The 72,089-nt window shown below is 37.5% G+C and overlaps 2 protein-coding genes across 2 annotated transcripts; both read right to left on the bottom strand.

Moving 5' to 3' along the window:
- Nucleotides 1–13,559: 13,559 nt before the first annotated feature.
- On the bottom strand, nt 13,560–27,186 carry hs2st1b (heparan sulfate 2-O-sulfotransferase 1b). The gene is made up of 7 exons (XM_030132595.1): nt 26,555–27,186; nt 23,883–24,121; nt 19,742–19,827; nt 19,262–19,400; nt 19,063–19,160; nt 16,059–16,216; nt 13,560–14,813 (listed from the first exon to the last, which is right to left on the bottom strand). The coding sequence occupies exons 1-7, from the start codon at nt 26,676–26,678 to the stop codon at nt 14,587–14,589; spliced, it is 1,071 nt and encodes a 356-aa protein (XP_029988455.1). The 5' UTR covers nt 26,679–27,186; the 3' UTR covers nt 13,560–14,586.
- Nucleotides 27,187–33,586: 6,400 nt separating this feature from the next.
- LOC115418680 (claudin-18-like) lies at nt 33,587–39,006 on the bottom strand. The gene is made up of 5 exons (XM_030133223.1): nt 38,787–39,006; nt 35,177–35,341; nt 34,957–35,095; nt 34,769–34,882; nt 33,587–33,728 (listed from the first exon to the last, which is right to left on the bottom strand). Exons 1-5 carry the CDS (start codon nt 39,004–39,006, stop codon nt 33,587–33,589), a joined length of 780 nt encoding a protein of 259 aa, XP_029989083.1.
- Between the last annotated feature and the right edge of the window lie 33,083 nt (nt 39,007–72,089).

Genomic DNA, 72,089 nt, shown 5'->3' with positions numbered 1-72,089 from the left:
TCATCATACAAATTAAAAATTGTATGATGATATATTTACTATAATCTGTTGTGAATAAAATATGGGTTTGTGACATTTGCAAATCACTGCATTCTGTTCTTATTCACATTTTACACAGTGCAACAACTTTCTTGGAACTTGGGTTGTATACACTCAACCAAGAATATTAAGATAATAATTCACATATAACAACTTCAATACTTCAATTAGCAGTAATTAGATTGGAATTGAGAGAAAACTGTTGATTAATGGGCTATTTCAGTAATTCTAGAATACACTACTCATGATAAGGACTAATAAAGAGACAATATTCTGCAATATTCATGCTCATGAACAGCTAGTTAGTCAGTGAATACACACACATTAATATGAAATGTTACAAGTCATATTTTTTGCATGAAACGACATGAGGTAACAAGTAACTAAAGTTGCCAAAATAAATATAGTGGAATAATTGTAATTGTACAGGATGTGCAACATATTGACTATTTTGATTAAAATGTACTATTGTGTACATTGTGGAGATAAGGCAGGGATATATGAGAGACCTGGGAGGGGACAATGTTAGCAAGGAGATGTACTTAAAGGGTATTCGGATGATATTTTATATTGTTCTAATTCTCAGCACTTTCCAGGAAAAGACCATAACAGTAATAAATTGTCCTGCTAGTAAGTACTGTCTGTGAAATAAAAGCCTGATATAGATTTTTGCTCCTTTAGTAATACATTGTTTTAAAATAAAGAAGAAAAAAACTTGAGCAACTCACAGAAATACATTTTGCAGGTGATTTTCTTGCTAAGTAATTACAAGGACGTGCATTGCTTTGTTCAATGAAAATATATTTTAACATGTTTCACTGTGTCCTCTGGAGGAACAAATATAGTTGTAAGGCAGGGGGGAGAAGTCACAGTATTAATGTACTGATTTATACAGTGTATGTCAGACAGGTTCATCTATTTTGTTCTCTACACTAATGATTTAATAGTTTTTAATGACACTGTACTTTGGCCGCTTAATACACATATAAAAGCATATGTAGTTTCATGTTTAACCTTTTATAGTTCACTCATAGAAATACTCTGAAATTCCATATTTGAACCTTAGTGTGTTATTGGAGGACATAACAAGACTTTATTATGTTTGTTACATTTTCAAAATGTTGTATTATGCAGAAAATCAAGGTTGATGAAGTTACCTTATTTGGTTCCTTACCCATAAGTGGCAAAAAATAATTACAAAAATAAAAAATTCAAAGTATATATAAAACATACATGAAAAACACATGTAAGGTGAAAGGAACATGCATTTTAGAAGATTAGAACATCACGTTTACAATGTTAGACCATCATAAGTGCTGATCCAGACATCCGTCATGGGTCTGTCTTACATTAGTACCATTACTTCATGGTACCTAACAAAGCAGGTCCACTCATTGTTCATGCAGAGGAGGACCTTACAGACCCTGTAGACCACATTGGAGCTGAGATTGTTGACTCACTGACTTCACTGTAAATGTTGCTGTCACTGTCTTGTAATGCATGTGGAAATTACCCAAAATAGTCACTTGCCTGATTAAAAGAGTTAATATTGCTCACAGAATAGTGTTTTCCAACCTTTGTTTTTGTCTGATTGTACCTACAGGCCACTTTGATAAACTCAAGTAACCATTCACTCAACTTCTGCTAATATTCACAACAGTTAAAACTACTAAATACTAGGAGTCTGTTGTAGTCTACTGCAGCCATGGTTGTCATCAAATCATATATTATCATTAGTCTTTCTATTTCAGTAGTTTTTTTCTTCCCACATTTAGCTACTTATTTATTATTCATGTTACCTTGTCATTTAGTTTAATACTTTTTTCGGTAAATATTAACCATAGAGACCTAGTTACCTCCAGTTTAAACATTCAGTGTGGAACATTTTCTTGTGGTTGTGTGCTCACATGAAGTTTGTGTTGGAATCTGTTTTGTACTAAGAGCTTGTTGATATAGAGTCAAAGTCCCAGTTCTTCCACTGATCCACAGAAAACTTCAGGGTTCATGGAAAAAATATGAACAAAGGCCAATGATAAGAGACGTGTAAGTTTTTGTAGTTGTAATACCGCTGATGGCCACTGGGGTTGGCTACAAAAAGCCCTGCCTCCTTTAAACTTACATTATATTTATCTCCTTTTTGTTTTATTAAGCATTTTTGTTTTCCCAGCACTCATTCTGATCCATTTTGTTTGGACCCTCTAAAAACAGACAAGAAACTTCCTTCATTAACCTGATCAAACAGAAGGTTTTTATGTCTGCTGGGTTGGGCTGTGACTCTAGCCACTTTTACACAGAGATCCTGGAAAAAAGGTGAGATGGTGATCCCACCTTTTTGCTACTATTGACTGATTTCCACAGCCAAGTCAAAGGAGTAACAGGTGAGACAGGCTGGACTTTTACACAGTGGACCTGTGTTCTGTGATGCAGCACAGTGTATAGTGTGACGTATAAGTTGTGCGTCAGAAATACCCCAAGCATCAAGGTGTTGGCTCTCAAAACACTAATGGAGGACGAACAGACCGACAACAGCTCATGGATCTCAGCATCTCCCCAATTCGACATCCTTCTGGTCGCGTTGCTACCACCTCCAGAGGCGTTAGAGAGGTGGGACCAAAGGATCCCACCATTACGTTTACACTGACATCGTTCCGGGATAAAGGTGAAATACTCCCGGAACAGAAGAGCTTATGACAGCTCACTCATCTGCTGAATTAGACTTTCAGTGCTTCTTCCTTTAGCTTAAACATATTTTTTCCCTCATAGACAGCTCCTCTGTAGTTGTGGTTCATAGGTTTCACTAACAAGACTAAGCTATGTTTCACTATATTTGATAAAGGTTACTGTTTTAGGAAGTTAGCACTTACCATTAGCATTAGCTCACCTCTGACCCCTGAGGCTTCTGTAGATCTGCCCCTTGTCCAAATATGGTCACTTCTGCTTTCATGGTCAATTATCTATTTCTTTTAATACCATTAACTCCGTGGTAGAGCCAGTATTAACACAACACTGCAATGCTTACTAAGACATCTGGAGCTATGTTGGATATTTATTACCAATTCAGAATCATTCAGAAAGACGGTGTAAATGATACTTGCATAGTCTGCAAGGAAATGTCAGCAACAGGCCTCTGTAGCTCCCAAAAGTTAAACTACATGGTTTAACCACCACATATTGAAAGCTGAAGCTGATGCAATGTTAGGTGTGTATTAATAAATTGTCGTTCCTGTATTACATCTTTGCTCTTAATAAACAATAATTATGTGTCTGGTCTAGTCTTGGTCTGACTTTGACTCTGTCCCCACATGCCTTGGTCATGACGTTACTGTGGTTTAGGATGTCTTTACTACAACGCTATCCTACATGGTTGTTTTCCTTCTTTATAAATGCTCATGGATTTTTTTTTTTTTACCAAATCTCCTTAACAAGAACCGTCTGACCAGTCCAGATTTACCCTCCTGGATACACATATGTGCCCTGGTTGGGAGTCATAGTAGTAAATGCTCTTGTTGAGATATTAGTTTACCTCTCCTACCTACACAGTGAATCCATTTTGTGCTTCCTCTTTACCGCTGTGACACGTTTTTGCCCTGTGTGAGATCAATAGTCTATCTTTTATCAAACCTAAAACAATGAGTTGATGACGATGCTGGCAGCTGCTGCAGCAACATGAATGCAGTGCATCACAGATCTCAGTCATACTGTGTATTGAGCTGCAGGCTGATGACCCCCATAATCAATATCATGTATGGATTTGTCCATGTTTCAATTTGTAGATGATCTGGTTGCTGAATTGTTCCTGCAGCTTTTCCCATTTCCTCCATATGGTCACCACATAATGGAAAACACAGAAAGAGGCGGGAAGTTTGGGCCGCAGTGTGCCTGATCTCAGATCAGCCAGTCCTCTGCACATCTGCTGCGCTCTAATAGTGTTCATTTAAAGAAAATGCCCTTGATTAGGTTATTATCAAGATCATTTAGTGTTTCAACAAGAGAAGAACAGGGAGGAGTGACAGCAATGTGGAGGTACAGCCGTATTCTTTTCGTCTGAATTGGACGCTGATGGGTTCACATGCTCACCTCATGGAATGTATCTGACAATGAAGGCTGTGGTGGAGGCAGGGGGTAAAGGGGGAGAGACCGTTCTGCATTCAAGCGCTAATTAGAAAAATTAGATCTATGAAAGGCAGCGAGTGATCTAGGCCTTCAACCTACGTCTGTGTACCGCTGTAGCAGCACAAAGAGGAGGCAACAATGAGCACTGAGGAGGAGGAGAGGAGGGGGGGATAAATAATTTAATCCATTATCTACTCTGCAAAGCTCATCAGCACTGCTACACAATGGCCACGATTGAATTGCTGATTGCATTTCTCTCCTACCCTCCAGGAGAAAATGCCCATGCTCCACTATGTGCTCTCAGCCTGCCAGCACAACCGAGAGCAAGAGAACGACAGGGAGGGAGGGAGAGACAGAGTAGTGTTGAGTGTCTTCCACCAAGGTCAAACTACAATACAGCAATCTAATTAAGAGTATCAGAGAGTTTCCTGTGCGGGGTCAACCTCCCTGTTGTGCTCACAGGCTCATATTGTCCATTATGTATTACATCATGTACTCCTACATGTAAATGATGGATGTAATGCTGATTAAATCCCTTTACTTGATCATCCCTCCCTTGTTCTTTATAATTGATATGTTTGAATGAAAAGGGCAGCAGTATTTTTGTCTTCCTGCGATGGTCTGACCACTGCATGCTGTTCACTTAGGGTATTTTCTAACCATCTTTCCCCAGTCAATAATGCTAGAAGTCGAAGGAACCATTAATGGATGAATCAAGCCATGCTTTGTGATAGTGATGGCTTCCATCGTTTTCACCTTCCATCAACTGTAATCTATCATCTGCACCAGGCTCTGCTAAAATAGGAATATCAGGAACACTTGAGGTTTTCTTGGCCCGGTGCCTCCGACATGCTGGCTTAATTTTACCTTCCATTTCAGTGTGGCGCATTTACATAAAACACAGTGAAAAGTAGTACACATAATGGTCCCCTTTGGCCAAGCGCTTTAAGGTCCTGTCCACAGTCCCAGTGAGGGGCAGTCAAGCTGCCTCTGCTCTGCTCTGTTTATTTTATGGAGCAGTAGTGAAACCACTTTGAGGTCAGCTAGCTGCAAAAACTGTGCTGGGTCTCCTATGGTCTGCTGAAAAAAGGATCCAAAAGCAATCCAGAGGGCCGATTCTAGTAGTCCGGCCAAGTTTCATTGACAAAAAGAGGTCATTATTCTGCACAGCTTCAGCAATAACAGTGTCAAATGCTGTGGATGGGTTCTAACAGAGACATTTCACTTATGTTCGAACTGCTGGCTCGTCGGACGATTCCTCTCGCAAACATGCTGCCACAGAAAGAGGTGCATCATTAAAAAAGCCCAAAATGTCCCTTTTCACCCACTCCACTCGCACATGCAGAATTAATTTGAGTGCTGTCATTATGCAAGTACAGCACAAATTGTCCAAGACCAAGTGAAACTATTTATAGCTATCACAAGGCCCGAGAGCCAAGTGTGCCTAATGGTGTAATTTGTATTGTTAATGGTAATGCACTATTAGTTTGTTCCATTTGGCTTTGCACAGGTGCATTAATGGGGCTTGGTGAACCGTTGCATGGTCCCATGCTGCTCTGTGACTACTTTGAACAGGACCAGGGCTCCCTCTAGTGTCTGAGATCAGAACAACGAGACAAAGATAATTCCACAGCTGAAATGAAACCGCATGGCTTTAGTCAAGGTTAGGTTAGGAGAGAATCAGGTTATTTAACCCAAACAAAAGACCAACCCTTTTGTTGATCACCAAGTATTGTGAGAGAAAGTAAAAAAAAAAAATGCACAAAACAAGAAAGCTGCCAAAACTGTCAAACAACAACAAAGCAGGATAGACTTCTGAAATATTGTGTTCCTAATTAACCTTCAAGCTCATCAGCCACAATCAATATAGTGTAGCCTTTTTTTCTAATTGAGATGAAGTAATTATCAGACTGTATTCATCTCGCTAATGAAACAATGTTCCAATATGCCTGCAGCAAAACTGTTAATTGAGTTCTATTTTCTGAGACGGGCAGGCTCTCCTTGTGTCCATGGCCACAAAGCGTCAAATGGGTTGGGGGCCTTTGTGCTGTCTCTGTGTAGACACTAGAACAGGCTGTGGACTGGTGGAGCGTGCTCCTTTTTCTCCCCACAGACCCTCCCTCATATCTATTCCCCCATCACAGAGGAGACGAGAGTCAGTAATAACGCTGACTTCAGCAGATCATCCCGTCCCAGTCTGTTATTTCACGGTTTCAGTGGTTAAGTACTCCCTGTTGAGTAAGATATAGCGAGGGCAATTATTCTGTAATTACGGAGCCAAAAAGACGAGAAATAGATTCAGGAGTTTGTGGGACAGAGTTAACCACTAGAAGAGAGTCGAAAAGGGCGCAAAAACAAGACTGGTGTAGGCCGCATATGGGAATGGTGACCGACTCCATGTGAGATGTGGAATAAAATGTCCACTTCTGACAGAGCTCAGCAACCGGAGAAAGGAAAATACACAGCCTTCACTCAACTGTCCCTAAAAACGTACAGTTAAATGAAATGTACCGCTATATAGTCTTGACACAAGACTCAAGCACAGTTTTTACCCACAAGTAGTTAAACCCCCCCCCAATGAACAATCTCCACCCCCAGAGTAGTGGACAGTACAAAACTCACCCTACCTCAGTGTGTATATTTTGTTCATTTTAGAGTTCTAGCATTACTTAGTAGCACATGTGTATTAATATTTCATTCTGAAGCCCTTGCACAGTTCACTTTTCTTAACACTGTGATATTCATATTTTATTTTATTGTTCTTATACAGTCCCCTTTTGCACTAAGTGTCTTGCTGCTAAATTGAACTGAGCTGCTACACTGATTTTCATTGTTCCTGTGACAGTGACAATCAAGATCTATTCTATTCTATTCTATTCTATTCTATTCTATTCTATTCTATTCTATTCTATTCTATTCTAATTAAATGTGTGCTTGACCTATTTTATGCACCAATCATATGAATATTATATGTACCTTAAAGAGCAGTTCAGATTAGATTAAGGTCTTTGTTGCCAGTATACAGTACATGCACCACACACTGAAATTTAACTTCTGCTTTTAACCCATCACTAGAACATGCAGGAACAGACCACACACTGCAGACTAGGAGCAGCGGGCTTGCCATATCAGGTGCCCAGGAAGCAAATGGGGGGGTTGAGTGCCTTGCTCAAGGGCACATCAGCCAACAACTTTCCCTGCCAGTCCGTGGAATCAAATCGGCGACCCCTCGGTCACAAGTGGACTCTCCAGCCGACTCTCCAGCCCTCTAGGCCATAGCTGCCCCAAAAAGATCATCCAACACTTCCTCCATTAGATGCTGCCTAAGCCTTCAGTTGTGATGAAAGTGCTATTACCCTTCAGCAGAACTTTATCGCATTGATTAACCCTTTATCAGGCAAGTGACTATTTTTGGTCATTTCCACACACATTACAAGACAGTGTGTGGAAATGACCAGTTCCAGTGAAGACAGCAAGTCAACAATCTTAGGTCCAATGTGGTCTACAGGGTCTGTAAGGTCCACCTCCGTATGAACAGTGAGTGGACCTGCTTTGTTAGGTACCATGAAGTAATGGTACTAATGTAAGGAATGATGTTCAAAGGGAGAATGTGGATGTGGACAGGGGTCTGGATCAGCACTTATGTTGGTCTGATGGTAGAAAAGACATGTTCTAATGTTCCTGAATACATGTTCCTGTCACCTTACATGTGTTTTTATTGGATTTTTTTTTTTTTTTTTTTTTTTTGCCACTTATGGGTAAGGAACCAAATATGCTAACTTCAATGACCTTGATTTTCTACATAATAAAATATTTTTTAAAAATTCACAAAAGAAATAAAGTCTTATGTCCTCTTATGTAACAGACAAAGGTTGAACTGTTGAATTTCAGAGTATTTTAAGGAGTGAACTATAAAGGGTTCAAACTAAAAAATGAACTCAGAAGGCAGATGGCCTTTTCACCAGAAAGTTGTGTTTTTATGTTATGTTCAACCTGAGTTTTAAACAGAAAACAGCCACAGCTTCTGATGGTTTTCTGCTCAGTTTGTGTTGTGATTAGCTGCACTAAAAACATGTTTTGATTCGTCCAAACAAGGTCAGCACATCCTTTATGAAGTTGTTTGCTTCATATAATTGCTTCCGTTTGGTAGATAACAAAGAGCTAACCTAGCAAACCGTCCCTGTCAGTACTGTTATATAATTAGCCACCTAGCATCAGCATCACACTCCTTTTCTTTACTTGCCAAGAGCTGACTCCAACAGAACACAATGACAGTGTTAACTCTCACTTTGCTCCTATTTCCGGTACTTATTTTATTGCTAAAGAATGTGGTTTCTTGGAGGGAACAGGTCGGGCTTGGCATACTGTCAAACTACTATGTTGTCAAACTCTGTTTACAATTGAATTATTGATATTAGTATGTTTTATTAAATTAACATTTCCCATTTCATTCTTTAACACACTCTACAGGGTGAGGAAGCAAAATTTACAATATTTTGAGGCAGGGATTGAAAGACAGTGTATGACCAATTAGTTTATTGAAAGTCATGAGAATTTATTTGCCACAGGAAAATTGACATAATATTGAATGTTTATATTCTATGTGTCCTCCTTCTTTCTCAATAACTGCCTTCACACGCTTCCTGAAACTTGCACAAGTGTTCCTCAAATATTCGGGTGACAACTTCTCCCATTCTTCTTTAACAGTATCTTTAAGAAAGTCGACATTGCTGTGTGATGTTCTATTGGTAGCATGTTCTAAAACGCCCCAAATAGCAGAATCCAGAGGGTTTAGATCTGGGCTAGAAGGCGGCCATAAACATGATTCCCAAAAATTGCTAAAGTTGGATTGAAGTGTTTTGGTGTTCTTGTGTAAGATTTTAACTTCAAATCATATTTTACTGCATTTCTAACAGTCTTGTTGTCTACCTCAAGTTCAATTGCCATTTTTCTCATGGATTTGGTTGGATCCTTTAGGATTTTGGATTTGAGAGCTTTAATAAAAGCTTTGGTACGTTTTGTGTTGCTTCCTCCACTTCCAGACTTTCTCGTAATAATTTTGCTCATAGTCATTCTCTTCTTTCCATTATAAACAGTCTTTATGGACACTCCAACTATTTTTGAAATCTCCTTTGGTGTGACGAGTGCATTCAGCAAATCACACACTCTTTGACGTTTGCTTTCCTGATTACTCATATGGGCAAAAGTTTCTGAAAAGGTATGGATAATAGTGTTAGGTATGATTATGACATCAATATGTGTTTGGTTTCAAAACAATTGACGTAGTGCCTGCTGAGAAAAAACAACTAAATGTTCATTGTAAATTTTGCTTCCCCACCCTGTATGCTTCTCTTTTGACAAATGGTCTCATACCTGACTCCAGTTGCTTGTGTTAGCTTTAAAAACATGAAGAGGCTAAAGAATAATACAAGTATACATTAAATTACAACGTACAGTGATCAGACTTGTACTGTGCACTGACTGACCATAAAATTAAGACAGGAGAAGTGGTAATAATATTGATTATTAATTCTTTCATTACAATAGGACCTTTGACTGGGTTGGATATATTAGGCAGCAAGTGAACATTTAGTCCTTGAAGCAGCAAAATGAGCAACATAATGAACTGAGTGACTTTGACCAGGTCCATATTATAACGGTGATGACTGGGTCAGAACATCTCCACAACTGCAGGTCTTGTTGTTTGTTCCTGGTCTGCAGTGGTTAGAACTGACCACAAATGGACTAAGGAAGGACATCCCAATCTCAGGACAGCTGATCATCTGTGGGAGGTGTTGGACAAATAAATCTGATCCATGGAGGTCCACCTCTACTTCCAGGACTTCAGGGATCTATACTGTCTTGGTCCAGATACCACAGCACACCTTCAGAGGTCTGGTGGAGTCCAGGCCTTGGGTCAGAAGTAGTTTTGTGGAAAAAGAGGAACCTACACCATATTAGACAGGTGGTAATAATGTTCTGATCCCATAGATGTTGGACTGGTTGAGATCCGGTTGTTCTTTAGATACTTTTAACCACTTGGAATGAAGAAGATCTGGAGATGTTCTGATCCAGTGATGTGACCATCGTAGTTTCTCTCTTGTCGAAGTTGTTCATATGCCTACTCTTGCTCATTTGACTGTTTTTAACATATCAACTACATGGGCTAAATGTTCACCTGGTGCCCATGGCTCAGATGGTAGAGCGGGTCAACCAATAACCAAAAGGTTGGTGGTTTGAATCCCGTTCTGTCCCAGCCATGCGCTGTTGTGTCCTTGGGCAAGACACTTCACCCTCCTTGCCTCCAGTGCTGCTACTCACACTGGTGTATGAATGTTTGGTGGTGGTCAGAGGCGTAGTAGGTGTGAATTGGCAGCCACGCTTCTGTCAGTCTGCTCCAGGGCAGATGTGGATACAGATGTAGTTTACCACCACCAGAGTGTGAATGTGAGAGTGAATGAATAATGGATCCACTGTGCGCGCTTTGAGTATGCATTCATAGAAAAGCACTATATAAATGTAATCCATTATTATTGTTATTATTATTATTATTATTATTATTATTATTATTACTTGGTGCCTAATAAAGGGTGTATAAAAAAAAAACAGTGTTAATGCTGTAACCTGCCGATTTTGTGGAAAACATGATGGATGCCCATTGTCCCCTCCCATGGCCTTTGATTGGATTTAAATCCCACCACTATTTCGCACAAACCACTTTTAACTTGGGTTGCGCAATTTGCCCCTGCTCACTCATGCATGAAAACCTGGGTCTGTGAATTTGGACAAATATCCACCAACCCCCTACCTACCGACGTCCATAAAAGAAAATTCCAAAAATGATCAAATCCAGAACTGGGGGTAATTTTTCCAAAATGCCATACCTGTATAACCAACCCACTGACAGGTCCAGTTGGAATGAGCTAACTTTGCATGGCAGTGGTCAGAATGTTATGGCTGATTGGTGCATGTACTGTAAAATACAGCTTTACCCATTTCTAGTCTTTACCCAACTACCTTGCTTCACCTTTGAAATATTGTTTTTTTCAAATCATACTGGGCTGCTTCAGAAAGTGCAGTCGGACTGTGGTATGTAGAACATTCATCTTCAAAATGAAAATACATTCCATCAAATTAAAGACTGCTCCTGTGATTTATTACATTCTCCACCAACGTCCTCTGAATATTCATGATTTGAACTTGAGAGATTTTGACAGTTATTCAAGATTATCTTTAGGGCAATTCACAGCATTATTTAGATATGAGTCAAATACTTCTCTTCCCAACTTTAAATCCTACCACCAAGCTATCAATATGTATAAATGAGAACCTATTCATGAAGTCATAGATAAACCTAGTTGCTTCCACATTGACACTGGGGTTATTGGTTGGTTTCCTTCCTGGAACTTGGCACCAAGTCACTGCTACAGAGGATTAATAATTATTATCAGCCTGATCAAATCAATGTGGTGTAAGCTACACGGAGCTGGTCCCTGGAACACCATCAACCCCCCTCAAGCCCCTTTAAGGAATAATAAATGAATACTAACTGTGGTTTTATTGTGTATGTGGGCATTTAGTTTTTATAGGCATTCAATTAAGTGCGGTCTGGATTGAATGTGCAAAACATAAAGAACAATGAAAATACTTTGCTTTCAACAATAGTCCATGGTTGATATCCAGCAAAACTGGACACCAGATAATTGGCTTTCAGTGAACGTACAGGCTTTAAACTACAGACCCCACCCATTTTAGATGAATCAGACTATTTTTCCAGGATTTATTTACTGGATTTTAGTTAAGGCGCTTTATTTATTGGATTTTACGGATTGATTTTTATTTTTATTACCAAATGTCTCTTAATGTTTCATTTACAGATCATTGGTTCATTCATGTGTGAAATCTGCAAATGAACTGCCCATTTGGGATAAATAAAGTTGTATGAAATAATAATAACATGCTTTTCCTTTTCAACTAAATGCAGAAATAGCATGGCAGCGTCAAACGGCACAGGGATGATTCAGCACAGCAAACTTAGAGATTATAAAGAACGATAAATACAGATTCTGAGTGAAGGATATAAATAATGTCATCTGGTAGACGGTAATATGACACCATGATGTGCTTCATTTAATCTAATGGTAGTGTCACATTAAAATGCACTATTTCTTATTTAATGTGTTCTAGGGAGTTGGCTGTCTTTCTTTCAGGGTTCCTACAAGTTAAATTTAAGACTTTTTAAGACTACTGAGAACAGAATTTAATGCCCATTTCACAGCCTCTTTCATGGCCATACTGGCAAAAAATTTGTGACTCATAGAATTTAGGAAAATGTATTTATTTACTCCAATACTGCGAGTCATTTCTCACCGGGGGCTGCAAAGTTAGTGATAATTGATTCCTAATTTCAATATAAATTGTTGGGTTGGAACGGGTGGAACTAAGTAGACGAACACTACCTTCTTTACAGCTTTCCCAGACACACAATACAGCCAACAAGTTTATGGCAACGCAAATTAAGACCTACCGTATCCTCCTGAGTAAGTAAACATTTTCGCCATTTTACGTTAAATAATTGTCTTAATTGGAAACAACTTGATGCAACAGTTTTTTCAGATACATTTTTTAAATTGTTATATAATGTCCTTTTCAGTGGAGTTTTTTTTTTTTTTTATAAGTAAAGCTGTGAAACTTTTGTCTACTACATAGGACAAAAATGCATTGCTGGGTCTCAGGAGGCTATCAAATTTAATACCTTTTAAAGACTTTTTTTTTTAAGGCATTAAGTGCAGATTAGTAAATTCAAGACTTTTAAGACCCTGCTGGAACCCTGTTCTTTTGGATGTTTTTTGGGCAGTCTTCTTTTGGTGTTAAGTATAAGAAAATGACTCAACTGGCATTACTAAAGTGGATTTAGTCAGAGGTTTGAGTTGATATAATATTACTTCAGACAGCTTCTGCTTCCTCAAAACTATTTATCAGTCATACTATACATGACATTTAATATTGGTGCTCTCATCTATTAACATACCAGAGTCTTTACTGTAATGAAGTGTTATTGTGGACATACTTGGCTGTGTTATCAGGGTGAATATGCAGTAGGTATGAAGTGAGGGTTAACTGTACTTTGGTTTCCATTTTTGCAGACATGAGCACACATGCTCTCAAACCTCAAAAACACAAGACCCCTTGGCATTTACGAGGCACAGAGAGTCAATGAAAGGATGTCATGATGGGAAATGTGCAACACATTTTAGTATCCCTTCAAAGACATGAAGAATGAGCCAGATTTACCAACAGTACCGTTCAAAGTCCCACAGTGATAAGAAATGCAAGGTATTAATGTGTTATCACGGCTGCACAACGCAACACAAACATACACGCACGAGAATAAACAGTCGAGACACTTGCAGTTGCATATTTATGTTTAGGTTGTTAATGTGATAGGTGTTCGACTGTTAGAAGAACAGAATCAGAAGTTGCGGTTCAAAAATACACACACGTAATCAAAGAAAAGTGGGATCACTGGAAACCAAAATCCATTTATAAGAAAGGCACTATCAGCTCCATCTGTCATCTTTTTCTCTCTGCTGGAAATGACCCTGTGTCGACCCTGTACTCAAACATTCAATTCATTTTTCATTAATACCTTTATCCTGCTCCAGCTGTGGTCCTTTCACGAGCTAAAAACAGTCGCTATCAGTTAGATCAAAGAGGCACAGTGCTACCTCTGTGATGAACACTGATACTACGTGTAAAACATGTCTAAAAATTGAGAACATCTCAGTGGGATTAAAAAATTACTAGTCACGCACCAAAAGGATGCAATGGTCCAACTTTCTTTTTGCTACCGTTTGGTCCGAAAACACGTTGACTGCATGTTAATACAGTATGTACAAATGCAGCTTCGTAACAGTTAGATCTGCTAGAATTTGTAAACAAGTAAGGATGATGATAATACAACACGGGGGCATGTTTTTCCTCTTCAAATCTGTCCGTAAATGGAAAAACACATTTACATATGGAGTGAAACTTGTCCAACTAGCTCAAGTTCGCTGCTTTAATGAGGCAGATCCACTCTGTAAGCCAAAACATGTGACTTGTACAGAATGAAACACATTTTGCTTGTGTTCTGGTTCTGAGTCGTACTGCGTTCAGTGACTATTGCAGGAATTCTCTCCGTTGCAGTTCAGACTGACAGTTTGTCCATGTTAAGTTTTCTCAACAGCTGCACCAGCAATAAAAAAAACTGTAGAAATTCCACTGTACAGTTTGAGACGGCTCAACACAGATGGAAATAGTGGATCCCAAAAAGGGGAGAATACAGATGAAATAAATCCAGCATTCATTAGTTAACGTCACTAGTGTTTGTCGTTTGCCCAGTGTATAAGACTTCTCATTGAGTCCATGCGTCGCACTACTCTGGTGTTATTTTTAGTTCACTTTGGGGTAAATCTTTTCATAGAAGAAGCTCTGGGCGAGGATATAAAGCTCTCCGTCCTTTTCCCTGACAGCGTGGGCGCGCACAAACTGAAACTGTTCAAGTGCAAACTCATAAAACTCGTTTTCGATTTTCCAGATGTTGGACTGCTGCAGCTTGGCTATTGTCTCTTTAGTGGGCGGCTTCTTTTCAGTGGTCTTTCGCAGATGGGACTTTTTACCTGGAGAAACACAAGACGGGTTTACAGAGTCTGTGAGTCAGCAAAGATTTAAAATTGATTAGTGGGGGAAAGGAAATTCCCCAATTAACTCTACAATGAGCCTGGAAAGAAGACAAAACACATTTCTGTCAAAGGGCTGTATGGGACTTTATGGAGGTGGGACAGTAGGAAGTCAGTGTATTAACTGCAGTAGATGTAGAAAGCAAAACATGTACTTTTGTGACCCAAAAAAGGACACTCTGTAGACAAAAGAAAGGAAAGACGGAACAAAATCAATACCCTATATTTAGAATATTTTCACCACTTTATGTTGCCACCACACGGCACTTTCCAACAGAGAACCGAAGCCATTATCACTCTCTTCAAAACCAGCAGATGATGGGAGTTTGCTGCTCGATCAGTTATTTTCTTTGTATTGTTGTATGTTTTATCTATAAGTGATTTAAACTGACATGTTGTAACACAGACAACCAATGAACTGAGGCAGTAACAGACCAGAAACTCCTGTGCTTTATGATTTGTACATTTAAAATGATTTTTAGAGCAGTTAACCCTTCCAGACCCTCCATACTTCTACTGATCTAAAGTGTTTAATAATTTTTGAACCGGTAATCCGATCAATTTATTTCAATAAATCAGGTAAAATGGAGATTCTCAGTTTTTCATCAGCATCAGATGTGACCCATTTGGATGTTCACTAAGAAACATTCAGTTCCCTAGTGAATGTGGAAACACCATTGTTTTCTGCAACATCGATTCATCAATAAAACCCATGTGTTTTGATGAATGGCAGTAGATGTAGACATTTATCTTTCTGCTCATTTAATGATATTTTTTGCTTAGACTTTTTCAGTTTTTTTTTCTTTTTTGACGTAATAATCTTTGAATTTACTCTGAGATTTGATGTTTTACCTACATAATCGGTAAGTAAAATATAAGAAAACACACATGTTCCCTAAATATATCATAATAAATGGTGATAAATCAATCAGGACAGGTTAAATGTGGAGTAAAATTCATTTGGAAGTCGCCACAAAAATAGTCTTTAGGAGTGAACTAACTCATAAAACTGTTTTAAATGATCCTGATTTTTTTGTCATTCCATTCTACACGTTGATCCTTTGACTATAATATCGCACTAATTGACACTGAGTGACTAAATGACTGACTGCAGGTAGAAAATAATTCATCTTAAGTGTTTGGAGCCACAGGGTGAAGGTGGTCATGTGATCCTCATACTCGTACCTGTCCTGTAGAGGTCCGTGGCCCCTTTGAAGAAGCGTGGAACTGCAGCCTCCAGGATCATGATGAAGTCCTCCAGCTCCTCGGTTACTCCGACCAACAGGTACTCATTGACCAGGTTGTACTTGGCCTGCTCCAGGGCCCAGCGGCTGCCAACGTTCCTTCACAATGACAAACGGGGAGCGTTCATTAAACCTGAGGTGGCTTCGTCAGTGAACGCGCACATACGGCTCTGTCTGGATGCACTCAATGTTCTGACTGACTCTGACCCAAAAGCCCCTCCTTAAATTAGTGATTACCCAGTCATACCCTGTACCCTAGAAACTGGAACCAGGCACAGCGGGATCACAGAGCTTTGAAGTTCTCCACAGGAGGAAGCCCAGAGCAAAAAACAGAAACTAACAGAGTAGAGAGTGTGGAGTCAGTCTGGTTCTGCCTCAGTGATTAAACATTAGTTATTCATTTTAAAACTGGTGAGGGTGAACACAGGGGGACAACAACCACAGTTTGATACTGACATCAAAGCGACAGTATCTTCAAATGTCACTGCGACATCTCTATAGAATTACTGTCAATACTTTGTTGTCGATAATTCATTCTTATCGTATTTGCTTAATTTGGACTCTGTTGTGAATTTACTTAATTTTTTTTTTTTTGGGGGGGAAATTACTGCTTTAGTAATAAGATTATTATGGCAAACAGAAGGTTGTGATGTCTGGTCTGTGAGTATCACATGATGGATGTTTTTCACAGTTTGTGTTTAGTGAATGAAGCCCTATTTGTACAGGACTAATATTACCAGTGAACACTGACAAACTTGTAAAATAATACATAAAGTAAAAGTTTGACTTACTCAAACTTTGTAATTTAGTAGGATGTGCATATTGTTTTGTTTCCTCCACACATTTATTTAACCTGTTTCTTGGATGAGGACAATGAATGCTGTTGTGAGTGTTTTAGGTGCAAATTCAAGAGGTTCATGTTAAACTATAGCTTGAATAGTCACAGAAACACTGAACTGAAATCCTTCAGAAGAATGGGATATTACCCTCTATGTATATTACACAGTTAACATGTGTAACATACAGAAAGGAACATTTCTCTGTCTTTTCAGTTATCTATAAGTGGTGAATCTGCCTTTAACATCAGAACCGGATAAAAATGTCAGTATATTTGAGCAAAAACCGACTCTTCTTATCGAATACAAATGCACAGCAAGAATCCCAGACATGGTTCATTTCCAGTTTTTTTTTTTTGCTGAAAGACAGTAAATTACTGCAACAAGCCTGTACATCATCTATATTTACTGTCTATCCAAATGTCTGTACACACAACACCTGTTACACTGTCTCTTCATCTCCACTGTGATTCATCCTGAGGTTTCTACCATTTCTTTTCTCCACATTTCCTCTAAGGACAGAGGGAGTTGTATGTTTAACAGATTGCAAAGCCTTTGAGGTAAACTGTAATATAATGGTATAGACAGGGGTGTGCAATATGGCGATATTAGATCATGAAGGATTAGAACTTATCGCTGATCCAACAAAGCAGAGAGATCGTGGAATCGTCTATAATATGATGTAGTCAAAGCCATAGAGTATTCAGCGGCTCTGGATGTAGTTATATACTGACGCACAGATGCATCACATTGGTTCACGTCCACGTCAAGTGGATTTCACATTGTGTAACGGGAGTCATGGCTGACAGCGACACAGACAAGTTGCTTCCTAAAAAGAACTCCACTTCCATCGTATGGAATTGGTTTGGATTTTCCCCAAATGACGAAGCACAAACAACAGTAATTTGCTAAATTTGCACAGACGCGGTTCGCATGTTGGATTGGCAACACTACGAATCTGTTCAATCACCTGACAACGAAACTGCTGGAAGACCAGCCACACCCCAGCCAGAGGCAAGACGTAGTGTTAAACAAAAGCAAACAACTTTAATGCAAGCATTTAGTAAAGGCACTCTTTCTGAGACGAGTAGCACACGGTGGAAAGAGGGAATAGAAGCAGTGACTTTTTACCTGGCAAAAGATGCTAATTAGTCTCAAAGATTAATGTAAAGAACTGATAAAATTGAGATTGTGATTTGATTTTTTAAAAATCGTGATATGATATTTTTGTCATATCATCCACCCCCTACGTATAGAAATAAAAATGAACTGAAACAGCAGTTTTTTTGCTTGTTCCCAAAGTTTAGCTTTACTTAATTTTGATACCAAGCCTGTCATTGAATTACAGCTACAGTGGCAATGTTGGCAGTAAGTCTGTATTAAATCATATTATCTGTCAGATGTTGGCTCATTAAAGTAGTTATACACAACATGAAGTTGACATCACTGTGTTTTAACAATTAGAAGTAGTTGAAATTATTTAGAGATTTAGATATTTCCTTTGCTGTGTTTTTCTTGCTATTTTGAGTTCACTCATACTGAGAATTATGGCAAAATGAAAGGCACAAGCAAGTGGATGAAGTAATGGTAACTACATCTACTCTCATTGCTTTGGCAAATTTATGATAACATCACACACAATTCTCAGTTTCTGTATTAAGATACAAACAGGAGACATAGGAAATATGTACAGCATCACACACAACGCTTACAAAAACAGCTTCTACAGACCAAAGTGTCAAATATTCAGTGTGACTTTCCTTTGCATTTAATAACATGGCTTTAACACTTTTGTTCTGACAATATGAGATGTAGTGCATTAATTTTGGTGAGTTTTGCTGCAGGTTTCATTCAATACACATTAAATTTTAGCTTACAGAAACCATTTATTTTAGAATTTTTTGTTTGTTTTTAATCCTTTGCACATATTTCCAGCATTTTCCTGTTGCATCTGAAGAAAGAGAATGAGAAACAAATATATATGTATGCACGCTAAACCCTGCAAAAACAACAAGCTAATGGTGGCCTCAGACTTTTGGTCTTTTGCTCCACATCCAAAAAACCCCCAAAAACAACAAACAAGAACTGTCTGAGGTGCAGCAGACTCACCAACACTCTGAATGATGTCCACAGAAGAATGGGATCTGCAGCCAGAGTTTCTCCGGTGCGCAGTCAGAGCCCCCCGATGACACACACTCATCGAAGGTCTGAAACACAAACACAATCACTATCACTGCATAGCATGAATTACAAACCCATAAAACAGGTTGGATCTGTAATCAGGTCCAGATGAGCTTCAAATCTAAACCTTTTTGTCTCCTTGTTTCCGCCGTCGAAGTCCAGGCCTGTAGTCGTCTCCGAACCTTAAGAAGTAGTAGTACGACACCAGGCGCTCTATAGGGTCCCGGACCACATTAATGTACAGCGGTTTTCCTTTCACCCCGAATCTAAAGAAAAAACAGACGCATTTTGGAAAAGGCTTCATATGCATGGAACATAAACTCAAATCTAAATGCTATGCAGCTACAGTACTTGTTTATAGCGGTAAAGACTGAGCTTTTCCATTAGCAAGAACAGTTAACAGGCCCTCTCCCACCAAAGAACACTTAGGATAATTACCTGTGATCACTGAAATGATACTGCCAGTGGAGATAAGCACAACAATGCTATTAATCAACACTGAAGCACACGTTCACAGTCAATACATGACCTCCCTTTTATCTGCTCTGCTAACTGTTTGTAACTAATCTGGATATTAATGCTATTACAGGAAATGAAGTGGCCTTACTTTGAGAAGTCCAGATAAGCTACATGGCCATGGTAGAAGCCGGGCTTCATCTCTCTCCAGGAGGTGACGTTTCTGACAAAACGCACCTGTAGACAAAGATAATGGAAACTAATTAGCAGAGAGACTCCAGTGAATGGTAAATAACAACAACAATAAAAACACAAAGACAGAACAGTAGAAATGGGTTGTTTGTCTGAAAAATACTTACAAAAAAAAAAAACAATTCACAAAGTGATTGTGTTGCTTTCTGTACTTCTGAAGGAGGCAAAAATTATTCTTGGACGTTTGGTGGACACCATCTAGTTATAGTGAGAATTCACTCAATAGAAAGTGTAGTTTTCAGGGTATTTTGCACACTTTATAAGAGACATGACAGATAACAAAAGTATAGAGATGGGGAACAGGTAGCCCCTCAGCTGCCCTGGTTGCAGTGTCTGTTTATGAGAATATTAACTACATTTTATTAAAATACAGATGTATGACTTTTTAATCAAAAGAGAAAACATGCAGAGGAGGAGAAAAGCTCCATTCAGCCTTCAGTAGTGCCTGTAGTCATCCTCTCAGGCTGTAACAACCTAAAGCAATATTGTAGTATAGATCATATTCAGCCTGAGAGTTAAAACCTGTGGCAAAAAAAAAAAAAAAAAAATCTACCAAGAACTTACTGTAACAAAATCTGCTCATAAAGCTTATTACTTAAGTGCACAATAATGATCGAAGGTGTCTCAAGTGGTCATATCCACAGTTTCTCTGGACTGCCTCCATTTACTACATGATATCTCTGACACACACTCTTTGTGGTTTGAAAGGATGAAAATACGACAAAGTCAAACACATTAACCAGCTCTGGCTGCTCTGGTTGCTTTTCCTGAGCGTTCGAGTTGTAAAATGAGATGGGCTGTGATGCGGAGGCAGGCTGATGCTTTCACCTCGGCTGTTTTATCGTCAGTCGAGGAAACAGTCTGTTTGGGAGATGGGGTGGGGAGGGTGGCAGCCTGTTGTGAGATGGCACACAGGATATTACCTTGGCACAAGCAGCCAAAAATAACAATAGAATAGCTTTGGGCCATTCACACTATGTGTCCTGAGCTGCACTGACAAGCAATATGAATACACCCAGTGAAACAGTGAAAGGGTAGTGTGAATGCCATGCACAGCCTGAGGATTTTAGAACCCGAGCAGGCTCTAGATTTGGACAGGAAGGCATGAACTAATATTCTACTGTGAGTATATAATCTTAGTTACCATATCTGTAGTACATCACTTCACTTTATGTCATGTTAATTGGATTTCTCTGGATTGGACTTAAAGTTTTGCAAGCATAACAGGTGAAATACATGCAAAAAAAAAAAAAAAAAAGAGCCTATAGCATATTGTATAAAGCCAACAAAAGTACTTCATACCACCTCTAAAAAGTCAACTAAAATGCACTAAAATGACAGGGAACCATCTATTTCATATTTGGCCTTGGATTTTGGGTTGAAAAGAGCTTTTATGATACTGACATTTTAGTTGCTACTTGTCATACAAATAAAACATTTGTCTTTTTCTGTTCATTTTATGCTGCTTGTTAGTTTCAGCAAAACAAAAAATGCACAGGGCTGATTTGATTCAACTTAAATATAATAAGCTTATTACTGAATAATACAATGAAATTACTGATAATAACAGGTACCAATAGATAAACAAATGGAGGCACCAAGTCTCCACATCATGTCACTAAAGGATCCCCAGTTACATTTCACCTCAGACAGTTTGATCCTGTTGTTCTTACGTGTGATACAAAATGACAAAATGTGATTGTGTAATAATTTAGACATTACACATCTGTGGTGCCAACCCGCCCACGTTTGGCGTCACGGGTCGGGGCATGAGTCATTATTTTGAACATGAATGTGTCTTAAATTAGAGCAAATGCCTTGTAGTCGCAGATGGTTAAAATATATGGAACATTTCTCAACTCAAGTCCACAAATCTAAAAGCCAATGTGAAAAGACACATGTAAAAAGGCTAACCTACTTCATATTGACAAGACAACACTGTATGACAAATGGCATAATACTCTCCTGCATTTATTACTTTTTCTGATCTTTTGAAATCTTTTCCAGAGCTGAGTACTGAACTTACACTTATGTCACTGAGTGAACTGTTTACAAATGGCCCAATATCAAAAATGTTTTCTGTTTTGTAAAATTTCTATGAGTGGAAAAAGGCCAAAGTATTCTTGTAGTTGAAACCAACAACTCCTGTTCAACCACACTTTGGTAAAGGTCTACATTTTTATGTTGTTTAACTGCTTTGAGAGTATAAAAATACAGATAAGCTAAAAAAACTAAAAAAACAAACAAACAAACAAACATTTGTACCATAATGTACTTTTGTTTTTGAGTTTGGGATTGAGATAGAAAATGGAAAACTTTTAAGGCATCAGTATCGTTACTAATATTGAATATTTTTTAACAGCATGCATAAAATCAACATTATGGAACTTAAAAATCAAACTTCAAGTAAATTCATAACAGATATTAGAACAAAATAAGTACAAAAAGTAATGAAAAATCAAAAACTATTATAATCTGGGTACAGTCAGATTTCTGTGGGACAAAAGGGGCCAGCATGTATCAGAACTACGTGCCGACCTCAACCTAAAGCCTGTATTCATTAGACAATTTCCACACTTTTCAACACACACCGTGCACCTCTCAGTAAGTGTTTGAGGTGGTGGAGGTTGCATTAACCCAGTGGTCATCTTTCAGCTCTGTCCTAGATGTGCTGGGTGACAGGGCCACAGTGTCATTCTCCAACTGTATTTTATACTGCATGTGCTATTATAAGCTACCATCCTCTTATCCTCAGTTGTCTGCAATATAAATTACTAATGTGCAGACACTGTTCAGAAGGTTACAGACATAGTGTTATATAATAGTGTGAAATGCTGCATTTCACAGATGTGAGGTAATTCAACTGACTAAAAGCCTCTACATTTTTTCCCAAATGCAAAAAGCTGGGGTGAATGTTTCATGTTACGAACAGGCGCAACTGAGGCCACAGAAAGGGCCTATTTAGAATTCCACATTGTTATTCGTGCTGATCAAAGTGACCACAAGCCTGTCACAGGCTCAGCGTCTGTTGTGCCTGCAAAACACACTGCTATCTTTACTTCTTTGTTGTTTTGGCTATTATTAGTTGTAGTGCAGAAAGAGTCTCTGAGGGCTGTGGACAAATTATTTTCTATTTAACAGCTTTAAATAACTGTTGTAGAGCAATCCTGTGATGCTGATGTTTGACACTGGGGCGAAGTCAAGGGAAGGTTAACATCTGGTCAAAAAAATGTAATTACAATAATCAACACCAAACTTATATTTTCAGGTAGGTAATTACTTATATTTTCAGGAAAATTTATTTAGAAATGAGAAAAAATTTGCGAAAAAAAATTTTGAGGAGTTTTATGAGTGTGAATGTTTGGAAAGAAACAAAGTTTTCTGGCACCATTCTGGGTTCATTTTACAAACTCTCATAAATAAACTACATTTATTCCAAATACATGATATTTGACTATTATATTATTTATGTCATATTCTGAACATACAGTGTTTAAAATTAATAAATGCATATATCTATGCAAAATACATTTGAATATAATGTTAATATTATTTGTATGTTGTAAATATTGTAAAAAAAAAAAAAAAGTATGATATTGATAATTGAAATAAAAATGTTAAATTTGATATTTACTTTTGTTGTCCATCCGTGATGCTGCCATTTGTCAAAACTATTGCTATTTAGGTATGATACAGTATTTTTTTTCCTCTAACCAATTATTAGGTTGCAAAATAGAAGGTTTAAAGTATAAACTAAACAAATTTTAGGATGAAAATGTCATAGGAACTACACGGATGAGAACTTTGTAATTCTTGCAAAAAGTAGACGTTAATTTTTTGCCCATTCGTGACGCAGTAGTTTTTGATATTTTTCATTTCAAAATATTTGAAACTAAATTTTGCCCTTGAGTATGTTCAAGATGGCATTTATACCTTTCCAATTATGTGTAATATTTGTCTTAAACTTGTCTGGTTCAAAAGTTATGAATCAAAAAGTAGTGGGCTGTCCATCCGTGACGCCTTTGACCTTGCACACTCACCTGGTCCTGTAAAGACATGACAGGGTTGTTCTTGGTCGTGTTGATGTGCAGGACATGGAAGCCATTCTTCGCGCACAAGTCGTAGGCAATGTTAGTGAAGGATGTGCTGGCTGTCTTGGGGACCCGGTTGTAGATAATTACCATGTCGTCTTTTTCTGAAAGTGGGGCTAATTCCCGGCCGACATCTTCATTGTGCCGCTGCTCCACTTGGGCAACTTCATGTCTGGCAATGGTGCGTTCTGAGGGCAGCAACAGAAAGAAAACAGAACATTTACAATACCATAATGAATTTCATTTCTCTATGTATGTGCAGAGGCAGACTGAAAACCATCCTATAGTTAGTGGATGTTTACTGATTTATTTTCTCCTGGAAGATAGTGGGAATGAGGCCGCCAACACAACAATGAAGACAAAAGAATTAACAGGTTGTTTTAAAATTAAGGCCGACAAAGCTTATTAGCATGTCTTAATTAAGGGAAACAACAGTCCTTCAAAATACAATAACACTGAAACAAGTAATTAAGCTTTTCATAATAATATTGACAGCAGGCATAATTAAAAGTGTTTCTCCCACTTCTTTTCTCTGCAATGTTAATTAAACCCAATTACAGGAATGGCCTTGTGTGTCTCTTAGAGTGACTGTGTGGTGCGCAGTGAAATGAGGGCATCCTGCTGCTCAGTCCTTCAGAGTCTGACACCATAAGGAGAAAAAAAAAACACTTATGTGAATGGATGTACTTACTCTTCTCTATCCTAAGATTATAAAAGAAGTGAAGTACAGCACAAGATGACAGCTTCCTTAACATGAGTTTGTAACTAAGCTAATGTTCAGAGTGTATACTAACAGCAGTGGTCCAAGTTAAAAGCACTACAGCACATATATGGAATAAAAGTTCTGTGCTCATCAGGGTGTCTATGCATCATACAGCACACTGGTATTTAACACTGATAACAAAAAAAAACAAAACAAAACATTCGATAGAGATGTATATGACTGCAGAATCTGCCTTTTAAACATGAGAAGCAAAATAAAGCAGCAAATAATAGATGATTCATAAATTGTAGAGCTGTACACCTAATTAAATCATCTCACTGTCAGTCTGTGCAATTATGTAATCGCATAAGGCTGCAAATTAATTTTTAAAAATGCGCATGGGTGAAAAGGAAAAGTCACTCTCCGTTTGTGTGCAATCTGCTTATCATCTACACCTATAATAAAGTAATCACTCTCTGTTTAGGTGATGTTGTGCCAGCAGTGTGTGGTCACATGACTACTGATGTATCAGATGGCAATGAGTAGCAAATGCTGAACTGGTGGAGAGAAAAACAAAAACACAAATAGGCTAGAGCTTGACTGTAATAATTAAAGAAATAAGACATGTTTGTCTAAACATGAGATAATTACAACCCCCACATTGTAAAAATCACAATATATCTGTTTCACTAAATCAAGAGATTTTGGTAATATGACAAACATGTGCTTCTCAAATGTGACCGTTTGACAGATTGTTTGAATTTGGTGAAAATATCTGTCTGAAGATGCCACTTGGGGCTGTAGGAAGCTACAAAGAGCTGTTTTTTAAATAGAGAAAACAATTTGCACAGAAGTGGATAATGAGAATAAGCATTAATTGCAGCAAAATGTATGAACTCCCACTTATAACCAGTTTTGTATAGTCACTAGTCATTTTGTTGAAGAACTGATAAATAAACTACTCATCAAAATAACCTGTAGATCAATGTAATCAAATACAGAATTAATTGTGACATGTTGCTCAACAACAGGTATGAATTTTTTTCTGATTAACTTATTATCGTTAAATACTGTCATGTACTTCTATGATATGCAAGAAACTCATAAGATATTATGGTGAAAGACATTGCACCTCAGATATTTTATATTGGTGCAAATGATGATATCACAGAGCACCACAAAGCTTCCTTTATGATGGGAAGTTTTTATTTTTACCTTTACCAAAAAATGTAAAATTTTTAGTCATTATACGATCTTCATCTAAGGGAAATATTTAATGCATTTCAATAATCTGTTTGAATATTTCAATAATAGTGTCTAGATCATGACACAGAGATTTTTAATCTCAAAGATACTTTCCTGGTTAAATAAAGGTTATAATGATATTTTGATTACTTTTGCCCACATACATACATCACAGAATGCCTATATTTGTTAGATTCAAAAATAATAATTGATTAATTTCAATGAATAACTACTAAGACAGGCTTAAATCTGCAACCATAGATAGATAGATACTTTATTAATCCCGAGGGAAATTAAAGTTATCTGTCATCATCCTTGCACTATTTACTGTGTAAAACATTTACAGTAATGTCTGTCTCAACATGGACTGCCTTTCTACGTGGCCAAATTTATTTGTTTTGTTTTTTTCATTTGTTTGGTTGTAGTCACAGAAAAAAAGAAAAGCATTGAGTTTGTGTAGAGGTGAAAACATTATACAGAACATCTTCAAACCCATTAAAAAGTTCGTATTTTCTGTAAGAATACTGCATTTCAAGTAAAACAACAAAACCAATGCCTCCTACATGACTGGAATATTATCTTAAGTCACCATACAGTGCTGTTTGACCATATTATGATCTACTACGCTAGTACAACTCTGTAAAAAGTTGGTCTCATTTGTTTTGGTTCTTACCGAGTTTAGCTCTTGATTCCTCCAGTTTCTGAATCTGGTTTTCAATGAAGAGCATCGCCACTCCAAATGCCATGACAGCCAAAAGCTGAAACTTAGGCGCCATCATAATCCTTAAAAGCCCCATCAAACAGCCACAGAAATCAAGTCCTCTTCTACAGGGTATCCCCGCAAAGGAGTCTAACAGCTGTTAGCTTATGCTAGCGAGGATATTATCTAAAAAGCCCAATATATTATAATTTACTGTCAAATTAATTCACAATAAAGTTAGCCGTTTAATGCCATTAGACTGCTAACCAGGGCTCATTTAATGTCGGTGAAACAAACTAACAAACATAACCCAGCTAGCTTCTTTGCTAAATAACATAATTAAGACAGATAGTGGTCATGCTAGCGTCATCTTTAAAAATAAAGCTGCTGTTCGCAGGGCTTTTTAACTCGGTCTTGCTGTCTTTAAACCCCGCTGGCTGCATGCAGGGTCTAGGAATGTCCATTAATGTACACGCACGACTTGGAACAGGAGGAAGAGAAACGGTGAGAGAAACTCCAAACTCCAGAGTTGGAGCTGCTGTGTGGACTGTAGCTTGTTGCAGCTTTTGTAGCATCACAGCAGCTTAGCCTGTGGCTGCGGCTCATCGTCTTCTTCTTTTGCCATAAATGATAAAATAAATACAATCTGTCTCCCCCTACCGGACCGGAGGATGAGCACCATTCTACAGATGACGTCAAGAGCCTGTTTCTTGTATCCTTTCCAGAAATACACCCATATACTTTCAGTTTTAATCTTTTAATTTCCCTGATCTATCACCTGCTCAGAGTCTGTTCAGGCTCAGTTTCTGCTGTGTTTCATTCATCTTATCTCCTATCTTCATCAGCATTAAGGCTATTAAAATGCAGAACATATGCTGTCTTCCAGTGCACTCTTTCATTTTAAATATGTGAGTTGAAGTACGGCCACATTTTAAATAAATGTACCAGTCTATGAGGTCAACAACTGGAGGTCAGCAGGAATGAATTAAAGCAAGATATGGATGCATTTCTGTCTAATGTTAGGGTGTTTTTGTTTATTTGTTTGTTTTTTAATCGGACTGGGCTTTAAAGGGAACAAGAGGAGTTTTGGTTTGAAAATCCACAGATAAGTGTTTCCCTAAAAAGTATGAGGAGGGAAGTGAGTTGAAATACCAAACTATATTAATCTGGAAATTAGGGATGTGTCAAGTTCCCCTCCTGATGTTTGTGAATCCTGTTCACTTCTGCTGTTCACACATGAATAAAAACAAGTGCTCTTTACTGTTTCATCCACATAATCTATTATTTTCAATTTAATGTTCAGCCTTTTTAGGAGACAGACGTTTGGTAAATGCACAATAAATATTTTGTGCTATTATCTTGAAAATTTTATTGGTAAATGTTTCAGAATCCCTCAGTTAGTCATCTGCAGGGTCTTAATGAAAACATATCGCATGCATCCATACAGGGCAAAAAGGTAAACAGTTTCATGTTAAAGTGACATAATCTGTGTTTTTCAGTTTCTGTATGTCATCTCAGTCCTTCACTGTTATCATTATCACTATTCTTTTTAAAATATCAGTGGAATGGAATATGCAACAATAAAGATTGTAAAGGAAAGAAAGTGGCCCAATCATTATATTGATTATTTATACATACATGGATACATACAACACACACACACACACACACACACACTCACACACACACACACACACACACACACACATATATATATATATATATATATATATATATATATATATATATATATATATATATATATATATATATATATATATATATATATATATATATATATATATATATATATATATATATGTACAGGGTGTCCCATAAGTCTCAATACATAGGAAAAATAAATGTTTCTTGACATAAACCATTTTTATTTATATAATATGCTCTATATGACTGCCATTTTGTCGGGAACACATTTCAATGTGTGTCCTCCACTGCTGAAGAACTATAAAGAAGAAATATAAAGAAATACATGTTAGAATCATATGTATTATGTCTCCTATGTATGGAGACTTATGTTGCTGTAGATCTGCAAAGCATCATGGGCAAAATTAATTGGCGGGTGAATTCTACAGTAAAATATATTTTACTGTAAATCAAAATACAGTAATGTTGAGCAGGATTTTTTTTTTAGCTGCCCTCTTTGGGTCATACTATGTGTTCAACACTGAATATCCAGAGGAGGCAGCCACATCACTGGAATTTCTCCAGAGGTAAGCATGTATTTGTTCTTAATATTCTTCACTAGGGATGGGACCAAGTATTTGTTATGTGACCACCTATTCCACAAGTAAAATACTACTCAAAATGTATCCAATTTTCACAGATTTTCACCGTTCAAACTTTAAAATGTTCAGCTTCTTCAGGACATTAGTGCTTGTATTTATATTTTTCTTTTCTTTTTTTAAATATTCAGCTTTTTCTGCCAAAAATTTTTAATGGTTTCTTATGGAGAAATCAGCACTTCTTCTGCCTGCGGCCAATCAAACTTGATGCACTTTTTGCACTTACTAAGGGTTTTTCCCTCAAGTCTAAGTTCTTGCTGATGTTGTACGTCACTTTGGACAAAAGCGTCTGCTAAATGAAATTGTAAAATTGTAGAAATCTTCAACAAGCCACACTTTCTACTTTTTCAGCTGTATTTTCAACCTTTCTTTTCAGCTCAAAGCGAATTTTAACCACCTAAAACAAAGCCCACCTAAATAAATCAATATTGGTTCAAGAGTGCACTAAATAAAGGATATTCCCATTTTTTACATCACCATCAGACAGCCCATTCCTTTGCCATAACATTTTCTCAACTGTATTACTTCAAAAAATCCAAACTATCACCTCAAACAGCAGTTCTTTATTTTTACTCACCATGCAAAAGATAGAAAAGCAAGAACGGCTTTTATTGGTTCCATGAGAAATGTAAGGCTAAAATTTATGCTCATATCACATATCTACATGTCTTTTTTCGCTTCATCATTTTAAAACAAAAAGTTGAGTGCTTGTTTTTGTTTTGGAGTATTCAATAAAATACCCCAAATTCCCATTTCACAGTAGTCCACTACACTATACAAAATACATCACCATATTACTGATTGGTGATTGGTACTGTAATGACAATTACAGTATTTTACAGGTACTGTAATTTAATAAACAGTAAGTATGCTGTAGAATGTAAAACAGCAACTTACTTGCTAATTGCTGCCGGAAAGTTACTGTACATTTCACAGTACCCTTGTTACTATATATATATATATATATATATATATATACATATATATATATATATATATATATATATGTGTGTGTGTGTGTGTGTGTGTGTGTGTGTGTGAATAAAAAAGTTACCAAGTCGTTGTTTGTTTCACACCATAGTAATTAGAGATTTTCAACAGTTATCATACAATGCGAATTTCAACAAGTGTAATACCACTTTTAGATTAGATTAGACAGAAATGTATTAACCCTTGGCAGGGTCCATCAGGAAAATTAAGGTTCAAGCAGCAACACAGCACTGTACATATAGGACAGTAATAACATAAACGTAGAGATAAATAAATATACTATTAAATATTATTATAATATGATACAATATGAACTATAATAACAACAAAAAACAAACATTGCACATGGAAACTTGTTTGTTGTGTTCATGGAAGGAAGGTTTCGTTTATATACTACATCTGAGGCACCGTAAAGGGGGGTAAACATGACAAATTCATGTCTATCACTCTACAACTTGTTAAAAGTACAACTACATACTCTTTTCTGACTACAATCTAAAGTGTTTAGCATCTTTTATCTTTATTACGTTTTGTACAGTAGCAGATGTTCTGGTCCTGTTAAAGTTCAAAGGTTATTTCTTCCCTCACTAATGAAAACAGCTCTGCTCCCTGTCTGGAGACATTCCACAGCAGGTAAGATACATCATCACACCTCCAAGGACCAGGACAGCTGCACTCATCCAACCTGAAGTGGAACTGAAAGTCAAAGTAAAGTAAAAACTGGTCAACTCCTCGTAATGACTGCATTTAATGACATTTAGGGTGGATCGTGGTGCTTAATCCTCTACATTTGTTCAACACACTAAACGTGGATATGATGACAAACAATTAAACAATGATGGGACTAAATATGAAGGACCAGTAGCTCCACTCGCTCTCTGATGGTTATGTTCACTGTGATGTTGTCATTGCATTGACAAACATATTTATGATATAATGTTTAAAAGTGGGACAGTTTTTACCCTTTGGCAGAGGGGTATTGTAATCATTTTGTCATCCGTCTGTCTGTCTGTCTGTCTGTCTGTCCATTCAATGACATAATCACATTATCTGAAGAATGCATTGAGATATCTGCATCAAATTTATACTGTGGATGCATCTTGGCATAGAGCAGAAGCCTATTGAATATAGTTGACCTTGACCTACTTTTTCAAGGTCAAATGGCCTCGTACCTTGTGCAGTTATAATATCTGAGTACTTTCAGATATAAATATGTACAGTATGTAATAAGTTTTACACAAAGACAATCTAATCTAAATTATAGGGCAGTAACTTTCAACAGAATCTTACACTATATTTTGCAGAGGGGTATTAAAAGTGCAAAGCACATTATGTTATGTGTATCTGGTTAGTGGTGTCATGCAGCTAAACTTGATGCAACATGTTGAGCCTCCACATGTAGCCCTGTGGTTTCTTTTTATGCATGTATCTGACCAGCTGTTTTGTTTTTTGGTTGTTTTTTAGTAAAAATGTAGTTGCACATCTGACATATTCAGTAATGACAAAACCACTGGATAATGAATTAATGTAAATGTTCTATATTGTGTGCACACCTGCCCAGGGACAGCAGATGGACAGTAGTTTGTAACTAACTCTGGTGCAAAGCATCTCTTCTCTTTGAGATTAACCCATAAAGACCCAGTGCGACTTTTATGTCAGTTCCCAAATGAAATTTTCTCCATGTCTAACCTTCCTTAAGTGATTTATCACCATTTATTAAAATATTATCCTTTGTGTTTTGCATTTTTTCAGTGAATATCAGGTATTTTCCTATATTTAATTTACTGATCATTAAAATATTCATAAAAACCCAGATAAAAGTTGAGGGTTTTTATATCAGAAACAGAGGAAACTGCAGAAAAAGTGACTTTTTCAGTAAAATTTATCATTAATTGAACATTAACCCAGTGTCTCAATCCACTGTCATTGATCCAACTCCATGGGCTTTACTGGTGAATCAATGTTGTAGAAGATGACGGTGTAACTACCGAGCCTCTGAACGTCCAAATGGGTCATATCTGATGAGCATGAAAACATGAATAACTGTATTTTATACCAATTATTTACATGTATCGATAGGATTAGTGGATCAACAGGTATTAAATGGTTTAGATCAGTACATGGTTTTGGTCGCCGGTGGATATTTGGGTCTTTATGGGTTAACGTATCTGTACATTGTCCCAGACAAATGAACAATAATCTGAACTAAACTAAACTAAACTTAAAGCCCACTCCGTTGACAGAGCAGTGATGTATTTTACTGCCACTAGATGGAGCCAGAGTTCCAGGGATGACACTGCACCACCTGGATCTACATGATTCAAGGAGAAAGAATAAGTTGACAGTGTTCACACTAACCTATGTAAAAAACCTGCAGCTGGAAATATGTGGAGTCAAGTCTTTTTCAACAATGTGCAGCAATAATACCTATGTTTAGATGTAGAAATGTAACATTACCATCATCATACTCATGAAGCAGCTGGGATTGTGTTCACTCTTAAAATCATAATCTAAGTCTTTAACATTTTCTTAATACAGAGTCATGACCTTTAATGAAACAATTATGACGAATTATTTTTGTGATTAAATTAATATAACTACCCACTTATTAATTTCATTAATTGCATTATATGATTCTGTGTAAATCAGCTAAAATCCTTCCCTCCTTGTTCTCTGTCCTGGGAAATCAAGCCAAGTCCCAGTAGACAACTAACAGAGGCTCTGTCACCGTTGTATCACAGACCAGTCCAGATACAGCGTATGGACCCGTGAAAAAGGCTTATATCAAAGATGAACTATTCGTTTTATTTAATTACCCTGAAACAATGTGCCAATGATTGTATTTATCGTGTGGTGCTGGAGGGCTGCAGATAACAGGTAACAAGCGTGGTTGAACTGATGACCACTGCAGTTCCTATTGATAACACTAATAGGATAAACAACAACATCCCAATCAATATGGAGGTTTTTGGATTTATTTGGAATACACACTTGCATATGTAATTTTCTCAAACATTTTGTCAACAATAAAACTTCTCATTTGTGTTGATCTGAAAACGTCACATTACTAATTTTACAATATCAAATCGGAAATATTTATTTTTCTAATTGTATACTTTTAATCCCTCAAAATATACACATGATTATTCCTGTCATTTTAGTTTTTCAGTACCGGTGCATGTTGTGGTGTTTTATTTATTTTACAGACAAAATGACACAAAAATAGAATCACAAAGCAGCATTGGCAAGTTAGAAATGAAAGAAAATGTGTTATTAAAAAGTAAAAAAAAAAACAAAACAGAATTTAAAAGTAAATAGTAATGGATTTAGTGGCATCTAGTGGTCAGAGTCAACTGAATACCTGTGATTAGGAGAAACAACAGTGTGATGTTAAAATCAGACAGACCCCTTCTCAAACTAATGCTTAGTTTGTCCTTTCTGGGACACTGTAGAAAAATGGCAGAATGCATGGAGGGGATACAGTTACAAAAACAAAACTACTGTTATTTTCAGTTACAGACTAATGAAACATAATTAGATTTCTGCAACTAGATCCCCCTAAATCATACAAACCTGCTTCTTTAAATGGCAAATGAATGTACAGAACAATAAAAAACACTCCTCCCATGAATGCTAAACAAAAAGAATAACTCATGGATCATGAAAGAGCTCCAAAAAAAAAAAAAGACGCATATATAGAACAAAAAGAGTTCTAGACATAATCAAATCTCTGGTTGGACTGTCTCCCGTCCACACTGTGGGCCTTGTACGAGTCGTTGTAGGCCGGTCGGGGTCTGGTTTCAGGCTTGTAGAAAGTGTGTTGAGAGGCAGCTTTGTAGGCCATCCCATCATACCTGAGAAGGAGGAGGGGGAGGAGGAGGAGGAGGAGGAGGAGGAAAATAAATACAAAGATACTCATCTGAATTTTAGGGCTTGACATGAATTATAACACTAAGCCTCAACACCACCTCTACCCGCCTTTTTATTCAGTGCACATTCCACAACTTTTGTGATTAAAGTAGTTATAAAAACACATGAATGTGCTTTAAAATATATTACGAGAAAAAGAAGGACAAATATGACAGCGAGAAGAATAAGAACCTGCTTTGCCAGCAGCATTATAAGCATTTGCAAGTCTGCATTATACATGCAGGGAAAAACATACACAATACTTGCATTTACATTTTGCTGAGTATGTGCCCTGATAATTTAAAGAGAGTGAAAGGTTTTAAAGCCCCATACCATAACAAAATATATCAGAGGGTTATTATATTGTTGTTCATCAAAGATTTCTGTCTATCATTGCTTTTCAACATACAATCTACACTGGTCATTGGCAGGAAATGAGTGATTAGTAGAAAGTGGGTCATTGCTCCGTTTAGCAGCTTTCATGTGTTACTTTTTTGCTGTAAAAGAGAAGTTCTGCTCCTGTTAACCCTGGATTGTGCAAGTGACTATGTTTGGTCATTTCAAACATTAAATATGGGGCCAATCCAGTGCCTAAGTGAGGTTCAGAGAGATTTTATGGGAATTTTGAAGCGGTAAATAGTGAATATGAGTGATTTTTGTGAGGGTATGACCCTATAAAAGTTGTATTATTGCATGTGTTTACTTTTTAGCAAGTGCTGCTTTATGGCAAGAGGAGGGAGACTGTTGTCATGGCAACCAACAAGGAGGTAGATGATGTCCAATAACACACTGAGGTTGAAATGTTGAATTTCAGAGTATTTCAATGAGTATAAAGAGTTAAAGGTCAATTACTAGCTGTTTTTTTCCTCCACTAATGAGACCAATTAAATTCGATTCAATTCAGTTCAGTTCAATTTTATTTGTAGAGCCTTATATCACAACAAGGCTGCCTCACAGGGCTTTACAGAATTAGTTGGATCCATACCTCTGCTTTCTGTCAGGAGACATTCCACGGCAGGCCAGACACATCATGACCCCTCCCACCACCAAGATGGCTGCACCGATCCATCCAACAAAAAGAGCAGGGCCAAAGGTGTATCTGAGGAAAGACAAGGACGATTACAGCACGGGGTCGGCAGAATTACTGTAAAACATCACTGTATGCATGTTCACCTCGGAGTGAGAGCTCCGGTGAGTCCACCAACACCGGCTCCTCCATACATACTGAATCCACCATCAGCATATGTAGTGAAGCGGAAACTCTGCACAATCAGATTAGCAAAGGCCGACACCCCGGCAATACCACAGACACCTGAAATTAAAGGAATAAACTTGAGAAATGCCTTACTAACGGCAAAGAAAACTATAAATTGTCAACAAAGCATCACTGCACCTGCAAGAAGAAACATGATGCCAGCAGTCAGAGTCATCGTAGCTTTGATGTTGTCCTCCATGTTTCCCATTTTCAGGCACTTCAGGGCAAATATGGCGATCAGACAGCCGATGGCTCCCAGAACAATCCCAACGATCATCAAGGCCCGGACAGCTTGGAGCAGAGCTGGATGTCAAAGAGAAGAGAGAACTCATCAACCTGGAGGATTTTATGCCCATTTACACCCACACCTATGACTGATGGTGTTGTGTTTTTATCCCACATCTGTTCAAGACACTAAACACGAAAAACAAAGAGAATATGATGAAACTATGATGTACTGATGTATAATATATTGGCTGATATTTCCTGATATCAGTATATGAGATAACAGAGGCAGACATTATATGTTTTATTTAAGTTTTTTTAATGAATTTGAATGTTAGCGTCTGTGTTCATCTAAAGATAATGTGTTTAAGGCAGTGTTTTTCAACCTTGGGGTTGCCTGGAATTCAAATGGGGTCACCTGAAATTTCTAGTAATTGATAAGAATGAAAATAAAACTTACTAATAAAAAATATACAATGAGTTGAGAGAGACAATCACAATACATAAAAGACATGACAAACTGTGAAGCTGAAACTGAAGCACTGTGGTACTGTTTATCTGTCAAATGTTCATTGTGGTCGGTTTCAGATGCTGCAGCTCTTTCATAATTCATAGTTTGAGTTCTCGTTTGTTCAGTATTAATTGTCAGCCTTGTAAATCCAAGCTGGACTGGCTGTACATATCCTGACCAAGGAAAATAAAATTCTCAGTTTGTGCAGTAATCTACACCTCCGTCCATAATAATATACATTATATAGCCTAAATGTCGTCTAAAATTAACATTTATTTGCATCATGGTATAGCAAATCATTACATGATCAAAAACAAATTAATTTTAGCAAAAAAAAAAAAAAAGTCTCTGTTTTAAACATCTGGGGTCGCCAGAAATTTGTGATATTAAAATGGAGTCATGGGCCAAAAAAGGTTGGGAACAACTGGTTTAAGGGTTGAATTATATCCATATAAAAATGAAGATTTCTTTGTCAAAAAAGGGCAGACATATAACAATAAAATAAGACAAATAAGCAGAAAATAATGTCGTTTCCAGCATTAGTTACTTTAAAAACTAATATTTGTCTATAGCGTTTTTTTTATCAATACATCCCTGATGTAACTAAAGTACTAAATCTGCTCCATCACAACCAGGAGTAGCAGCAGTAAAATGCTTTTTAGAGTACACATAAATACACAAAATACTACCATCACATATTGGAATTACACATATTTACATCCAGACTAATGTTTTTGCTAAAGCACTTTATTTATGGATTCAGATTTTTCACCTATAGAGAATTTACAGAGTTTCTAACATGTCAAAAACTTATCTGAGATTTGACAGTTGAAAAATCACTGTATATACTGTTATTATTCACTTTTTCACTGTTTCATTGTGAAAGTAGATGAGTCATCCATGGAATCATCCTTATTTTTTATCATTGTTTGGTTAAAATTGATCTTATCCATTTACATTTCACACTAAATATTGAACACATGCTCTTAAAATATTACAAAGTCATTGTAGACTGACTGTTTTAGTTCGAATTTAACTCCACCAGGTCAAGCTACAACAGTAAAATGCTTTTCACAGTACACATAAGTGCACAAAACACCACAATCCATAAATATACACTACATAATTGCATATTTTTTTACATCTGGAATAAGGTTTTACCTCCCTTGTCCATCTATAGAGAGTTTACAGAGCATTTCTAACAGTTTAGAGGCTTTTTAACTGAAATTCAACATTAAAATAAATTATTATACTCCACAGATACTCTGTTGAATATTATTAACACATATACTGTAATGATAATGTATTGAACATCAGTAATCTTTCCAGTGTTTCATTTTTCAGTTTGAAAAAAAGTGTCTGATCTGTCTAAATTACAGAATAGATACTAAAAACACAAAGTTTCTGTAGACACACTACCTTAAATTAACGCCACTAGGATCAGCCAAAGCAGTAAAATAAAATAAAAATATCAATGCACAAATATAACCAGTACATTAAAATCCATAATAAAATTTCCTGTTTTGGCATCTTGTATAAAGAACGTTTTACTACATTTACCAAAGCACTGTTTTCACCACTGACACTGTACTATAGTCAACATTTATCACCTTATAAGAAAAGATCAACCAGGAATGAACAAAAGATCCAAATCCGGCATCCTCAGGCGGCAGCGGCCTCTGTTTTTCCACAAAGAACTGAAAATTTGTCTTGAGTTTAGAAATAATTAACAATGGAAGGTGAGCAGTTATTTCAGAAATCCACTTGAGCTATTTTCTGAAGATGTAAAAAGATTCTCCTTAACTTTTGAACTCGGATATTCACAAATTATATCTGGTTAAAAAGCAGAAATGATAATTAGATTGTTAACCATCTTAAGATCTTGTCTAAACCCATTTTGTTTCAGTTCTGTCTTCCTCTATAATGTGATTTAAAAGGCTTAGAGAGCTGCAGGGAGCAAAATTAAAGCCACAATGAAAGAAAGCGAGGTAAGAAAGTTATGTTTTTAAAAAACACCATGTGATAAAAAATACTGACCAATGGCCTGAGATATTGTACCTGTATTATTCTAGACTTAAGCCTTTAAAACCTTGTATATAATATGCTCTTCACTGCTTTCAGCTGTTAAGTAGAGTGTGGAAATGTGCTTTACATTGTGTAACACTCTGGTAAAGCTTGTGCTTGCTCAGCTAAGCTTCGGATGTTTCATCAAATTTCCATTTGATTCCGGAGAGACACCATCTTTTCTGCTGTCGACTGCAATTTAATGCAAGGGGGGTGAAAAAAAATCAGCCCTAAAACCTCCCAAATATTCTAAAGTCCTTCCAGGTCTGTTGGAAAATGTTCCCCTAATCCAAAGTGAGGACAAATCTGTGATAAATGTCTTTTATCTCTGGCTGTAATTCTCTTACCTGGCAGTCCCAGTATGGTAAAATACGGCCTGCACTGTGTCGTACCGTATGACGTCCCCACACACGAGTTCCACAAACCAGAATAGGTGTAAACATTTGTAACAACTGTCATAGATCGGTCTTGTAAGCTCCACATGTCCATTGCTGTCGCCGCTGAGATTAAAAACTGCCCCAACGCTGACAGCATCAATCCTATTAACTGAAGCATCGATGCCGCCATTTTACAAGTCGTGCTCAAACCAAAGTTACCGCCAAAGTCATGGAGTCGTGAAATGGCAGCATTTCAGCGTCTGCTTATCATTATGTATGTTTCAACAGGGAACAGGCCTTATCAGGTGTTTACCTAAAATTTTCATGAGTCTTTGTCCCGGTTTCGGGAAACTGTGGCGATTTCCACTCCTTCACACCAGAGGGTGTGGCCTGACCTCATTAATTTCTCATTATTCTGAACAAGGACAGATTTATAAAGTTCCCTCTTTTAGTTCTGAGCAAACACAGATAAGTATTAGACTATTTACATGTATTTTTTTCAATATTTGGGACAAAATATGTCTTCTGCGTAGGCTTCAGGCCTGTTCAGTGATGTCAAATCAAAGCCTACCTGGCAGTCCCAGAATGGTGAAGTATGGTCGACACTCTGTGAAACCAGAGCTCTGCCGGACGCAGGACCTCCACAGGCCTGAATATGAGTAAACAGCTGTCACAGGGTTGTCAAAGAGGTCCTCTGTGGCCCACTGGTCCATCCCCGTCGCTGCGATTATTCCCGCCACCCCCAACAAACTGAGGATGAACCCCATCACCTGACAGAGAGTGGCTGCCATGACGACGCTGCCGGAAAATAAGTCAAAAAATCTGGATTGAAAAGCTAACGGTATCACTCAAGACTTTGTGTTTGAACGGTCTGGAAGGACTTCACCAATGACCCTGGGTGTTTGTTCACAGCCCAGTCATGTACAGGTGAAGCTGGGTGGAGCAAGTTGGTATCAGCTGGTGATTCAGTGTGATTTCTGTCGCTGGTCAAGAAATGAATCACTGTATTTTCCTCTAATGCAAGAAGTGTGCGAAACATTGACTCAGAGAAGATGATTTAGTTGAATCTAAAGCAGTGTTTTTCAGCCTTGGGGTTGGGACCCCATGTGGGTTACCTGGAATTCAAATGGAGTGGCCTGAAATTTCTAGCAATTGATAAAGATAAAAATAAAAAGTTATTAATAAAAAATATATGGTGAGTTGAGAGAGACAATCCCAACACATAAAAGACATGACAAACTCTGAAGCTGAAACTGAAGCACTGTGGTTCTGTTTATCTGTCAAATGTTCATTGTGGTCAGTTTCAGATGCTGCAGCTCTTTCATAATTCATAGTTTGAGTTCTTGTTTGTTCAGTATTAGTTGTCAGCCTTGTAAATCCAAGCTAGACTGTACATATCCTGACCAAGGAAAATAAAATTCTCACTTTGTGCAGTAATAATAATAATACATAATAATACATAATAATATACATTAAATAGACTAAATGTCATCTACTATGACATGATCAAAAACAAATGAATTTTAGCAACAAACAAAAAAGTCTCATCTTTGTGATGTTAAAATGGGGTCACGAGCCAAAAAAGGTTGGTAACCACTGATCTAAAGTGTTGGTGACTGCAGCTTTAAATCAAACTGTTATTGGCACTAACACTGTTTTCATTATTCAACATTTAACCTCAGTCATCTATGGCACAAATTCTACTGATATCCATTGAATCTTGAACTGTTATGTGTATTTGATGTCACCTGGACACATATATATTGTTACCAGTGCTCTTCCCATTCGTCTGAAACAATGGGAAACACATGATATCACACACATCCATAAAACAATCAGAATTTCACAACATAAAGGCAATATACAACCTATAAGGCAATACTTGGCCTCTTGCCTGTTAACATTTATACTATAATTGAGAAAAGAATATCTGATACTTATTCTCTCTGTACAAATGATCATATAATGCTGTTCCTGTTTCTGTTCTGTCTTTTATTTTCTCTGCATCTTGTGCATGGAATCAGCTACAGAAAGACTTCATCTCACTGAGCGCTTTTAAGTGTAAACTGAGCGCTCTTGAGGCCGACTCTATAACTTGCGCTTGTTTTTCTTAATCTGTTTGTAATGTTTATTGTCAAATGTGTCTGCTCTATGTATTTTAACGGTGTAATCTTGCATCTGTGTGTTGTATTTGTTGCTACCTATCTAGGCCAGGACTCCCTTGTGAAAGAGGTTTTTAATCTCAATGGGATTTTTCCTGGTTAAATAAAGGTTAAATAAAAAGATGAATCTGGGTTTTGTTCCTGAATACTGTCAGTCAAATCTGACCAAACCACACCTACACAGTCTCCTAAAAATGACCTTGCTTTTACATTTATCTATTGCTGTTGATATTTATCCATGAAAATGTGTTTTTATGAGGAAAAAGCTAAAACCAGTCTATTGCCTACACGTCCAACATTAGCTGCCAGTCATCCATCTTTTATTTACTTTTCTGATCACAGACATTGCTGAAAACATTTTATTAGGCAACGCATACACATTTACCAGTAACTAGTTGCTTATTAGTTTACACAATAGTAGCAAATTGGCTCTTATTAGTCATTATAAATTACTTATTAATAGTGCCTTTAATTAATTCCTCCGCTAACACCCAACTACTACACAATGACAGTAAGTTGAGGAGTTGTTATTACCAGTGATTAACAATGTTCTGAGTGTAACTTTGTGTTGGTTTCTGTATATATTTTTATAATCATCACTATTCTATTTCAAATAAACAAAGGCTCTATAATGAATGTAGAAACACCATCATCTTTTGCAACATTGATTCACCAGTAAAATCCATGTAGTTTGACAAATGACATGGTTGCAGACGTTTATTACCCCACCCCCCAAAAGGGAGGCAAGGGGTATTGCTTTTGGTTTGGTTTATTGGTGTGTTTGATTGTTAACACTCAGCAGCAAAACTATTGGTTGAATTCATACCAAATTGGATTTATAGATTACCAGCAACCCAGAATAGATGTAGTTACATTTTGGGAACAGTAGGTCAAAGTTCAAATGTTTTATGAATTTTTTAAATATTTTTTTTCTCCCCATTTACATATAATGAGCGAAAATTCACATGTCTGTAACAGCAAAACTATTGGTTGAATTCATACCAAATTGGGTTTATAGATTGCCAGTGACCCAGAACAGATTTCAAACGTCTATAAAAACATCAATTTAGTTTCAATTTATTTCGAAATTGGCACATATATAGAAGCAATTGATATGTTGACATCAGCACATGCATAGACATGATGACATCAGCTGGATCGATGCCAAAATAAGATACAATACGTGTGAGGGGCGGGGTTTGTTGCGGCTGGCACCACTTGTTTTTATGTTCATTTAATGACACATTTTGCATAAAAAGTCAATTTTTCCTCAGTTTTCTCTGTTCTGAAGTAATCTATGTCATAAAAGCGAAGCGGCCCCTGTGTGCATGTGTGCTTGCATGTATGTGTGTCTGGAGATTCACATAAAATCCGGAAAGAGCTGACTGCTGTAGTTTGGCATACTTATGTATTTTTTGTCACTGAACAGACTAGCAAAAATGGTAAGTTGATAGGACCAATATTTTGGGAGATATTAGTAATTTTGGAATACAATGGCCTTACAATTACGTTGCTATACCCAGAATGCTTTGGCGGTGACGTCAGGACAAATGCGGTACAACATGCATGAAAACACAACAGCATAAAAACTACCACATCTAGAACCTTCGGATCCCCACAGATCAACACACAATTAAGCACTGAATTTACTCTGAGCTTTTATGAACATCTACATGATCAGTAAATGAAATATGGGAAAATCCCTGATTTTCACTAAAAAATGCAACATGCAGAGGATAATATTATAATAATTGCTGAATTCATCTGTAAGTCCCAACAAATATAGTGTAAGTCTTTGAGGGTTGAACAAATTAAACTTGATACTAAGAGGAGATTTACTTAGATGTTTATTCCAAAAATGTCTTTGCAACATCGTGAAGTTTTACAAAAGTTTGACAATTTAATTTAAAAAATGCTGTGCATTACAAAGGACATTCCATTAAAAAAAATCAATCAATAAATAAAAATTATTTTGAAAATGTATCTGAAGAAACTGTTGCATTATGCAGTTTCCAATCAAGACAATTTTTTAATGTAAAAAAGCTAAAACTGTCAAATTCCTGGGTCTCAGAAGGATTTTATCTCCATGAAATGAGTAACAACTAATATTAGAGTGTGATCAAATGTGAGAAAACATTAGTGATTTAGCAATCAGAGGTATTAAAAATGTTTTTATTTCATAGTTTTCACACAGTTTATCACTTTCTGAGGATGAGGTTTAAAAACATGTTTCTTTGCTTCAAAAATTAAATGCATGGTGTCCAGCTGAGTGGACATTTTTGTAACTCCACGAAAAATAAGTTTGTAAAAAAAAATTCATTTGCATTGTTTTTTTCATACCTAAAGAGGAATAAAAACACTCAAGAAAAAAATATTGACTAAGGTTCTCATAATTCATGCATGAAAGGGTTAATATTGTGCTCTGGCCAAGTTTTGCAAAGTGATATTGGATGCCACCGTTGTTGGGGTGGGTGCTGTGTACGCCTGTAGCACCGACAGCCAGTCAGGCTAAAGTAAATACTGATATGATTGTACTGAACTGAAACCAATTGGACTGAGACTGAAACACTGGAACAATATGTGGGACACCAGTAGTGAGTCGAAACTGGGCTGGGGCATCATACAGTGTGTAAAACATAACAGCACTTCTTAAGGACATTTAATCCATGTAAAACTTAATAAAAGCACCACCACACTGTTTCTAAACTGGAAATTTCTCACATTTTATAAACATTTTACAGCTTAATTACTCACTTTTGGGCCTCTTTATCTTATGAGCAGTTGTAAAAGTTCTTTATCTTATGAGCAGTTGTAAAAGTTCACATAGCTGAGTAAAACATAGTTTTAACTGTTGTATTGAGGCAAAAGACCCACTGTTTATGTTTTATATCAGCAGCAGCTCCACTGATTTAACCTGGTGAAAATATACAGTGCCCTAAAGAATCCACAGCTCCATTTATTTTACAAACTGTTTCCCTCAGTGCAAGTAATATTCATCAGACTTGTGTGAAAGATCCATGAGGTAGACAAAACACCTTAAATAAATACGAAGAAAGACTTGGCCTCTCGGCTCACTCTGTGCAGTAAATCACAGATGAAAGTATTGTGAAAGTACTTCAAATGACCCACCTGGTGAAACACACACACACACACACACACACACACACACAGAACAGAAGTAACAGATGCATAACTGTGCTAATGGTTTTTTCTGTCTGCTATGCAAACTCATTTGTCCCCCAGCAGGCTGAACCTTAAGCAAATAACTTTTCGAGCATCAGTAGGAGCCACTGTTGACTTACCATGAGCTGCTCATACATGTGTACATGAAAAGGAAAAGGCGCTTAAAGCAAATGTGTATTTGCGAAGTAGCTCCAATCACAAGCATTCATCACTGAAAACATATTTGTTTTAGGGTGAAAAGTCTGCTTTTCACTGAGTGCACAATTAGTGACAGGTTTGGACCTGTTAGTAATAAAGTACCTGGAAGTGAGACGATCATTACCAACTTATGCTCTGAATGGAAACACAGTCTGGACATTCAAACCCACAAAACTCCATTTTAACATCTGACTGAGCTACAGTGTCTGAATATATCACATACCTATGGACAAGGCTGAAAAAAATAAACTAAGAATAAAAAAATTAAAAAAGATGAAACCATATAGCCACAGTATAGAAATTACACAGCTTCAAACTTTTCTCTGACTACAGACAGAGACTAAAAATGAAACATTTCATGAGAAAAATCTTAAAAAGATGTGCATTCCTGTGCAATATAAAAATATGCGCCATAATTACCTCCTGTTTGTGCAATAGCCCCCCCAGCTGCTACAATGTTTCTGTTCTGTTTACACAAATTATATACTGGTTATTCTGTTTTGCACTATTTATTCTGTTGTTTACATTCTGTTTATCTATTTATTCTTTATTGCACTCATTTATTGCACTCATTTATTTTTAGCTTGTTTTTAAAGTTATATAGACTATATTTTAATTCTGTGGAATCCGGAAGCCAAGCAACGACATTTCATTGCCAAAATCTCACTGCTGTGTTTTTTTTTTTTGTGCAATGACAATAAAGGAAGTCTAAGTCTCTAAGTCTAAGTCTAATTTGATGTTATGAAGTGGTTTAGTGGGATAGAATGGAACTAAATATCAAACAGTGTGAAAACATCACAAAATTTAAAAAGATGTCTAAAAACCTTATCTTTCAGAGATATGACTGAAGGGTCACCGGTTTGATTCCCCAGACCAGCAGAGAAATTGTTGCTGATGTGCCCTTGAGCAAGGCATTTACACCCAATTTTGTCCCCAGGTTATTGACATGACAACCCACTGCTCCTCGTTTGCAGTGTCTGGTGTGTTCCAGCATGTTCATATAGTGATGGGTTTATTTCAGTGTGTGTCACATGTAACTACATGTACGTTCTACAGGGTAGGTGAAAAGTAACCAGACGTTAGAAATTGCTAATAGAATTTTTAGTATCGCTGAAGTCATGACGAAAACATGACAACACTAATGGAGGTATCTAATTTTCTTATTGTCTTATTTCTTATTCACAGATTCAGGAGGTTCTCAATGATATCCCAGATGAGCTCCTTCAGAAGGTTGCTTATTCCATCCCTGGCCATTTGAGGAAACTGGTTGACGCCACCGGTGCTTATGTTGAAATATTAAGATTTACTTTAATTTTCCCATGTAATAAAGAACATGTATCATTTGTTTCAGTTAAATTGTAATAAGAATATGGATTTTTTTGCCAATTATTAATGCCTAGTCACTTTTCACCCACCCGGTATACGAACAAATAAAGATTTTTCGTCTCAATTTGACTTATTCTAGTCTTACAGTTATGTTGCGACCTCAGATAAAAGATAAAAACATGACTGTTAACCTATGCCAAAATAACTTTACATTAGCTTTAATCCACAAAATATTATTCATACATATTTCAAAATATTTCAACTATTTGGTTCATATAATGTGCTTGCTTCATTCCTCACAAATGTTGCAGGTAATGAAACTAAAACCATGAATGAAAATACATTTAATATATTTTGTGAAGATAAAGGTACTGTTCAATTGATAAGCCTTTGTAGATGTGATACTACAAGTCATATCTTTTCTTTTTTTTTTTTCATTTTGTTTTTATTGGAAAAGGTGACAAGATATCTTCAACATTACCATTCATATATATGTTATCTATTGGAGTCCTTTTCATATTTTTCATTTTATAGATTTAAAAGTGTAAAAAAAAAAGAAAAAGAAAAAAAAAGAAAATGAACATATGAACTGGGGTCTTACAGTTTTGGTATTTCTCACACTAAAAAAAAAAAAAAAAAAAAAGAACGATCATAGGTTACAATTAGGGATGTCCGATATTGGCTTTTTTTTTTTTTTTTTGCCAAAAACAGATATGCCGGTATTGTCCAACGCTTAATTTCCGATTCTACCAATACCATTGCCCATATATGTGGGATATTAAACTAATTTTAGGTGACATCACATATCTCCTGTCATGGAATTAACACATCATGCCTAATTTTATTGTGATGCCCCATTGGATGCATTCTCAAATGCAACAAGGCTTTCAAAATGTAAACACTGTCTGTGCAAAGAATACATACCTCAACTTAAGTTGTGGAAAAAATGACATATTTATTTATTTTCTCTCCCTCCCTCCATGAGTCTATTACAGTGTGGCAACTCTACTGTACAGTTTTGAAAACTGCACATTTCTTTCAGGTACAAACAATGCTTCATTTACGTGTCGGTAAATGCCGGCGAAATCAAGGCATCATTTTATTGGTTTTAATGATAGGCAAAAAAAACGATAACAATATTCACCGATATTACATTTTTATGCCAATATCGGGCCGATAATATCGGTGGGCCGATATTATCAGACGTCCCTAGTTACAATACCATCATTATGAACCATACCTTTTCATATCAATGGCTGAAAAACAAAACCTGATTCTGAAAAATGCACTTTTTTTCTGAGAAAACTACAAAAAAACATCCTCAGGTTTCTTACAACTTGATAATGAAACCCTTACATTACTTTTCATGAATAGAATTCCGCAAAAAAGCTGAATTTCTCTTAAAAAAGTGCATTATTTTTCCAGATAGGAGGTTTTCTTCTTCAGCGTCGATATGTCATGTCATATTTTTTAAGTATAAAAGTATTGATTAGTATGTTCAGAGTGAGTCCTCTCTGATGCACTCCCACAAAGACTGTCTCATACAGCGGAACATGTAGCATAATCTGCTCTCATTTTCCCAGACATGGATGGAAAGTTTGGGTGACAGAGCTTGAAAGAAATCTCCACACCAACTTCTATTTTGAACTCCAGTCAAAGGCTCCATTACCACTCAGGCTACAATAAGAAAACACTAGAAAGAGATGTGCTGAAATGATGAAAGGCTGTCTCTGAAAATGGTAGAAAAATGGGCCATTTACTTTCTTCGGCTTTTGGGTGTCTAAATGGATCTTTATTCAGTAATCAGTGCAATGCCATGTGGTGGACACTAGAGGGCAGGGTGAGTGCGGACAACACAGGCGGTGGCCACAGCAGGGAGTAAACTTGCTGGGAGTGTGATAAGAGGCCCTTTCACGTAACAAGGCCTGGAGTGAATGTGCTATTTCTCTGAGGGCATCGGGAACTTTTACAGAAATATGTGCAGGTCAAGATGAGGACAATCAGAATTTCAGTGCACATTTCCTTCTGCGCATAAGAAGTGACCTCAAAGGGTGCGCTTTACAAAAATCAGCCTGAATTAAAAGTATTATAGCATTTGGCAGCTTTAATGTGAGCCAGAAAGCACGAGTGGTCCAGTTTATGGTGAAGCCCTCAATCTTACCCATTCTAAACCTGCAAACAACAAACACTACCTGTGCCCCCCCCCCCCTCCACACATCCTTTCACACACATCTGTTAGATTTGAAGAATGAGAGAAAACTTCAAAAATCCCTGAGCAATTAACCAATCACAGTCCAGCAGGACAGTGTGACAGAGTGCACACATCATTGGTCGACAGGCTCACATCCGTTATGCTTTCAGTGGGGCGAGATCTAAATTAGAGAGCCAATTAACTCTGCTAATAGCCCTCTCCTATTTAATCTGGAAGACAATGGGGATTGAAGAAGAAGCTTTTACAATATCCTCTTTCTGCCACGATTCTGAGGGTCTGCATTTGCCTCCTTGTTTTCACTTCAATTAGCCCAGTGCTTTCTATGATTAAGTACCTATAATTATTTTTCAATTAAGGCTTTGATCTGGTGTGTACTGTATACAGCTCCTTAGCGCGCCTGGAAGAATGAGGATGAAACAGTAAATTTGTTCCCTTCTGTGTTGTGTTGATGAGGGTGCAAGTGAGATTAAGTTTGCAGAGCTGCTGTGGAGAGCTGATGCAGTCACAGAACTTGATCAAACCTCAAGACGATTTGCGTTCCTTCCAGCATCCGACTTTATACCTACTTAGATTCCTCCCCAATATTACATGTATTTCATTTATCGGTGGTGTTGATGACAGAGTGAAACTGTTGAGTGCACTCTCATTAAATCCATGCCTCTACTGCGATGTTTTGTTGTTGTTGTTTTTTTTTTGTCTTGCTTTTTGAAGAAAACCTGCTCTCCCTCAGGCAGGAGCTGTTTTTAATACCATACCACATCTACACAAGAGGTGGTGTATGTAATATAACTAAAGTGGTAAACTGGAAAGGACAAAATAATATTTCTGACTTTCTGTTCATGGTTTCGCAGTGCAAAAAAGCTGCAAATACAAGGAAAGCAGAAACTAGGAGTGCTCCAAAATATTTCTCTGAGAGTAAAAACTAAAATGTGAGACATATTTTTCTGAAACGAACATGGAATAAAAATGTGCACAGCTCAATAAGTGAAAAAAGTCCTTCTGATGCAGAGGATATTGTGATATCATCAAAAGCTCCAGCTTGTATAATATTTACTCTTGTTACTATTCTACCTTTAGTAACTAAGACAGCTATAATGAAACAAATATTTATTATTCTAATGTGTGATAAACTGTTGTGTTTGCATTCAATGTTAAGCAGCCAGTGATGCAGAGGAGCTAGATGCATGTCATAACAAGTTACATCATTATAGAAAAATACATATAAGTGTTTTTTTTTCTCTCTCTCTCTCTCTCTCTCTCTCTTTTGTTTTATTTTATCCTATGGACCAAGTTTTGTGTCCTAAATAAAGCTTAAATGAAAATGAAATGTAATTGTAAAAAACTTAAAATATAAGAACTCCCCACATCCAAAGTGGTGCCCATATCGTCGGCCTATAACATGTTTTATTACTGGAAATTCAACAATATTGTCCTTCTTAAATTAGAAAAATATTCTAACATTACAGTGGAGTGTTGCTTTAAATGCATGGTTTTACATCTTTTCAGCTGTATTTAATATTTTGTTTGTTCATCATTCATTACTATATGTATATTATATTCTCAGCAATTATCAAAAGTGTTTGAAGTGTGTGTGATATGCAGTCAGAATTTTATATGAATAAGTGTAAGATGTACTGTAATGAATTTGCATACAAAGCCTCTGCTGTACTTGGCGCACATGTGCAGCCTGACTATGAGTCTATAATACATAACATAACAGAGTAGTTTTGGCTGCTGCGCCGTGGCAGAGGTAAAGATCAATCCACAAATAAAGCAAAAATGCATCAGTAAAACAAACAAAATGAGCACAAGTGCTTGATCCTCTCATGCACAACAAGGTGCTTAATAACACTTACAGGCTATTATAATTCCTCTGTTTACTCAGCTACCTGACCTGGAAGGTAGATCAAAAGCGTGGTGATGTGCAGGGTAAAATGACAGTCTGGGTTAATTATCTGTAAAGCTGCAGGGATTAGAGGAATTCACACTAAAATGCAACCCTCAGGGTGGTGGAGAGGTAAAACATGCTTTCTAGAGGGAAGGGCCTGGGATATACTCGACTACCCTTAAGAGAGGAGTCACATTTCAGAATAAAATCTGAATTATTGGTCTCCATGTATGCATTAACATATTAACATAATGGAGGGGTTTTCTCCAGCATTACATGACTTAAGTACAGTTTCTGCACAGAGCCTAAGCAGAAAAAAAAACAGAAAAAAAAAAGGTAGAGAGCCAAAAAAAGACCCCATATTACCCACAACAGACAGTGTTTCTTTCCTAAAAATAAGCTTAGAATAAGATGCATGATTACATCAATTATTCCCAAAATTTGAATGATGTGTTGACTTCATAAATCTGCAGATATGTCTTATTTTCCTTTGAATATTGTAATACAGCAGGTCCAAAATCATGCAAAAATGCTTGTTTTTTTGGGCAAATAACGACAAAGAAGCCATCATAGCACATAAACGCTGCAGAGATTATAGTGGAGATTCTTAACTGTACCCTGAAGATTATTCATATATTTATCTACCTGTGATTAAAGTACTCATTATGGATCATAAATGTATTTTTTTCTGACATTATAGACATTTTTTTGTTCAAGTGAAAGTAATTTAGGGTCCTAGTTATCAAATGAGCCAAATCCTATTAAATGTTTTCACAGATATAGTGTATTGCACAGATTTGTGAACTTGTTGGAGTCTTTTTGTTCATTACATATAGGCCTACTCCCTATATTTAGCCAGCAGAGGGTGAGAAAAAGAAATCCATTGAGAGGCTGGTAATTAACTCCTTTACTGTAATTAAAACACTAGAGTCTCTTAAGGGTGTCAGGCTCCTAATGAGTTGTGACATTTTAGAGGCTCTACGTACCCAAAACTGTACTGTCACTGTGCGCTACTACCTATACACAGACAATTCTGCACTGTGCAATGAAAACATGTGGGCAAGGAAGAAAAAAAAAATAAAAGGAGAGGGGAAGAAAGAGGAAGATGGGACGCTTTCATTGCCCTAGAAGGGTAGAGAGAGGAGGAAATAATGAAATATCAGGGCTTTGTGAAAAATAGAAAAATAAAAATGGGAGGTGCAGGTAGCAGAGAGGTTGGGAGGAGGATGTGTGTGTGTGTGTGGGGGGGGGTTAGGAATTGTGTCTGAAACATTTTGTATGACCTCCTCCCTCGCCCATCCATCAGCCAGGCTGGCTCATTATTCTAACTAGCCAGTTCTTTTCTTCTGTTGCGGGACGCCATCAGCTGCAATCTGCATGCCAATTATCGGCCAGACCCCCTGATACCCCTGCATGGAAAATGATCTGTCAAGAAAAAAAAAAAAAAGAAAAAAAAAGAAAGAAAACGAAAAAGCGAGAAGGCTTGTGCACTGTAGCCCCAATCTCTCCACCTCCCCACCCCCCCTTTGCACCCCCCACTCTTTTTACACTCTATTCCTCTCTCTCCGCTTTCCTGTACAGCAGTGACAGGGCTTCCTAGAAAATTAATCTATGGAAAGAGAAGAAAAAAATTATAAATGTAGCTATTCTCCCACTCCGGCCGCTCAGTTCTCTGGGCTCCGGAGGGCAGGGGAAGTGGAGTTTGTGATAATTGCCAGGGAGAGGGGGGTGATAACAAAGGGACACTCTTCCCCTGAATGTTACACTAAGGGCAAGAGGAGCGGTCATGAAGTAACCATCATGCTTTTTACGCTCCCAGGTATGCTCCATTTTTCCCTTTCATTCCCATTTATTTCATCATCAAATTACAGATGAGTTGAGCTGCCATTTCTGATCACTCTCTTGATCTCTTAACTGTACCAGATGGGTAGAACCGGGAATAAAGAAATGTGATGTCAGCGGGCCATGCCGTAATCGCTAAAACCACATGAACTCTGCCCGTCGATCACAAACAAGATGAATGACACCTGAATGATGGTGTTCGGATCACTTTAAATACTTAGAAACCTGTAAAACAATTTCTCAGTTGCAAAAACTTTATTTCCAACACAAGTGAACTTTGACCTCCTGAAATTTATGTTCCTGCTAAAATTAAGCTATCTTAATTAGCATTAGCTAAATGAAACGGTTGAAAGTATTGTATTAATAGATAACTTTATATGACTTCTTCAAGGGAGTTTAAATTAACTTGGCTAAAGTACATTAGTCATACAAAAATTGCTTAATACTCCTCATTTTACTCCTTATTTTATATATTTTTTCCAAACATAGCTCCATTGGCTACTTAGCTAGCTACCTTATATTTGTTTGTATTATGAAACTTTCCATGGCTATTAAGCAATCACAATTTAAAAAAGTCTTCTAGTATAAGTTTTTTTTCTTTTTAATACTGCCCTAATGTAAAAATCACTAGCATTATAAGAATGTTATTTTCTCCAAATTAATTTAACATAGAGAAACAGAGCTATTACTTTCAAAATTAGCTAACGCTGAGGACCAGATTCTGTACACAAAAGAGATACTATCATAGTTGGACAGTTTTACAATTAATTGAAAAACTAAAAAACTCAAAGTTGTATTAGTTATGAAAGTAAAGTTAGATATTTGGTGTAGCTAGCTATTCCGAAGATGTCCACATAGCCTGTGCTAACAAGCTAAACCTATGTTATGATGGAAAAAACATTTAATTCAATTCTTAAAAATTAGCAAGTTTATTTCTTTCTTGCGTTTTGTTCAAACACTTTCAATATTCAATATTAGGAAATTAATATTATCAGTATTAATGCAAATATTGATCCCTTGTATTTCCTCATTGATTCCTGATGATCTGGCTTGCTGGAAGAAGTCTGGTAGAATAAGGATGAATATTTCTGTTACACCATTTTCATTCTTTTTCCTTTTCCTACATGTGCGCTACTATTTTTGAAAGTCACACTCGTGATGTGAAATATCAACAACGAGCTCCAACTCCACTCTGAAAATGGTAAATTTGGACAAATATACATCGTTTTATGTCCCATTTTGTTTTTTTTTAAGGGATTTTGTGATTTTTATGTCAAAACCCTCTTCCTCACGCACGCATCTTCCACCAGAAAAACAGCTCTCCCGACACATTTTGTAAAACATTGTCATCAGATCTTGCATTTAAGAACTAGCCAAACAACCCAGATTATTTATTTTTTCCTGTTGCAGAACCATATAGAATGGAGAAAGACTTGCCTAAAGCATCAACACAGTGTTATTGGTGTCTGAATAGTACAAATTATCCAGTGGTAGGAATTTGACATCTCTGTTTTGTGATACAACACTGTCAGAACAACATGAAGGAATAGATTAACCTTTAACCATAATATTCTAATGATCAGGTAATTTAAAACTAGGTCTGTGCTGGAACTAGTCCGTGATTCCCATTCCCACTGACTAATACTCCTTGAAAACCCAATGCACATGTGTAGAGGCAGAAAATCCAAAGCTTCGCTGTTATGCCAAGTTCTTCTTGTTTCTAAGCTGAGAATTAGTTGAAATTATCACCATATTTCCATTTCAGTCCAGCTACCTGTTGGGATATAATTCTTTGAAAAAGGTGGCAAATGTGATGTCTGTGTAGATGAAATGATCCAACAGTGGGATATTGGGTCTTAACAATACGAATAAGTTACACTTTGGTGTCTGGTCTTAAAGCTAAATCCTTATTGTTTCTTCTTTGGTAGATGAGGCAATGAATCTGCAGGAATGACAGTTAAGGAGAAAAAAACTCACAAAGACAACCTGATCCTGGTTTTGAGCTCAGAGAGGAGAAGCAGAAGAACAGTCACTCGGCAGAAGCAGCGGAGAATCGGGTTTGCTCTGTCTGCCTTTGTGGTGCATGTGTGTGAGCTTTGATTAAAGACAGAAGATTCTTTAAGCACATTAGGGCCATTTTGTCCAATTGTTTCACGCCCTCTTCCATATCCACCCGCACAAAAGATACAGACTGCAGCACAAAGCGATGCTCACCCTCTTTACTCTGCTCTATCACACTGAGCAGGCCCAGTGCAGGCACAAACAGGCGACGACCACAGGAATTATGCTCTTATGTAGTACTAGTAGCAAGAGAAGCGTCAGTGTAACGTCTTATCGTTGGAAGGGCAGATGAAGAATTGACGCACAAAAGCAGAGGAAACAAAAGGTACCAGTGCAGTACACTCATTTTGCATAGATAGATTGCTTGGTCTACAAATTATATATTTTCAGTAATAGCTGTTCATTCAAGTGTATTAGATTAAAGAAAGTAACAATGAGAAAAATATCTTAATATAAGAGTTGGAGCAGCCGTGATAGGGTCAGTAATGGATACAGCTGTGGTGCCAGATACCCACTTCCACAGCCTGAAGTGCACTTGTGTAAATTCTTGGCAGCATTAAAATAACAGTACATGCATTTAATTTGCAATCATCCCCTAAATTCAAAGTCTCGGGGTCTGACGCGGAAATGCAGCGAACAAAACTGCATTTCAATATTCACAGAAGAGGAAAATGACTCTGTTAGCATACTCAGTAAGTGAGATGAACCCAGGCCAGGCAGCCACCATACCCTAGAGTAATAATTAAGAATCCTGTCGCTGAGTTGTCAGTAGTCAATTACACCTCCTGTTCACTCGGGCGCACGATCTGACTGCAAGCAATGCGAAGACACTGGAGCTGTCATCAGAGATGGAGAAAGAAGGAAAATGACTGAAATGAAGATTACTGTGGAGTGGGGATTTTGAGCAGGGTTTAACAGTCTCTGTCAGGAGGTGAGTGCTGAATGCGAGTGACCATACGCCCTCCCAAACATGAAACCATTATTGCCGATTACACAGAACGGGGACTTTGGTGGTGCATTAATTGAAGCTTTGGCTCGCATCAATTTCCAATTACTTTTATGCTAGCCTACGGTTAATGCGGTGACAATGGATGGTGGGAGCATGTTCCGCAGACGGAGGACTGGGTATGAAATGAGGGAGGTTCTTGTTGTCATTGAGTGTGAATATAGTCAAATGTAGGAGGCAGGAAGTCTACAGTGCTCCTCGTCTGAGCGCCGCTGTGGAAATGTTCAAAATACAAAAGTGATTTAGGCCAAACACCAGCAGCTACAGACATGGAGCTGACGATGGCCCACAATCCTACTGAGCATATCCAGTTAAAAATGGTCGACTGAAGCCCTGAAAGCACCTGAAACATAGTGGAAAAGTAGAATATAGTAGAATAGAGTGGAAAAGTGAACAATATTAATGCACACTGAGGAAATAGCCTTTTGCAAAAATAACAATATTCTTGAAATTCAAAACACACATAAAGACCTAATGACTAGTGTCAGATTTATACTTTTATCTTCACTATGACCAAAGATTCACTGGTAAATATTAACCCTTAAAGATCTCAACTGCCACCAAACTATTGATCTGATATGTTTAATCATCTTTGAACCATTAACCTTATGAATACATTGAAATAATTCAGACAAAATACAGATTATTAAATTTTCACTGATCAGATATGCGCTATTTAGAGGTTCACTGGCTCTGTAATGAACATGAAAACACTAAAACTCACATAGTTTAACAAACAAAAGTGGTTGTAAATGCTCAGTTAATGATATATTTTGTTGAAAAAGTCACTTTTCTGTGTTTTGATATAATAACTTGTATTTTACTCTTAGCTTTTATGGACATTTACATGATCAGTAAATGAAATATAGGGAAAATACCAGATTTTCACTATAAAAGGTCAAATGCAGAAAATATTGTTTCAGCTATTGTGATAAACCATTTAAGAAAGAAAAATGAATGTGGAAGTCACCACAAAAATAGTTCTATGTCTGTAATGGTTAATACAGTGAAATCTTTTCCACTGGTGATTCTTTTTTCTTTTGGTTTCTATAAGTGTAACAAACTTCTGGGAAATGTTTATACCGGTATATAGATATGTCCTTTTAAATGTAGATCCAGCTCAAACTGCAAAGATTTTTATTTTAGTCCTTGAATATCAACATACCAATAACCAGAGTGGAAGGCAGGCTGTTAAATTCCATGCTGTGACTTCAGAGGTTAGAGTGACTGGTCCCATTAGTTCAGACATGGAAATGGTCATGTTTTTTTGACCAGTTGTGGTGAGATTTGTTATATTGTGTCTCAGTAACCAGCATATGCCTTTGTATGTTTTTAGTTTTACACAGGACACCTGCGAAAGAGAGTGTGAAGGACTCTTAGTGGGGTCAGAAAGACTGAATGATTGAAAGAATCTGTATCAATACACCAAACAGTGATCAATAACACACAAAGGAGACTAGTGTTAAATAGACTCAGGACATAATTTATTACATACTTGTCTCTCATCTCATTGTTCATCATAATTGTCAAATAAAAAGTAAGAAGGATTTTTTTTTTTTCTTTTCAGTTTTACTCTTGATTCCCAACCCACATATTAAAGTTAAATTTCTTGCATGAGGAAGTCAGTTATTTGGAAAATATGCAGCTTTACGTCCATAGTTCATTTGTATTTGCAGCAGAAACTGCACAGGGTAACAAATGTTGTAACTCTTGGATACATTCCCATTGCTTTCACAGGCACATTATCATTGACTAGATGTTCTACGTTACTGTAAGCAACGTCTGTAGGGTATTCAGCTGAAACTGAAAGACACCATACCAAGGTCTGCTTTAATGTCATGACCCTTTACAAAAGTAGAATTTCATTCCACAGCATTATAACGGAATTTGAACAAGGTCAAGGCCTGTATTTTCTTGTTTGATATAGAATTCCACATTATACACACAGAAACAGGAATGTATAGACACAGTATGTGGATGTATGAAGACATGAAAATATAATACACGTGAAAATACATAGTACATGACTGAAAAAGTGAAGAAACATAAAGTTGACTGAATGTGTGAGTGAAATATGCCACATGTACGTGAGAGTGGCCCAGGATGACTCGATGAGTTGAATAAAACACCACTGGGGAAATGTTCAAAATACAAAAGTGGTTTAAGCCAAACACCAGCAACTACAGACGATGGGCCACAGTCCTACTGAGCATATCCAGGTAAAAATGGTGGACTGAAGCCCTGAAAACACCTGAAGTATAGTGGAAAAGTAGAATAGAGTAGAATAGAGTGGAAAAGTGATCGGTATTAATGCACACTGGGAAAATAGCCTTTGGAAAAATAACAATATACTTGAAATTAAAAAGACATATAAAGACCTAATGACTAGTGTCAGATTTGCACATTTATCAACACTATGATCATAGTTTGGTACACCATACATGTATTAACCCTTAAAGACCTAAACAACCAATGAATGAATACATTGAAATGCATTGAAAATTAATACATTGAAATAATTCAGACAGAATACAGGTTCTTAAATTTTCACTGACATCAGAAATGACCCGTTTGGATGTTCACTGGCTCTGTAGTGAACATGGAAACACCATCATTGTGCAACATTGATTCAATAATGAAATTAATAGAAGTGGTTGCAGATGCTCAGTTTATCGTATATTATGCTGAAGAAGCCATTTTTTCCTCTGTTTTCATTCAATAACCTTTGGTTTTACGCTGAGCTTTTATGAACATCTACATGATCAGCAAATTAAATGAAGGAAAATAACTGATTTTTGCTGGAAAAAATGCTGAAAACAATATTGTAATAAAGGATGATAAATCATATAAATTCATTTGGAAGTCAAAACAAAAATCATTTCATGGTCAATAAACATATCATATATATTTTCTGTGTACAGTTGTTGCAGACATTCCCACTGACCTAGTTATGTTCTTTCTTTCTTTACTGAAAACTAACGTGACTGTAATTATTACCTCTACAGAGGCTGCATTTAATACTCTACTGTATTATTAGGTGGATTTGCTACAAACAGATTAAACATGAGCAAAAAGGCTTAGGTAATTTGATAATTGCTTTTGGCACCTGTGTTTTGTTCTTGTCTCCCTGTAGTCGAGCAGAAAGAATCCCAGAGCAGAGTTTTTCTTTTTTCCTTTCTTTCTTTTTTCTTTTCTTTTTTTTTTTTTTTTTGCCTTAGTGAATGCAGACATGGATGAGGAGCAGCTCCAGCTCAACGCCCCGCTGTGTGACGGTCTGAAAAGGCTACACTCTCACGTCTGCTCCACATTGCCCCTGCTCAGCATGTCTTAGATTCAACCACATACTGATTTTTATCACAGTACGAATTAAACCTTGATTTTCTGTCCACTCAGCAAGAGGAGTTCCACCACTGATATTGTGGGCTACATCATTTCACATTCTGGACAGGCAATCCGCAAAGGTATGCAAAGGAACATAAAGTGACTTCCCCTTTTTTTTTTTTTTTTTTTTTGGTGATGGCCTCAAAATTGCAATAAAGGTTCTTGACACTGATTTGTATTTATTTATTTCATTTTTTACCTATCCTCATACTCAAAACCCTTTCTGTTTCGGCCAGGTCTCTGTGGATTCTTGCACGCAGGAGGGAAAAAAAAAAGAAAATTAAAATCCATCAGCTAATGTGTCGCCTGGTAATGAAATAAGAATCTGACACTCTCTCGCATTGAAATGCAAAAGAGGTGTCCTGGCGTTACCCTGGCAATTTATCATAAAAGCCAGTGAATTTCTACTTAATATACATGAGGTACAGTGAATTATTACAGGGCTTGCCATTATAACAAACTTCTCAAAGTGCACAGACAAAAGGGTCAAGTATATTATTTTCCCTTACGTCACTCGGATGGATGATCTAAATGGCTTTCTGAAGTTGGGGAATTTCATACTTTCTTTGAATATGTTTTATACTTTGTCCCATTTTGCACAATACAACCCTTTTTACCCTCTGTTCCCTTTTTGGTGAAGAGAAAATGGAAGAGAGAGGGAACAGAAAGGCAGGGTGAGAAATGTCACCTGCTAGTATCTGAGCGCTTTTCCACAGCTCTAATTCATCTCTGCCAGCAGCATGTCTCTACTTTCCCTTTTCTTTTCGACTGCTCCAAGATGAGGCCTCGAAGTCCACTGATTCACCCAGTAATCAGCCTCCTGCTTTTTTTTTTTTTTTTAAATGCAAAAGCAACATCATCCACAGTAAGAAGAAATATCGTACTGGTAAAACAACATCAGCTAAAAGACGTCTAATGATGCACTGAGAGCTGGAATATGATTAATCATTGCTTCTTAATCTTGTGATTCCGCCTGGTTAAAACAATCAATAGTTAACAATGCTTGTGATTGATATACTATGAGCATAGTCACTCAGGGACAATGGTGAATAATGCCCAATAATATCAAAGTGTGCTGTAGTGTTGTGTTTGATTGATGAGTTTTGTCAGGTAGCAGCCTAAAACAGTTTGTGCATCTGTCAAATGAATGATTAATGAAAAGGAATCTAGTATCACTTCGAACAGAATTTCCTAACAACCCAAAAAACTTACAAAATACATCACCGTTGTAAGTACGTCGAGCACATAATAGCAAAATAATGATGGTGTATCATTTATAATGTAAAAGAAATCCAATACACTGCGTGCTTGAGTACATTTTTACTCCACATGATTTATAATCAAAGACCCCATTTTTATAGGGGACCTAACTGGAGCCCCGGGATTGTGGAAATGCATTATAAGTGACATATTCAAGTGTTTTGTTGTAGACTGACGACTGTCATATCAGCATATGATGCATGTAGTCACACATAATGCATAATTTATATGACATATTTTCACTGGGGCGGGCATAATGCCATTATCATATTGGAGAATGTCTTTAGTTCTCCCAGGGGGCGTCTCAACAAATCACCGTGTCTCAAGCAAACCAGGGCCAAAGATTAATGATAAACATGACAAGGACAAATTAGAATATGGAGAAGTTTGCATGTGCAGACCACACCAAATATCCTGGAGCTAAATAAATAGACATGCATTTTGATATGTTCCCTGTTGTCCAATTTTATAAATATTCCTTGTGGCCCATTTATGAATGAGTGGTGTATGAATGTGTTTTTTTTTTAATAATGGCATTGACTTCAGCTGTCATGTGCAATGATAATGCAAAGACAGAGTGAATGATTAGCATTTACATGTCTACCAACACCAAAGTAGTGACAGCGCTAGGAGGAGGCTTTTCATATTTCTTCATGTTACAAGATAGTTTAATAATGCTGCATATTTTATAAAACTTTAGTTAAAGCTGTAAGGTCACATTTTGGGATACAGGCTAATCTTTTGTGCTATTGTCCTGAGAGTTATTTGCTAAAAGACCATGCCAGTTTATGGTTAGCTTATCTTAGATTAGCATAAGGAGTGAAGGGCAGTTTGAGCAGCTGGCCGGACTTTTTCTGGACAGTGAAATAAATATATGACAAGCTCTTAAAAACAAATTAGAATAATTAAAAGTATAAAATTAGATCTCAGGAATCTGATATCAAGCTAGCCATTTCTCCCTGCTATCAGTTTTTACGCTAGGCTGCATTAAATTTCTTTTGGGTGTAGATAGCTTTTACACTTGTGGTGTTTGACAGTTTTTAAGTTTCACACTAAATATTTCCATAATTACTTCTTTTTTTTTTTTTTTTTTTTTTTTTTTTTTTTTTTTAAATCATTTTGTAATTCCAAACATATGCATGTACTCCTTTCCTGTGTTTTCAGGCTGAAGAAACTCTAGACTACCCCTGACCCCCTCATTCTGCCCTTTTCAGACAGGAAAGCAGTTAAATACATGATTGACAGCTGTAATTACCAATCACTGATCAGATTCAGTCAGATCTGGACCTGGATATGACTGTACTGTTCTGCATACTGGGGAAAGTGGCTTTGCTTTTCCATAACAGCATGAAACGGCATCAAGTCAACTGTATTCAGACTGTTTTTAGACTCTGGGTCTGGACTGAGAGGAGAAAGCTGCAGATAGAAGTTATGTAGCTCCTGCAGCTTAAAATGTTGAGGTGAAGCAAATTTTTACTAATTAACCCTTAAAAGCCTACAAGTATTTTGTGGCAACTTCCACATGATTTTTTTTTTCTCTACATATAACTTTTCCTGAATAAGTGATTGCTGTTTATTATTTTATCATCTTCAATTTTCAATGAAAACCAAGGATTTTTCTATATTTAATTTACTGATCATGTAGATGTTCATAAATGCTGAAAGTTAATTCAAAGGTTATTACATCAAAATAGAGATGAATTAAAGAAAATGTGACTCTTTTTTCCAGCAAAATATAACGTTAACTGAACATAAAAACAAGGGTCAACATCCATGTTATTTGTGAAATTACATGACTTTTATTGATGAAAATGACAGTTTTTTCCATGTTCACTATGGAAATTCTGAACTGATTTAGACAAATGGTCATATCTGATGCTAGTGAAAAGCTGAGAAACTGCATTTTACCTCAGTTATTTAAATGTATTGATAGGATTTGTGGTTCAGAAGTTTTTAATCAATTTGGAACAATAGATGCTTTGGGTCACTGTCAACTGTTGGGGTCTTTGTGGGTTAATGTAATGTTGTTGCATTTTATATTATATACTGACAATATAGTTTGTGTGTAAAATCTGCTACTGAATAAACAAAGTATATGATTTCCAAGAAAATTAGAAGTTTTGGCTTTTTTACATTGATAAATTGCTTTGATTGGAATCAGCAGGATGCACCAGTTTCTTCAGATACATTTTTATTGTTTTTATGGAATGTCCTTTGCAGTGGTCAACTTTTTTTTTTTTTTTTATTGTTTTGTTTTTGTTTGTTTTTTTTTTTAAGTAAAGCTGTGAAACTTGTCCCCTACTGAGGAAAAAAGTATATTGCTGGGTTTGAGGACAATATATAAATCCGTAAATGATCTAAAAGTATGATGAGCTGAAACATAGATGAGGTGAAAATAGAAATACTAAGTCATGCACAAATGCCTAAGAAGGCTAAATGTAACTTGGTGACAGTACTGTACACCTCTGGAGGCAACGGTAGCCTTTTGTATCCAATAGTAGGGATCTAGTTGCCAAATCAGAGGGGGTACCTTTATTGTTTGTGATGGGGCATAAATCCCAATAACCATCTCAGCTCTCAGTGGTGAGTGCTGAGCCATTAAGCCCCATGAGTGACTGTCACATCCGATGCAGAAGCCACTCCTCCATCTCCACCTGAGGCTCTGGAGATGGATGGCCCTCTGCTCCATGGTGCGCTGGCTCATTTCTGCCCCGGTACAGAAGTCAGTGCTGATTAAAATATCCACACTGGGTCCTTATTTCTATTACCAATTCACTCAGCCAGCCCAGACCCTCTCAATTAAAGCGCTTGGGCCCAGATGAATGGAGATGAGGGGGTGAATGGTAGCTGACAGAATTACAAACGCTCACAGTCACAATTTATTCTCCTGACAATTAGGAGCAATTTGTTTCATGCTAACTCATCCTTAAGGTTTCAGAAGGTCTTATTTGATATCAACAGGAGTGGCTGTGCCTGTCACGGCCCCTCAAGTGCTACTCTCTGTTTTGATTATACACAGTTGACTGCACTTTACTGTACAAGTAATGGGTTTCTGAGTCCGGTTTTAACACTTGCATGGAACATATAGGATACACCACTAATGTTTAGATATACTAAGACATTTTTGAGTTTCGAAAAAACAATTTGGCCTCCAGACCACTGACTCAGATTTGTTCAAAAATTACATTCTTTGCCTCATCTTTATATACAACATCTTATTTGCTGCACAGTAATACCCTGCACAATTAGATTCACAATGGTAATTATTATAACAGGTTATAAGGCAACATAGAAATGTGTAAGCTTTTTTGACAACCTTTTAACTCCGGCTGCAGCTATGAAAACTGAAAAATGATGGCGACTTTTCAGAGAGAATGTCTTAGGCTAGGGCACAATGGAGTACAGCTCTCAATGACTGAGCCACTTTCTTTAGCGGAACCACTAAACTTCTATGGTGATATTGTATTGTGCTTTGAAAAAAGGCTTTTGAAATGCATTAGCACTACACACTCTCTGAAGAAAGACCAAGCATGGATTTGAAACATAGCAACGGAACAAAAAAGAAAAAGAAAAAAACGGGATGCAATCATTTTAAAGATTCGCCCAGCCCCCTTGAGATCTCTCTTTCATTGTTTGCTGACGACTTGATACTGCAAAGTTCTATCTATTTTTTTTCTCCTTCTTCTTTTTCTTCTGCCGTAGCAAATTTGTTTTCAGGCTCCATAAAATAGCCTTTTCTTATTTCAAGCAGCAGTGTATGCAGTGGAAAATCTTTCACATAATATATCCTTAAAAGCACATTACTCTGTCCCATACACCGTTAAGAGTTAAGAACACAGTTAATATTTACAGTTGAAAAAATGGGAGAAAAAGAAAGGATTTTGCCAGGGAATAAAACACCCCCACCCACGTATACACACTCACTCTCAGTGCAGCAGTTGAACAATTGCTATTCACAATCCTATCCTTAATGCCTAAGACCAACATAAAAGAGGGGAGTTTAAGAATATAGGGATAAGCCCTTTCAGCTTTTCTAAGTCTTAAGGCTGGTTTATGCTCCATGAATACTGAGCATCGGCAGCCAGTGCTGTTGCCACTCTAAATAGATATTACAATGATTTGGGAACAATGCATTCGACTGATTCCCTCAGACACAAAAATACATATATGTGTATATATAGTGAATAGGAGGCAAACATTAGCGCTCGCTGACAATACAAGCATTTTTGATGTAGAAGGGTAGAGCAAGATTAATGTCTGAGCGAGAGAAAAGGCGAGATACCACTTTGGGTGTTTGCTGGGAAAGCTGCAGCGGGAAGATGCTTTGAGAGTCTAAATCCCCCCCTGAGTACAATGCAGGGCTGCTGATACAACCAACAGACACGGGGTCACCTCCCCTCAGGGAGACAATGGAACCACAACAACAAACTGGAGTGAGGAAGCACCGGGGACGGTGCAGGCACAAAGGCATCGGGAGTACAGCAAGGGAGAAATTAAAGTAGGAAAAATGCGTTTTGCTAGCGTTTTCCATCTTCATTATTATTGCTAATAAGCATCAAGGACTGCTGAATGTCAGCAGCAGAATTAAACAGAGAATTGACTTAAAAGAAAATGACCATTCTCCAAAATTTCCAGTGGATCCATCCCTTTGCCTTAGCCACATTAAAAGTAGGAAAATGTACTTCAGTCCAAGTCTGCTTTTATCATCTGTATACTTAAACTGAATGACAACATATGGACGAATTAAATGTGCTAAAAGATGGTAGCATTGCATGATTTTAAAGAGTCATTTTGCAGCACAAGAGAGGTATGGATAAGCAGTCTTTTTTTGCCACTTAAGCTTTCCAAACGGCCTCAGGGCTCCAGAACAACTCCGACCCTTGTGTCTCCTCTCCCAATCCAAGATTAGCCTGTCTTCTTGTCTTAATCCAGCAGAAACGCTGCATCCTGACTCCAACACCTCTCCACAATTACTGCACTCCATAATCCCCTGCCTGCCTCCATTTTCCCTACTGCTTTAAGAGGGGTAAAGATCAGGGGTGAGCACTCATCCCCGAGCCCTCCCCTGCCTCTCACCATGGCAGTTAAGTGTCTGTGGAAATCATAGAATGAGTAAGCCTTGTGACAGCTTATTAATACTTCTCTCTTCTCTAGGGTTTACCAATGGTCAGTCCTTAAGTATACTGTACTGGATTAAAAGGATTTGCTTGTAGCTCAGGTTGGCTTCTGCAAAGAGGTATTTCAGAGCAATTCTGCTGCTCTGTTCGTACTAAGATGTCACTTGAAGGGTCTTGAGTTGCATTGTGTGCCAGGCTGATGGTCTATGAGATATAATGTGAAACATGAGGCTAAGGTCTTTTTCATGGTCAGTACTTCCTGTGATTTCAAGTGGCACTTGATCCTCTCCGGGAGTAAAAGCACTGAAGCCTAGGTCTGAAATACAGGAACCAGACAAACTAAGTGAGCAGCTCTTTATTCGGCAAACTTTGATAGTTTTTACTGTTGTTCCAAAGAATGACCACCACAGCTCTCCTTCCACTTAATGCTGCTGTTCACCACAGTGTACACAGCTGAGCAACAATGACTGTGGCGCTTACAGAGACGAGAGATGTGCTTAAATGAATCATCCTGCTGGCTTAGCATAGCTTGGCTGCCTCTGTGCTCTGGATGTCTTTAATGCGTTTGTTTGCCTGCAGGCCCTCCGATTCTTTCTCCTTGCTTTCTCTGCTTTCTAGCCTGATAGATTATACGTTGTTTTTTATATTTATTTCAAAACCTAAATGGACTTGAATCGATCAATACTTCATTGTGTGTGTGACGAAAGCTGCACAGGAGGGGGGCACCCAATATGACAGATGTTACAATTCAGATTTTCTTTTCATTCTTTTTCAAGTAAACACAATGGCATATCTAAAGGAATTTCAAAAGCTGTTTTAAATTGATTTAAGTTAGCTTCTTGTCATAAAGCTGTGTGTTCACAAGTATCACAAAGATGACTGGGAATGGAGAAAGAGAGTAAAAGAAAGCTGCCTCCTCCAAGGAGTCTAAGCCATTGTAGGCTTCTACCCAAGCCTTAGAGTTAAAAAGGACCAAGCCTGGACAGATTTGCTCAGAAGTCTTTTCAGAAGATATTTTTTGAGCCAGAGATAGTCATCATGGAGAATAAACAACTTACTTTCATAGAAGGGAGGGGCATGAAAGAATATGGAGGCAAAAATGTCCCACTGGTAACAAAATCAAGGAAAATAGAAGGGCATCAGAATCCTCTGAGCCTCCATATCAAATGTCCCACCCGATCTAGAATTCACAATAAAAAAGACAGCACTTGTGCATAATATAACGATTGACATGACATATCACTACAGCACAGGAAATAAAATGGGGAAAGGAGAGAGCCTTTTATGTTCAGAAAATATGATATGATTAGGGCTTTTGATGCTGGAAGCTACTCATATTTTTCTGCATCAAAAGGTGAGATCTTAAGTTTTTCTTATTTCTCGTGCTCAGTCATATCGTCCAATATCTTCAAAAATTATTACTGCTGCATAACTGAATTAATCGACAGAAGTACAATTGAGTTGGAACCTCTGTTGCCCTAGCTACAGGGACAATTGGTGTACTGGGTTTTTCATCCAGTCTCATCTGTTCCATTTAGTCTACATGATTTCAGAGCCGACTTTTCTAATCTGCCATGCCTCATTCAGTCTGAACGGTGACCACAAATGTGCTGTGTCCTCAACTATGATAGATGGCGGAGGCAGAGGAAGGGAGAAGACGCTAAGTTAGGGAGCGATAGCACAGTTCTTGGAAGGGAATGAGAGAGATGTCTTCCACTCTGCAGCAGCGAGCCTTAGAGAGAACAAAACATGCAATTAGAGTGGCAATACACTGTGAAGTGGTCATTACTAGAGCTAATGAGCACGCTATCTGTCCTCACATTAAAGTGCTCGCTAACGAGGGCTTGTTCATCATCGGTGAACACAAGTCATCATATAATCCTGTCTCCTGTCCTCTCATCCCCATAGCAGGGAGAGAGGCTCATTTGGGTAGGAGCTGGACAAAAGCACAAAATCCAAACAAGGAATGATGCTCTGGACATGAGACAGAAACTCCAACACTTTAACTTGACCACAACACTCTGGGGCCTCTTGGTAGCTCTGCTCTGTCTCCATGTTAGAATCCAACATGGCCACACTCTGAAAAACAGGTTTGTGTAAAACCTGTAAAAAGTGTAAAACAAAACTTAATCATTTTTTGCACATATTCTCAATTACAACTTAAAAAAATGCACAATATTTCTAGTTCAACTTTTCTTTGTGAAGAATTCTGAGTCCAAACAGCAGACAGATGTCCCAAGCAACCACAAGAGGGCACTGCAGCCAAGCACTTTTCCTCCAACATGCTCTGCTGCTGCTGCTGCTGCTGTGTGGCATCCCATACTGTAGCTGATAAAGAAAAGACAACCAATAGTTTCATCAGATAAATGCGAGGCACACACTCCATAGGGTTCACAGATTCTTAAACACTTATTATCTATTTGATTCATTCCTGATTGCAAATATTTTCATGGGCAAATCCTCCCATAGGGCGAGCTGCCCCCCCCCCCCCACACACACACACTTTGTGTCCTTGTGTTTCTATTTACCAGAAAAAAGAGGAGTTGGGGGGAAGAGAAAGTTTAGTCTGCCGCTGTCTCTGAACAGCAGGAAATTTGTCACAATAAGAGAAAATCTGACGCATTCAGCATTGCACCCCCTACCCCACAGTAAATAGAGCTTTACTCTAAAAAAAAAAGTGAAAAAGAGCATTTTTTAAAGAGTGACTGACACAGAAATGAATACATGTGTATTCACATAAAAGAATGCAAGAATGAAAGAATAAGGAGATGAATTTGGATTTAGTTTTTTTTCTGCATGTGTGTGTTTGTTTCCCTCTGTCTCCACGGGGCAATGTTCTGGCAGTCACAATCGGATGAACAAGTTTTTCCTCAACCATTGTTGAGTCTCTAACACTCCGTTATGACTCATTTCATAGCCTGTAATTATGTTTGGGAGAAAACAGACTTTAATTCCCTTTAATTGTGTAAGCTAAGCAAACTACTGTCTGAATTCAGACATAATGTGTTTAACCTTGGGCACCAATACCCCCACATAAACTGCAATCACTTGTAACCTACAGATAAAAAATGAACAAATACCAGTTTTAGTCAAAATAATCTGTTTTCTGTATGTATCTTAAATAATCGGGTTTTAGATTTTCTGACAAATAATATTAGAAAGAAGCCAAATATTCTTAAATGTACAAAAAAAAAAAAAAAAAAGGATTATTAAAGAAAATAAAACTGTCACTTGGTAAAGTACCTTTTACCTGGACAGATTTCTTAAAACTAGAATAAAAGTATAACCATTGACAGTCTACGAGGGAATTAATGGAGGGAAAATGATTACATTTAAGCAAGTTGTGCTTATTACTAGCAATGAAAGCTATTTAAGACTTCCTTAATGTTCTTAAATCGAGAAGTTGTGCAGTGGTTTCACTCTTAAAATAAGAAAAACAATCTTGTTCTTTTGCTAGGATATTATGCAAAGCATTTTTGAGCTTGTTGCAGGAATATCTTATTATTATAAAGATAGATATATTTTCCTAATAAGACAATAAACTTACTTTTCTAATGAAAAACAGCTCTGACTGAAATTATTTTTTCTTTTGAGGAAAAAGATGTCTTTCCCACAAACATGTTTTTTTTTTTTTTTTACTTACCTGAAACCCCTTATTTTGCATTGCAACTTGAAGCAGAGAAATTCAGGTCAAGATGCATGATTACTTTTTGATAGGTTATGTTTTAAAAAGGAATAATGCTATTAATAAAATCATCTGGCAGTTTAATTGTTATATAGCACAGTAGCAGACCCTGTGGAGGGAGCGTATCTGTGGTGCATCTCAAGAGTGCTTCTGATTACTTCCTCTCTATTCATCATTTTGTCATCTGGCCCCAAGGCATCAATAAACAACTGTCATGGATCCAACTGATGGCAAATCAGTCAGCTTTCACAACACAAAGACACTAATGCAATATTATTGTTCATTACTTTATCATAATATTCTATCTATAATATCTAAGAGTGAGATTAAGTCTTATGTTTGATTATCAGCAGCTCAGGCTTGCCAGTTCCAGGTAAACTGTGTTTCCACAACAGAGATTAACATCGTACAAACCAGGTGCTATCGCAATCTTTTTGTGGCATAATAGGGTCTGATATAGTCTATCAACTGTACCTTCAGTGTGTGTGCATGTCCATGTATGTGAGCGGCAGTATGCATAGATAGATAAACCCACACACACACAGAGTGATGTGTGATCAGAAGCATCAGAGGGTTTAGCTGTGGTAGCATTGCCCCCAAGGGACTGCTGCTGTGCCTGTGCAAACATGTGGACCTCGCTCTGCAACCTGGGAGCGAAAAGGGGAAGACAATCAAGATCTGCTGCCCAGATAATCTCTGTTTAGGACACTACATGCATTTAGGCTGAAATGTGAGACTACAGGGGAGTTGTTTTTGATCTGTACATGTTTGTTCAGCATCTGTATCAGACAGCCACTGGTTTCTTGGATGAAGTACAGGCCAGACGGAAGGTAAAGGAGAAAAACTGACAACTTGAAAGCAGGCTGGAGTGTGTGATTTTAGTGTGAACATGCACATTTGTTAGAGCGGGCTCAAATAAATTCACAATTTAATAGGACTCCAGACAAAATCTGTGCGCAGAACCAATTTTAAAGCACCCATCTCGGGTCAGTCTCATCTCAGCTGTGCCGGGCAGCAATCATGCTGCGTGCACACAAATGATGCTTAACCACAATTAACCTGGAGGATGTGCAGTGTACTCTAGGACCATTCAATCTCACTTTCATATCACCAGCAAGTTAGAAGTTAAGAGATTGTCTTGACTCCTCTCTCATCAAGCATCAATAATTGATTGAGGCTTCTGGGACACATTGTGCATTGTGTCTTCAGGGGTGATCAGCGAAAGGACCCTTCACGTGGGAGGAGAGGGCGCCCAGTGGTGCTTCGCTTGACCCAACCAATCCTCTATTATTTATTACAGCAAAAAGGATCCTGGTGGATGGGTTAAGGAGGTCAGTCCACATTTAGTGCTTCCGCGACGGACGCCCTGCGGTTTAGATTGAGCATTTCGCGCTACACTGCCTCTCCCACACATGCCCTGATTTGATATTAATATCAATCTTCTTTTTACCCCTTTCTTCATTGAGATTAGCACCTCTCTTTCCCCATTCTGACATTCATTTGGATCTTAGAAGGACAGTGTGAAACATACTTTGCTCTCGAAGAATAAAATCCTAAATTGGTATTTTTGTGAGCATGCATCTACGTTAAGCTTTTGTAAATTTATTTCTCCCACCAATATTCACATACTCACAAACACTTTAAACTGGCTCATGTCCAGTATTTTGTTTTATTTGTTGTTGTTTTTTTGCAGCGGTGAGCTGAAACAGAAGGCTGAGTTTATTACGTTGGGAATTAATACGTGATTGTTTGGAAACTGACTTTGTTTTTAGACAAAAAATCACATTAATTTTTCATCCCAAGATAAAAAAAAATTGGACAGCAAGGCTTGACTTAACCAACAGTGTTGAGTTTATGTTTACATCCTAAAAACAAGTCAAGTTGACAGCGGTGCTACCCAAAGGTTAACCCTAAAGGCCTGTGGCAACTGTCTCGACCCCACCATATCAGTCCCTCCTGTCACCCCCCTATTGTTCTGCGCTGACACCAGCATCCCACTCACACATAAGTAGGGTCAAAGTTCAGACCTCACACTTACGCAGACACAAACAAATGGCTTTTAAACATGACCACAGGCCCCCGGGCTAAAACAATGAAGTGATGGAACATGGCTTCTACCAGTTTTCTTACACACTGTGTGTTTGAGTGTGACAATAATTCGGTTTGAACAGTTACTCTTTAAAATAATGACACGTAGTCATCCATCACAGGCCAACAAAGCTGAGGCTGAAGCACTGCCAAGAAGATGGAGAGAACAAACCTTTAAACGCTTATCAGCTGATGAAGGAAATTACACGGCTGCAACCCTGAAACATTTAATTAGCAGTTTATGTATTATCGTGCTATATCACATCTCTGCCACCACTTCCCTACAATTGCCTAAATGCCTTGAGCAGTTTTTCAGTAGGTTTGATACTGAACACTTCATCCAGGCCTTTTGTTTCTGCTGGCGCCTGGGCTCTTCCTCTGTCTGATTATCCAGTATGTCTCACTGAAAGTCGATTCCTATCTGAAGTATCCTCATTTCAGAATACACAAGAACTTATGGCTACTACAACGACTGAGGGCGCTGAACAAATTAAATTCAGCTGCTACAAAGTGACAGATTTTGAACATTTTCAGAAAGGAAGATCCCTTCTTTACTGCACAGCTTTTGCCACTGATCACAATCAAAGTGTGTCTCTATGTGTTTAAGCGCCCTCTTTGTGTGTGTATGTGAGTGTGCGGTTGGTAAATTTGTGTTGCTGGGTCACCTTGAGCGTTTGGTGCACATGGCATGAGGGTCCTGTCGCTGTCTCTGGCGCGCTTCGCTGAGTACTTCCTCAAGCGCGACACTCCCACTCCAGCAGGGATTTCCACACACCAGCAGTTGAATCTTCCTCTGGGCCTCCATTGCTAACCATTAGCGGCGGATTAGGAGAGCGGGTAAGCGGAAGAGGAAGGACTCCGGGGGTTAGCTATCAGGTGGTTTTCAGATGTGATGTTAAAGATGACCTCAGATGACCATACATAGTTAGAAACCATACATACCTTAGTAAAGACTTGATAATCAAAGAAGAGCAGAAAGTACAATATTATTACTTCATATCACACTGTAGTTTTTAAGTCGCAGCCTTGCACTCTTGATTTTTGACCTTGAACAGGTTTATCCAAGCAGAAAGTGACTGTATACCTTTTATTATTGCATTTTTGACAGTGCAAATACATCAGCATAACAACAAAGTGGGTGGCTTAAGTGATGGTCATGGCATTGCTCCATTTAACACAAATGACACTCCTCACTGGCTCACTGGCGTCTGCACTGGCATCTAACCTAACCCCTGGTTCCTCTCAACAAATGAGTTTGGGTTAACGCCAGGAGAATCTATCACTACCAGCCAGTAAACAAACCGATAATTCTCCAATACTTTTCACAATATTGACCGACTTAATTTTATGAGAGTTCATGTAGTATTCGGCATTTTATAAAGTCATTTTTGACATTATTTGATTTGTGGCTTAAAAACTAGCAAAGAAGATATAGGTGTACATAACATTCAAGAGTCTGTTCATTCAACGTTAAGGCCTGTACACACCCCAAAAGTACAAGGAAGTTTGTTCTCTCTGCTAAGGCTGCTCCTGGTTTGGGAGTTCGAGCAGATCGTTCTCGATGCATCATCTAACCAAAGCTTTTTTTCTTGTGTGGTGTCCGACAACTATTGTGTGATTGGTCTGAAAGTTGAAGTTGGCATGGTTAATGCAGAAAAGTGCAGGACTTGCCAGGAGTTCAGCACTTGAGTTTTTAATAAAGTATTAAATGTAGTGGCCAAAACTAACTTTGTTCTTGTACTTGGCACGTTGAGAAAACAAATTAATTTCCCTGTTTGTGCAGAGTATGTACAGGCCTTTTGCCCTCAGTTGTTAGCAGATGCTAATGACCTTTAACACAGTTAGTTCATTATTCATGCCCATTTAACTCCAGAAAGAGAAAACCTAGTTTGTTAGCTGCTATATGTTTCACCACAGCTATTTAGACCAAAAACAAAAGATTGCAATCATGCTGTTTTTGCTATTGAGAAAAACACTAATGGCTAGCTTGTGGCTAATTAGCATATAATCCAATGAAGTGAATCACTGTGAGGTAATTGTATCAGTTCTATGACACCAAATAAGTTAGCCTTGTGTTTCAGCAGAGTTGATGTTTTTTTTTTTACCTGTAATGAGAGAAATGACATTTGGTGAGTTTACTTATTTCTACCCATGATTTAATGACTTATTGAAGACAACAGACATAAACAGTCCTATGTTTTCAGCTGTAGACCTGCTGTAAATGAGCCTCACCTTTCACAAACACCTCAAGCTGATGTCACACAATGATCATTTCGGTTTTTTTGGGCTCATCAGGTGCCGTTGTAAGTAGCAGGTCTATGAATGAGATGTTAATACTCATCATAGAGGTTGTCTGTTATAGAACCAGCAGTCTTCACAGAATAGTTGTGCATTCAGTAAACTGAACCCCGTAAGAACCCATTCAAACAGAAAACACTTTGGTCTCCCATTAAGAAGCCAAAGCT

Source organism: Sphaeramia orbicularis, chromosome 4 (genome assembly GCF_902148855.1).
Source record: "Sphaeramia orbicularis chromosome 4, fSphaOr1.1, whole genome shotgun sequence".
NCBI classification, from domain to species: Eukaryota; Metazoa; Chordata; class Actinopteri; order Kurtiformes; family Apogonidae; genus Sphaeramia; species Sphaeramia orbicularis.
The sequence above is the reverse complement of the archived record's forward strand: the minus strand, read 5'-3'. Positions and strand labels throughout refer to the sequence as shown.

Bases quoted from the DNA above. Each gene is read 5' to 3' on its own strand.
- LOC115418680 (XM_030133223.1), bottom strand. From the start codon at position 39,006: ATGGCAGCCACTCTCTGTCAGGTGATGGGGTTCATCCTCAGTTTGTTG. The intron at 35,096-35,176 runs GTGCAGTGATGC...CTTTAATTTCAG, and splicing joins CATCATGTTTCTTCTTGCAG to GTGTCTGTGGTATTGCCGGG. The intron at 33,729-34,768 runs GTATGGATCCAA...CCTCCTTCTCAG, and splicing joins TCTCCTGACAGAAAGCAGAG to GTATGATGGGATGGCCTACA.
- hs2st1b (XM_030132595.1), bottom strand. From the start codon at position 26,678: ATGGGGCTTTTAAGGATTATGATGGCGCCTAAGTTTCAGCTTTTGGCT. The intron at 24,122-26,554 runs GTAAGAACCAAA...TGCTGCCCTCAG, and splicing joins GGAATCAAGAGCTAAACTCG to AACGCACCATTGCCAGACAT. The intron at 14,814-16,058 runs GTACGAGTATGA...GTGTTTCTCCAG, and splicing joins CACGGACCTCTACAGGACAG to GTAAAAAGTCCCATCTGCGA.